At 40.9% G+C, this 60,948-nt stretch overlaps 5 protein-coding genes across 5 annotated transcripts; 2 read left to right on the top strand and 3 right to left on the bottom strand.

Annotated features, from left to right (window-relative positions):
* Positions 1-424: 424 nt before the first annotated feature.
* LOC109399330 (ejaculatory bulb-specific protein 3-like) lies at positions 425-1,045 on the bottom strand. The gene has a single exon (XM_019671768.3). The coding sequence runs from the start codon at positions 1,009-1,011 to the stop codon at positions 637-639; it is 375 nt and encodes a 124-aa protein (XP_019527313.3). The 5' UTR covers positions 1,012-1,045; the 3' UTR covers positions 425-636.
* A 497-nt stretch (positions 1,046-1,542) lies between these two features.
* On the top strand, positions 1,543-2,126 carry LOC109399329 (ejaculatory bulb-specific protein 3-like). Its single transcript, XM_019671767.3, has one exon. It carries the CDS (start codon positions 1,590-1,592, stop codon positions 1,962-1,964), a length of 375 nt encoding a protein of 124 aa, XP_019527312.2. The 5' UTR covers positions 1,543-1,589; the 3' UTR covers positions 1,965-2,126.
* Positions 2,127-5,804: 3,678 nt separating this feature from the next.
* On the bottom strand, positions 5,805-6,583 carry LOC109433382 (ejaculatory bulb-specific protein 3-like). Its single transcript, XM_019709813.3, has one exon. The coding sequence runs from the start codon at positions 6,237-6,239 to the stop codon at positions 5,865-5,867; it is 375 nt and encodes a 124-aa protein (XP_019565358.3). The 5' UTR covers positions 6,240-6,583; the 3' UTR covers positions 5,805-5,864.
* Positions 6,584-6,685: 102 nt separating this feature from the next.
* Positions 6,686-7,338, top strand: LOC109433346 (ejaculatory bulb-specific protein 3-like). The gene has a single exon (XM_019709815.3). The coding sequence runs from the start codon at positions 6,825-6,827 to the stop codon at positions 7,197-7,199; it is 375 nt and encodes a 124-aa protein (XP_019565360.1). The 5' UTR covers positions 6,686-6,824; the 3' UTR covers positions 7,200-7,338.
* On the bottom strand, positions 7,311-9,052 carry LOC115256266 (ornithine decarboxylase-like). Its single transcript, XM_029854534.2, has 3 exons — positions 8,381-9,052; positions 7,606-8,316; positions 7,311-7,538 (listed from the first exon to the last, which is right to left on the bottom strand). Exons 1-3 carry the CDS (start codon positions 8,815-8,817, stop codon positions 7,433-7,435), a joined length of 1,254 nt encoding a protein of 417 aa, XP_029710394.2. The 5' UTR covers positions 8,818-9,052; the 3' UTR covers positions 7,311-7,432.
* Between the last annotated feature and the right edge of the window lie 51,896 nt (positions 9,053-60,948).

Raw genomic sequence — 60,948 nt, 5'->3', positions numbered from 1 at the left:
TATACTCGAGTGGTCATGCAATATCCGGAACCATTCCGGGGGTATTCCGGATTGTGCTGGGGTCAGGGGGTTGCCAAAATGGGTAAAAAATAATTAATTCATGAGTTATTTTGTTTGAACCATCGATTTTCAGCAATTTTATTTACTGCGAATAGTGAAATACAACTGCGATAACCAGATTTGAATAAGTTGACCCATCCGGATCCCCGTGACAGGTTCCGCGGGGCCTCATTGGGAACACTTCTGATTTTCAAACTAGCAGCAATTTATGATCGATTCAGGGACTTCAAAAAAATCGGATGAAAATTGACGAAACGCCAGCATTTTGAAAATGAGTTGTCGGGGCGCGGGTACGTGAAGGTTAATATACCATTGGCCAGAGCCACGTCTTTTGTGATCGCGTGCAAAAGAAGATTAACGGTACGAAGTGATTTTCCTTGTGAAACTTTAAAAAATACTTTCCGATTTCGAATAAGCAAACAAGGATTCTCGGAAAATATTTCGAATTTCGCTAAGTTCTAAACCCAGATTTTCGAAAAACAAAACAAGGAGTCTCATTATGCAATCGTTTTATTCAAATTCATTGGGCAAAAAGTTTTAGTCGACAGTACACAAAGCTATTGCTTTCATACGTGTTTACAGTTTGATTCCGAACTTGGCCGCCTCATCCTTGTATTTTTCGGCGAAAGTGTTATCAGGATCATACTTTCCTCGCAGAGAATTCCACTCGTTCGGGCGCTGCTCGATCAAGAACTTAGCCACTTTAGCCGTCACCTCGCGTTGCTTCTCGTTACACTTGGAACATCCCGTTGCAATGGCATCCGGCAAATACTTCTTCAGCTCGTTTCCTTCCGGGGTGCACGGTCCGGCTTCCATCAGACAGTTAAAGTAGTTCTTGAAGAGACGGTCCGAGCTGAGAATTTCATCCACATCGATGTTGTCGTACTTGGTGGGATAGCTATCCTGGGCGATGGCTATCGCAAACAGGGCGAACAAGATGATGAGTTTCATGATTGTAGAGCTGGATTCAAGTCTCCTGGAAATCCTAAGCTGAACTGTGACGAATGTTCGGGATCACCCACTATTTATATTCGATTGTAGAATGATTTCCAGACGAGTGGGACTGTTCTGAGAACAGAACATACTCAATTATCTTCTTGATACAACTGAAGTGAGTTATGCGCTTAAGATAATTGGTTTGCATTGCATTTAGTGAATGAAGAGCAAAAAATGCAAAAATGCACCTCGATTGTATATCTGCTAACCTGCCAGACACAGTTATTATATAAGAGTTCAAAGTCCGTTCTGGCGATCACCGAATTCACTTCGATTTCATTTTCGCTGAACTTCATCAATTATCATATCGTCCGCGCCGCTACATTGCTGCATTTCAATTGCAGTTTGGATTATTACGTGCGATGCATTACTTGCATTGTTTTCATTTTGACGTCATTTTGCTTTAACAAATCGTTACTAATATCTGCAGTTTTTTTAAGATAAAATGTGTATAAATTCAAAGTGATATCAAACGATTGGCACAGTCCAATTCAGTGTCTTCAACAGATCAAGCAACTAGAAACACATCAACCATGAAGATCGTAATTCTATTCGCTCTGTTTGCCGTGGCTATCGCTCAGGACAGCTATCCCACCAAGTACGACAACATCGACGTGGATGAGATCCTTAACTCGGATCGTCTCTTCAAGAACTACTTCAACTGTCTGATGGATTCTGGACCATGCACTCCGGAAGGAAACGAGCTGAAGAAGTATCTGCCGGATGCCATTGCGACAGGATGTTCCAAATGTAACGAAAAGCAACGTGAGGTCACGGCCAAGGTGGCGAAGTTCCTGATCGAGCAGCGTCCGAATGAGTGGAATTCTCTGCGCGGAAAGTATGATCCCGATAACACTTTCGCCGAGAAATACAAGGATGAGGCTGCAAAGTTTGGAATCAAGCTGTAATCTTACGTGAATTTGGTTTTTCTTTTAACAATTTCAATATTCTTGCTTGGACATTGCTCAATTCGTTTTTGTTCTTAATTTTTACTATTACATTATTCAATTGATTCTTTGAAATACAACTACCCAGTTCACATTCAATAAAACCGTCGACTTTTTTATTGAACTTATGAAAGAAACTTAGATTCTAAGCTAACAAAATTGGAACAGCGATCATCTGTCAAATTCATACAAATTTTTGTTCCAAACGAGCAGGAGACCTGTCAAAATTGGAACATGAGGCCACTCTCCCTTCCAGTCACTCTAGATTTCCAGTGCAATATGGGGTTGTTATTGACTGTCTACATCTTTTTGCTATCATCTGATGAGCCATTGGCAAAAGTAAATTGGAATACCTGAAATTGTCTGCTGTTTTCTCTCTAAAATGACGAGATTTCGCGCTGATAACGAAGTAGATTTCTACCTTTATGGGCTATCCCTAAACTACGTAGACTCATTCCCCGCTAAGAGTCTACGTAGTTTATGGACAGGCCCTTTGTGACGTGAATCAAAATTTCAACTGGCTTAAGCTACATTCACATTTATATATAAATTTTCCGTCACATATTAAGTCCAAAGACTTACGCTTATGTCTTAATAGTTATTTATGCAACAAGTTACAAAATGATTATTTTTTCAGCACAAGTCGTACAAGCCTCGTTGCTTGCCGGGTTTTTTTCGGCACTTTTGTTTTGATGAAAAAAGTAGGCCGCTTTAGCGCTCTTTTTTCAGTGAAAAGTTAACGTTTTTACAACGTAATGCATTGAAATCTCCATGGAATGCATTGAAAACACTCTGTCTCATTGACTGAATTTGTGCATAAATGATGTTAGGGCTGGATGGATGGATGGGGAGAGATGGAGGAATCTGGTTCATGAGAACAGATCTAGCTTTTAGAAGATTAAAATGGGACTTCCAGATTAAAAGATTAAAGATTAGAATGGGACTTGGGGATTTCCAGGAAGGTCCCAGAGAGCTAAAAAAAGGGGCTTCAGAGGCGCTGCAGGGGTTGTTTCATGGGATTTCAGGAGCCATTTAAGAGCCGTTGGCGTTTGAACGGGATTACGGAGATTTCAGGAGTGCTTCAATAGTAAGGACTGTTCATTAAAGAAAGTGGACACCTGTTTTTCAATAGAAAATGTGTATTTTCGAACAAATTCATAATTTTATTTTTTATAAATGACAATCAACATACATGTGGCCAAATTCACGTGAGTTTGAACATTTACTTCGCTTTTCGGAAGAACGCTCGGACTTTCCTCTTGACACCTTACATTAGATTCTGCACAACTTTCTCCGTAACTTTTCGTAGTGCCGCAGGCCAAATTTTTCTGAACCAATCAACAGAGCTTGCTTCTCTTCCATCTTTCTTAAGATGCCGCTTTATTATTGTCCAGTATCTTTCCATAGGACGCTGTTCAGAGAAGTTTTGTGGATTTTGTCATTTTCCGACAAAATCGACTTTTTCCGTATTGAGCATCTCTAGTGTAGAAGAAGCGTAATAAGCGGATGCCAGATCCACCTAAAACAAAAGAGGGTCCGTATGTTTTCGGTAGATAAGTAGAAGTCGGTTTTTGATGCATTCCTTTCTGTTATTTTCACCGTTGATTGTTCCCGTTGTGAAATACGAAGATCTCTTTAAGCCACATGAACAATTGGCTTGCCACACTAAACACTTTTTCCCAAATTTTTCAGTTCTGATGTACCCTACATCATCCGGCACAACTGCCCCTGCTTAGCGTTAAAAAATTGCGGTCCCGGAAGTGTATTAGTAAGCCAATTCTCGAAACGACAACTTTTTGGAACACCATTTGTGCAGAATTAATCTGCTAGTCGCAAAGCTAATACGACCTATCGCTCGAAATTTCTTACTTTTTCCGTTTTCTTTGAGTGTGTTGCCGAAGTGAACAATGTTTTTACACACTGAGCAAAAATTCACAACTTTTTGTTTAGTTTTAACTCTAAACTTTTGGTAAACAGATGTCCACTTTCTTTAACGAACAGTCCTTATTAAGGAGGTCCAATGATACATTAAAGGGCGTAATAACTTGCTCATTTATTGAGTTCAACATCAAATTCATGATAACACTGAATCAACAATTTTTCTCGTGTTGACTTTTCGATGCTAGTCTTTTAACGGCTGGCTCGCAGGGCTTGACACCAACCCACTAACCCAGGGAGCTGGGCTTACCTTCCCGGAAGCTACGGGCTCTGCATTGGCATTTCCTCCAACTACAGTGCTAAATAGCTAGGCTCAAGCGCCAGTCTTCGCCGGGGTGCTGTTTATAATGGGCGCCCAGGAGATAATATTTTACCTGAGCTTCCACCCCCCACAACATGCTGCAGCGACTTTCCAAGGCATTTCAGAGGCATGCAAATAGATTTCAAATCTATCATGAAATAATTAAGAGTGTTTCAATGGAATTGCGAAGATTTCAGTCTCAGGAACAACATCCAAGGGGTTTCAGGGGAATTTCTCGATTACGAGAACATTTCACTGGGATTATGAAGGTTTCAGGAGCATTTCAATGGGTTCCAAACTTCCTGAAATGCCTCCGAAATCCCCTTAAGCCCCCTCAGACCCCATGTAATGCACCTCAGACTCTCCGAAAAAAAACCCTCTCCCCCGAAATCATCTGAAATTTTTTGAATTGCCTCCGAATTTCCCTTAACTTGTACCCTATGTAGCGCACCTGAGACTCTCTGAAACCACCGAAAACGCAGCTGTAACGCCTCTAAAATCCCTCAAAAATCCTCTGCAGCTTCCTGAAATTACTCCGAAAATCCCCTGAACCCCCCTCGAACGCCTTGTAACGCAGCTGTGACTCTCCAAAAACCCTGAAAACGTCTGAGTAATGCCTCTGAAATCCCAAAAAACCCTCTGAAGCTGAATAACATGCCTCCGAAAGCTCCCTAAAACCCCTCGAACCCCATGTAACGTATCTGAGACCCTCCGAAACCACCATAAACGTGTTTGTAAGGCCTGTGAAACTTGCTGAAAATTCTCTGAATCTTCCTGAAATGCCTCCGAAAGTCCCCTAAAAAACCCTCGGACCCATGTAACGCACCTGAGACCCTCCGAAAACGCACATGTAACGCCTCTCCTGGGAAATTTCCTGAAATGACTCCGATGTCTCAATAAATACCCTATTAGACCCAAGTAACGCACATGAGACCCTCCGAAAGCACCGGAACTGTCTCTTAAACCCGTCGAAAACCCTCTAAAACTTTTTGCAATGACTCTTTCGCAGTTTTCAGAACCACTGGAACTCCAAGCCTACATTGTAAAGCTGTCATTTCAAAGCTCCTTAGACCTAAGATTATCTAAAACGCCCTTGAGACACCCTGGAACCCCCTTAAAATGAGACCTCTAGTTACCCCTTGAAACCTCCTTGGATCCTCTAAAACGCCACCGAAACTCCCTAAAACGCTTTTGATGCCCCCTGAAGTGCCCTTGTGATCCCTTGAAGCCACCTGGAACCGCATAAGATCCACTGAGACCCGCAGGAACTCCCCTGAAACCCCTGGAAATACACCTAAGGTTCCCTGGAAATCCCTTAAAGCAACCCTGAGACCTCATGGAACCTCCTGAAGCCCTCTGAGAGGACCCTAAAGCCTCCATAAACGTCCCTGAAACCTTCTGGAACCTTCTGAAAACCCAGGGACTCCTTTGAGGTGTCCCTGAGATCTCTGAGTACCCCGATGAAACCCTTTGGGACCTGCCGAAACTCCCTGACAACTTTTTTTTTAATCTCACCAGACACTTGCCAATTTGTAATAAAAATAAACTGTGTTATAATGCAAAAAGTTTATTGAAAATCATTTGTCCCATTGGTAAGCTTTTGTCATTAAACTGAAACGTGCTTACAGCTTGATTCCAAACTTGGCAGCTTCATCCTTGTACTTTTCGGCAAAAGTGTTATCGGGATCGTACTTTCCTCGCAGAGAATTCCACTCATTTGGACGCTGCTCGATCAGGAACTTGGCCACCTTGGCCGTGACTTCCCGTTGCTTCTCGTTACACTTGGAACATCCTGTCGCAATGGCATCCGGCAGATACTTCTTCAGCTCGTTTCCTTCCGGAGTGCAAGGTCCCGCGTCCATCAGGCAGTTGAAGTAATTCTTGAAGAGACGATCCGAGCTGAGAATCTCATCTACATCGATGTTATCGTACTTGGTGGGATAACTATCCTGGGCAATGGCCATCGCAAACAGGGCGAACAGAATGACGAACTTCATGATTGTAGAGCTGGATTCAAGTTTTCTGGAAGAACCAAACTGAACTGTGGCGAATGTTCAGGATAACCGACTATTTATATTCGATTGTAGAATGACTCCCAGATTAGTGAGCCTGTTCTTAGAACATAACAGACTTGATCATCTTCTTGGTACAACTGAAGTGATTTGTGCGCTCAGTATAATTAGTTCACATTGCATTTTGCAATTTGTGAATGATGTGCAGAAATGCAAAAATGCATATCTAATGTATGTCTGCGAGTCTGCCAGACACAATTAGAGCATGAAATTTCAAAATTTGAACTGGCAATCATCGAATTCTCTTTAATTTAGTTTTCGTTGATCTTTTTCATTTCTCGCAACGCTGTTAAGCTACTGTTTTCAATAGTACTGTGGATTATTACATGCAATGCATTACTTGCATTGTTTTCATTTTGACGTAATTTTATTTTAATGCATCTGTACTTCTATCTGTAGGTAGAGGTTTTATCGATACAATAAGTTAGTATAAAATCCGAATGATTTCAAACGATTGGCACAGTTCAATTCAGTGCCTTCAACGGATCGGCTAATTGCAACACATCAACCATGAAGATCGTCATTCTATTCGCTCTGTTTGCCTTGGCAATCGCTCAGGACAGCTATCCCACCAAGTACGACAACATCGACGTGGATGAAATCCTCAGCTCGGATCGTCTCTTCAAGAACTACTTCAACTGCCTGATGGAAGCCGGTCCATGCACCCCGGAAGGAAACGAGCTGAAGAAGTATTTGCCAGATGCCATCGCCACTGGATGTTCCAAGTGTAACGAGAAGCAACGGGAAGTCACGGCCAAGGTGGCAAAGTTTTTGATCGAGCAGCGTCCCAATGAGTGGAATTCTCTGCGCGGAAAGTACGATCCGGATAACACCTTTGCGGAGAAGTACAAGGATGAGGCGGCCAAGTTTGGAATTAAATTGTAAAGTCTGTAAACATGTCATGAGAAAAAGCAGATTTCAAATCGAAGGTGTTTGAATACATGTCTCTAAATAATGATGAAATGGTTTTACTGACAAAAAAGCTAAAGTTTGGACTCACTTTCTGTAAAACGTGTAAATTATATACAGTGGTTTTATTTATTACTTTACATTTTTGATGTTTAAATGTTTAAAACTAGTATAAATGCTAATGGATTTTTAGATATGTTACATATCATTTAATTAAATTTCAACCGTTCGATCTTCGATTCCTTCGCAAGATATTGAGAATTCAGTATAAACCTTCTTGGACTGTCCGAGCTTGACAGTGATTCCAAAAAGTGCCTGAAATATTGAATTGAAACATATATAAACATTGAGGAATCCTTCTTCCAATAAATTCAAGTCTTACCACATGCTCCTGCGCACGAACGTCAATGTGATTGGAAGCACTGGTAACCTCATCAGGTCACTCGTGCTGGCACCTTGATTTTCAAACACCAGGAAATCCATCTCGTTCACCTCTGGAAGAGATAGGTTCTCTATCAGGCACTCATTGCTGGATGCATACAAACTGGACCGACAAACCATCCCACAATCCTTGGGGTTCTTCCAAATTATGGGTTGAAAGTTCGAGCTCCCGTCGCCGATGTCATGGTTCAAATAGTAGAACACCCTATCAATTTGCGACGGAAACTCCGGATGCCAGAAGATTCGTTTGCCATTGACAGTGCTGATTGCCGTCACAGCTGCAGCACAGTGGAAAGATCCCGATTCGGCCACTATCGTGAAGTTACGACGATCTGGGAAGAACTCTTGCAGCGATCGATTGACCTGGGTGGCATACTGCGACAAGTCTTGGTCTTGGCATTCCGGAATCCCGTTACCTAGATTGATGAAATTGAAATCGAACCCAACGATCATGGCGAAGTCAGTGATTTCTCGCCCTTTTCGAACGACATCATACATTATGTCTTGGTCCCTATGACTAGTCGTTGATTCGAAGCTCCAACCTATGACATCCATTCCGAGTTCCTTAGCAAGGTTCAGGAGTTCATGGGTTTCTATTTGAGAATCGTGCTCTAGACTTGGATCTAGTTCATAACCAAAGTTTATTAGTAACCTAAAAAGCAAAAGCATACAATTACTGGTAATATTTTCGTGTTTTTATGCACCATAAACCTCACTCTGCTTCCGGATAACTGCGATGAATACTCCTTAGTTCCTGTTCATCCCTAAACGTGACCAGCAAACGTTTCCGTCGAGCAAACTTCAAAAGATCTTCATTGTCCGCCACGCTCTTCAACAGAATCCACTCGGGGTCAACCCCCAGTTCCAGAACCTGCATCGCCTCCACCTTGGATGTGCAAACATAACCACAATCCAGCAGTACCGTGGCTCCCAAAATCCGAGTGTCGTTGTTGCTCCGGACGGTGTAAAACGGATGCACCACCGGCATCTGACGAACCCATTGGTAGTGACGTTTGACCACGTTGTCCAGCTCGGTCAAGTGAACTGGAGCGTCCAGCGGACCGCAGGAAACCAACTCGTCTATCAGCTGCCGGGTGGTAATCGAATCGTCAACAATCTCCAATCGGCACTTGAGAACGTTGAGCAGGTCCATTGGGCCCCAGTTCGCTGCTAGCACTGGCGTGTATGGGCACCTATCACGACGCGACGACGGCAGATACTTGGTGGTTATTATTGTTGTATACGGATATTTTTAAAGGGTTGATACGCTTCGATAAGATAAAGGTCTTCCCAGCGGCTTTGTTCCGTGATTAATTGCCTGCAACAATGATGGGTACTGGGGCAATGGAGAACGAAAAAGTGGTAGGTGTTTCTACTGATGGCAGGTTATCACGAGATGAACCAATGTTATCAATGAATTGTGGAACACAGCGGTGAGTTTACAAGATACGAGACGAAGAATTTCACTGAAAGATGATTGAATGATGAACGGGAACTATTGAGTTTTAATGGGATAGGTTCAATAATGGATTCATTGACTACATGTGTGTATTAAATGTCATGCCACAAATTTCTTACTCAAGTTGAAGAACTGTTTTAAAGTTTGTTTGTTCACATTATTTCACTTAATATAGATCTGTCTCAACAGCAAACTTATGTGACCTCGACAGATTTAAGGCTGTTGAATCTCAAACTAAACTTATGTTTACTCCAGAAATCACAATTTTGCTATGCTCCAATTTATATGACAAAATATGTGATTTTATTACCGTCGTTGGGGGTAACAGTTGGGGTCTCTAGTTGGCCTAGCGGTAAAGGCTATGGATCGCCAATCCGGAGATGGCGAGTTCGATTCCCGTTTCGGTCAGGAAATTTTCTCGATTCTCTGGACAAAGTGTATCATTGTACTTGCCACACAAAGTACAAATTCATCCAATGGCAGGAAAAGAAAGCCCTTCAATTAATAACTATGGAAGTGTCTTAGAACCAACACTAAGTTGAAGCGAGACAGGCCAGGTCCCAATGCGAACGTCGAGCCATAAAGACCAAAGTAACACACTTGTCACAGAAGAGTCACGGCGACGCAGGTTTTTGTTGCGCAGAAGTCACTATGACTAACTTCTAACAAATATTTACTTGCTAGAAGTACATAAGTGATATTGACTTCTGTTACTTGGGGAAGAAGAAGAAGATTAAAAATTGCTTTCGTTTTCCATACTGATCCGAAGTGCGTAGTTTCCTTCCAATTTGAACTCGTTAAGTAAACGATGAGTGCAACGCCATTTCATCGCAAAGCTCTCGTGGGAGCATAAAAGCACTTCATATTCGCACCACAAACCAATAACCCCGCCTTCCTATCGGGCAACCCTAACCGAGTTCACACGACGATGATGCCCCATGTAGGGCGTGGTAGGTACAATCATGTAATGTAGGGCGGGCGGGCTTGTGCGCCAACATCGGCTACATTCTTTGGCACGTATCCACGCCACCATCCATCGATACCGACGACGGCACAGCAAACATCCTGTTGCAATCGATTTGTTCCACAAACACACAATTTGTCACAATTACGAACCACCTACCTACACTTCCGCCCATAGGTCCTTTACCAGGCCGCCGGCGCCGCCGGGTAGGGAACACCATGTCAAACGAGATCAATAATCGACCAACATCCTGGTGCTGCACAGTGCGGCAGAAATTTGGCATAATTGGTCCAAATGATTTCAATTACATTGATCGATATTACCTTGTGTCAATAACGCAGTTTCTGTTGTGATGCCATCTGTCCCGAATTATAAATATCGGATTTCTATTGTTTAAGACCTGCAATACGATGGCCCACACTCATGTGAAAAACAAAAAATTTGAAAAATGACAAGTCTTACCTCATGAATCGATTGTTTTGGACTTCCAGAAGCTACGTTCAAAATTTGAGCAAAATCGATTAAGCCTAAGCGACTCCGAATCACAGAAACGACTGGTACGACGGCGAATGTGAACAGTTGAAAAACGAGAAGAATGCAGCATGGGCGAGAATGCTGCAACACCGTACGAGAGCGAATGAGGCACGTTACAGACAGGCGCGGAACAGGCAGAACTCAGTCTTCCGGATGAAGAAGCGCCAGCAGGAAGAACGACATCGCGAAGCGATGGAAGAGCTCTACCGCGCTAAGGACACACGAAAGATCTACGAGAAGCTGAACCGCTCGCGCAAAGGCTTTGTGTCACAAGCCGACATGTGCCGAGATAATCACGGGAGAATTCTCACGAGCGAGCGTGAGGTGGTCGAGAGGTGGCGGCAGCATTACGATGAGCACCTCAATGGCGACTTGCAAGTACCGAAGGTGGCGTGGTAACAGATCTAGGAGTATGTGCACAGGACGAAAGACTTCAGGCCCCTGACCACCAAGAGATTGAGGAGGAAGTTGGCCGGTTGAAAAACAACAAAGCCGCTGGATCAGATCAACTACCAAGCGAGCTTCTAAAATACGGTGGAGAAGCACTGGTGAGAGCACTACACTGGGTCATTACCAAGTATTACCGGAGGAATGGATGGAAGGTATCGTGTGTCCCATCTACAAAAAGGGCGACAAGTTGGATTGCGGGAACTACCGCGCGATCACACTACTGAGCGCTGCCTACATCTGCCCATATTCGCATGGATCACTGCACGAATTTATACTGGCCTGCTTACTCTCACACGGAATTTGACGTTTGAAAGGTGTTGGCACCGCTCAAACGTCAAATTTTCTGTGAGAGTAAGCAGGCCAGCATAAATTCGTGCAGTGGACCATAGTCGATGTAACCACCACTGGCAATGCCACCGTACAAAAGCTAATATCTAACGCATGTGCATCGTGGGACTAATTCAGGAGCCCTGGGTAAATAACGGTAGGGTAATGGGATGCTCTTTACCGAACTGTAAACTCGTGTATCATGAAAATCAATGTAAACCTAGAACCAAGCCTAGAACTGCAATCTTAGTAAATAGGAGAACGAAATTTGTCCTAATTACTGAGTTCATTTCAAGAGATATTGTGGCTATCAAGTTGGAGGTCCCGACAATCCGGGGAAAAACTGAGGTATGCATTGCTTCAGCATATTTCCCAGGAGACGTTGATGATGTGCCTCCATCTAGTGTTGTAAGTTTCATTAATTATTGTAAGAGAATAAACGCTCAATTTTTGATTGGATGCGATGCGAATGCCCATCATACCATTTGGGGCAGTACCGATATTAATAAGAGGGGTGAGGATCTTTTGAACTACATTTCGTCTAATAGGGTAAAAGCCCCCTTCTTCGGCCTAGTACCTATATTCATCTCATTTTGTCTCAAAGACTAGAGATGTGCGCCGTCGAGATTTATTACTTCACGCCGCCGGATGTTTTGATTTTCTAGCACGCCGCCAGCTTAAAACTCATCACGCCGCCGAACTTAGAATTTCCTCAATAATCTTCAGAAAATAATCGATTTAAGTTTAAAAGCTCCCAAAATGAATGCATGTCATTAATTGCGAATAAACAAAATATTTCGTTCAATGATCTTGTTGAGATTTTAGTTACTTTTTAGTCACTTACAGTATGCGGCAGGAAAAAATGCGAAAGTGTTTTTCAACTTCAAACCTCGTTTTCGTCCATTTGACGTTAACCAATCTATGTTTCAACGTTCCATGATCTCTAATAGGCTAGTTTTCTGAAAAGTTAATTAAAAATGTTCGCATTTTGGTCACTAACCTTTATAGGGCGGCGCCTGAAGCTGAAGACAGTCAGAATTTTCAAACCGCAGAAAAGTACACAGGTCGCTAAATTTCGTATCTGATAAAACAAAATTTTTAATTTTCTCTACAATATGATCAAATATATGTACTTATTTCATCTAGTATGTGAAACTACATGGCTCTGGATCAGTGTGGTCTGGTCGTTCATCGAATTTAGGCTAATTTTTATACTGTTATAGTCATTTTGTTTAATGACCATTGGGCGCGCAGTTTATTGATACCCGCTTATTAGGCTTACATTATCACATGTTAAACATCAAATATGTTCATTTTTTTTTTGTAGTGCAAGAATATAGACTTTGACTGATACACTGTCATGAAAAAATCCTGTCATAAATATCCCATATTCAGCGTGTAATAGTGCCTTGAACTTTTCGCATTTTTTCCTGCCGCACCCTGTATATATCATCATAAAAAAAATCCTAGCAAATATCATATTCTTCACACAAGGTGTATAAAGCATGCAATGGCAGCATGCATGCTTTTCCCCGCGTGACGTCATAACGACGTTCGTTTATAATTGAGGGGGTTAGAAGCAAAGGGGTGTAAGTTTTTTTTTATTTTTTATTTTTTATGTGTATTTTAACTTAGATGCTAATTCTACACTAGGGGTGGAAGTGACAAAAACCCACTTTCGAGTAAATGAGGTTTAAAATTTTTCGCCAATTTTTCATTACATACAAAATGTGAGGAATTTCAAAATCAACCCAATTTTCTCCGATTTATTATAAGTTTTTTTTAATCATCGTAAAAATAATCTTAAAAAAGTTCCTGAAAGCTTGAAATCTGAAGAATTCAGGTCCTAATAATTCAATTCATGCCATAACTTAAGAATTATGGATATTTTTTGTTTATTATGGAACGTTTAATTGTCTGCCGCACTATATACGAATGTACAATTACAAGTTACTACACTAAAACCTCAATTTTTGCACATGGCTGGGGGTGCATAAATTAAAAAAGGCATAAAATGAGGGAAATTTGTGCGTAAGAAAAACTCCTCCATAACGCTTCCGTAACGCCTCTGAATCCCGCCGAAAATGCTCTGAAACTTCCTGAAATGCCTCGAAAATCTCCCTAAAACCCCCTCGGACCCCATGTAACGCACCTGCGACGCTCCGGAACCGTTGAAAACTCCTCCGTAACGCTTCCGTAACGCTTCTGAATCCCGCCGAAAATGCTCTGAAACTTCCTGAAATGGCTCCAAACTCCCTCTTAAACCGCCTCGGACCCCTCGCACCTGCGACGCTCCAAAACCCCCGAAATCTCCTCCGTAACGCTTCCGTAACGCCTCTGAATCCCAAACCCCAAAATTTCTCTTAATAAGACGCTCCGAAACCCCCGAAAACGCCTCCGTAAGGCCTCTGAATCCCGCCATAAATGCTCTGAAACTTCCTGAAATGCCTCCAAAATCCCTCTAAAATCCCCTCGGACCCAATGTAACGCATCTGAACCCCCATAAACGCCTGCCTAACGCCTCCGAATCCATCTAAGACCCACTTGCACCCGTTTAACGCACGTGAGATCCTCGGAAACCCCCGAAAACGTACCTGTAACGCCTCCAAACCCCGCCGAAAATCCTCTGAAACTCTCTGCAATGCTTTCGAAAACCCCCTCAGACCCCCTCAGACCCCCGAAAACCCCACGGAGATCTCCTGGTACCTCGCGGAAACCCCTGGGAACCCCCTGAAACTCCCTTGTGACTTCCATTTGCTCATCCTTATAAACACCCTTTAGCCACCGTTGCAATAGTTACCGTCATTATTAAATATTCTTATGCACAATATTGGTTCTGAGTAGCTTTCCCTTAATTTATGCAAGTCATAAAAAAAGGTGCATAAATTAAAAAGTGCATAAAAATAACATGCATAAATTGAGGTTTTAGTGTATTTACATTCTCATATGCAAAGTGTAAGGACGTAAAAATGATCGTCTGTCAGAAAATCCAAATTTTCTATACGTTCCTTTCAAACTAAATAATTAAATTGATTCTGATTGAAGTTTAAAAAGAGAAGAGCATTGTGATGAGAATTGTAATGTTTTGCAAAACGTGTGTGTTATTTGACGGGAAGAATCTGTCCGCTCGTGAGTGAAAATTAAAAAAAAATGCAGGAAGACGACGCCGTCTTTCGTCATTATGAAGTTCTGGATACCATCTGCCAATGGCGTTCCGGATGGTGAGATCAAGACAGATGAGGAGATCCAGATGGAAAGATCAAGAAATATGAAGTCGTGTCTGCACAAAAGCCCACTTTGGTGAGATCTATCTAATTTTTACTTTTATTGTTTCTATATGATACATTGTAAACATTTTATTTATATTGCGGGGTTCACACACACGGGGAGGGGTAGCCTAAGGGAATTAAATGACCTGATGACCGGACTCAAGTACGTGGGGTAGCCAGTCTTTTGTCATGAGATAGCAACTTTTTGTTGACTACCGAAGGGATTCAGTGATTTTAATTCGCCCTGCTACAACAAACCATCAGGTAGATTATTCTCTTCCGGAATAATTCTGCAGCCATAGGTAATCCTTGCGCTGATGGTGGGTACACTTTAATCATCATCATCATCATCATCATCATCATCATCATCATCATCATTTACATTCTCATATGCAAAGTATAGTTTGTTAAAATGTTTCGCTATATGAGATGTAAAAGAGCGAAATATTGAAATCTCATTTTTAACGCCGCCGCCGCCGACGACCAAAAATGATGTTTTAACCGCGGCGCACATCTCTGCCGAAGCTACAAAGCAAGCATCACAGCGGTGCCAGACATCAAGAAACAAGTAGTAAATTGAATGAGATTTGGTCACTACAAATACGATGTTTTTTCAATCAGAATATGGTCGTTTCTTGTTTTAACATCTTCGTAATCGAACTGCTACGCAAATCGATCAATAATTTCATTTTCCAACGCCATTTCTTTCAAAATTTTTGGTTTGGTTTTCATCTAAACATGCTGCTACCGCTCAAGCTTTACGAACTATCATCCAGTTCGGCAGCACTGATTTGCCAATCAGCTGTGAATGTATGCGAGTGCAAAACGTGGGGAGCGAGCTTAGACGATTCGTCGCGCCGCACATTGTTGTGACTTCTCCTTTGCGAGAAAGAAAAACAATCACAATGAAACTGTCACCTGCTAGGGAAAGGGAGTGCGTTAGTGGGTGAGTGCAGAATGCTCTACGATGAGAAAATGTGAGAGTGGTTGTAGATTTGCTGTAAATACTGTTGAGATGAAAAAGGGGCCACCCGGTGGACCGCGATGAGATGAAAATTTTACGGTGTGCTGAAGATAGGTGCGAGTGGCTCGCGATTTGTGATCGCAATTAAATCAAATATTGAATATAAATCCCACTCTAGTGCATCGTAGGATCAACAGTGGAAGTGAGCACGTGTGTTAAAGGTTTGTATCATTAAATTTGAAGCGTATACATTGCGCTGTGAGTGATTTTTCATGTTGCACATCCTTAATGAGACTAAGATAGGTACAAATACCCTAGCATAGACATATGCAATAAGGGAGATTATCCCACTTTTATTAACACAATTCGACAGGAGGTTCTAGATCTTACGATCTGCAGTGACCTGCTGTCGGAAAAAAAATGTGAACTGGCATGTTTCTGATGAGGAATCATTATCAGATCACAAACATATCAGGTTTGATTATAAAGCCGGATCAAATGTAATTGAAAGTTTTAGAAACCCAAGAAAAACAAACTGGGACCTCTATCGCTTTTACTTAACGCATGAAAATGCATATAAATGGGAGCAGATAACATCTGTTTCACAATTGGAAAGTGCCTGTGATGAGGTTATTGATAAAATGATCTCATCATATCATGCTAGCTGCACAATCCAACAGAGGTCATCCAGCAGGGATGTCCCTTGGTGGAATGACAAGCTAGCAAAACTGAGGAAAGAATCTAGAAGATTGTTCAATAGAGCAAAGGCTACTTCTGATTGGGTTCAATACAAAAAAGCCCTAACAGAATATAACAGAGAACTGAGGCTAGCCAAACGAAAGGATTGGAGACGGGTGTGTGAAGACATCAATAACGCTCCTGCAGCTGCAAGGCTCCACAAAGTCCTTTCAAAAGACCATTCTAATGGTCTTGGAAGCCTCAAAAAAGAAGATGGCAGTTTTACTGACGATTCTTCTAAAGATTTGAAAAAGATGATAAAGACTCATTTTCCGGGGTCGATTCCTTACTCGGCTGAAGATCAGGACTTAGACAAGGTAAACCATGTATGGTCGACAAATGCCTATCAGAAAGCCTGTGAAATCTTCACGCCATTGCATCAATTTGTTAAACTACAAGCGGCAAAAAGTGCCCTGCAGTTCATTCGTTACAATAATTTACTAGATGGGGATCTTGTGGGACATTTGAGGATCATCAAAGACTTCAAATTAAACATGGACATAAAAACAGTAGAAGATTGGATGATAACGAAGACCAACTATGATGTTCCCTTCAAAGTGGTGAAACCATGTCGCTATGTTTGGGATGCTGGTGGACCAAGTTTACGTCCAGGTTCTATTGTATTTTATACTGATGGGTCCAAGATGGGTGAAAATACAGGAGCCGGTGTTTTCGGCCCTGGTATCAGTAAGGCTATACCAATGGGATGCAGTCCCACTGTATTTCAAGCAGAAGTTCAAGCCATTCTAGAGTGTGCCAACATTTGTCTGAAAAGAAATTATAGGTTTGCTAAGATCTGTATATTTTCGGATAGTCAGGGGCTCTAAATGCGCTAAAGGCTTTTACTTGTCAATCAAAGCTAGTGTGGGAATGCATTATTTCTCTGAAGCAATTGGCCAGTAGGAACGAGGTAACTTTATACTGGGTGCCCAGTCATTGTGGAATTCTGGGAAATGAAAACGCCGACAATTTAGCCAGACAGGGTCCGGCATCAAGCTTTGTAGGCCCTGAACCTTTCTGTGAAGTTTCTGAGTGTGCTCTTCGGATGAAACTAAAAATTTGGGAAATGTCCACGGTAGAATCTAATTGGATTGCCACGGATACATCCAAGCAAGCGAAAAGGTTTATAAAACCCAGTGCAGAAAAAGCCAGGTCCTTATTAAATCTAAACAAAAAAGATCTCAGGGTAATTACTGGTCTGATGACTGGTCACTAGGCCGTCCCTTATTTTGCAAAATTTAGAAATGTTATAAGTTTGTTAGTGAAAAATGACCGTTTTAGCTAAAAAATGATCGTGTCAAAATTTGAAGTCTGTATCTCAAGGCTAAGTGGTCCCTCAAGGGGCCTAAAGTTGTCAAAAATTGTATGGGACCAAAAAAACATGATTTTTTTTTTCGACAAAACAAATTCGCTATACCACTAAAACCAGTGATTTTAGGACCCAAAAGGGCCAAAAATGTGCTTAGATTTGCGATATCTCTACTCGTTTCCAAGATATTGACAAAAAATAACTGAAAAATCAGCATTTTTGACATTTTTTTTAGATTCCGAAGGAAACTTGCCCTTTTTTGTTCAATAACTCAAAAACGAGTGGAGATATCGCTAATCTAAGCACATTTTTGGCCCTTAAGGGTCCTAAAATCACCGGTTTTAGTAGAATAGCGTTTTTTTGTCGAAAAAAATCTCATGTTTTTTTAGTCCCATACAATTTTTGACAACTTTAGGCCCCTTGAGGGACCACTTAGCCTTGAGATACGGACTTCAAATTTTGACACGATCATTTTTTAGCTAAAACGATCATTTTCCACTAACGAACTTATGACATTTCCAATTTTTCCAAAATAAGGGACGGCCAACTGGTCACTGCCCGAGTAAATATCAGCTAAGTAAGATCGGAAAAATCCAATCCTCCGAGTGTCGTTTCTGTCAAACGAAAAACGAAACTTCTGAACATTTACTCTGCAACTGTGGAGTACTATCCAATCAGAGATTGCCGGTTTTAGGTAAAGGGTTTCTAGAGCCCTTGATTTGGCGAAGAAATCCCAACAGGGTAATAAACTTCATAAAACGAGTTGTGCCTAGTTGGGATCAGGTGTTACATCAACCATTGTCCATCACAGCTCAATTGCGAAAGGATATTTGACTAGCACCAAATTAAATATGGGTCATACCACAATATTCCTAAATAATGGACGCAGTGGTTAAAAGGCTCTACAGATCAGGAAAAAAAAACGCATGTGCATATTTGGGACCAGTTTTATTCAATAGATCACAAGATTTAACCCTTAGTTAGATGTCAACGTGGTAAAAATCTTGAAATTTATATTTATTCATTGTAAAAATTTCAAAAGCATGTTGAAAAGTACAGTGGCGCTTACGTCGACTATGCGAATATGGGCAGACAAGATACTCTCTCAAATTTTATGCCACCGTCTATCACCGATTGCAAGAGAGTTCGTGGTGCAATATCAGGCTGGAGTTATGGGTGAACGCGCTACAACGGACCAGATGTTCGCCATCCGCCAGGTGTTGCAGAAATGCCTCGAAAACAACGTGCCCACACATCACTTGTTCATCGATTTCAAATCGGCGTATGATACAATCGATCGAGAACAACTATAACAGATTATGCACGAATACGGATTCCCAGATAAACTGATACGGTTGATCAAGGCGACGATGGATCGCGTGATGTGCGTAGTTCGAGTATCAGGGACACTCTCGAATCCCTTCGAATCTCGCAGAGGGTTATGGCAAGGTGATGGTCTTTCGTGCTTGCTGTTCAACATTGCGTTAGAAGGTGTAATAAGGACAGCGGGGATAAACACTAGTGGAATGATTTTCACGAAGTCCGTTCAGCTGCTTGGTTTCGCTGATGATATTGATATTATTGCTCGTAAATTTGAGACGATGGCGGAAACGTACATCCCACTAAAAAGTGAAGCCAGGCGAATCGGATTAGTCATTAATGTGTCGAAGACAAAGTACATGATGGCAAAGGGCTCCAGGGAGGAATCACCGCGCCCGTCCCCCCCGAATTCATATCGACGGTGATGAAATCAAGGCGGTTGAAGAATTCGTGTACTTGGGCTCACTGGTGACCGACGACAACGACACCAGCAGAGAAATTCAGAGGCGCATTGTGGCAGGGAATCGTGCTTGCTTTGGACTCCGCAGAACTCTACGATCGAATAAAGTTCGCCGTAACATGAAGTTAACTATGTATCTACAAAACGCTGATTAGACCGGTGGTCCTCTATGGGCACGAAACATGGACCTTACGTGCAGAGGACCAACGCGCCCTTGGAGTTTTCGAACGGAAGGTGTTGCGTACCATCTACGGCGGAGTGCAGATGGAAGACGGGACTTGGAGAAGGCGAATGAGCCACGAGCTGCATCAGCTGCTGAGAGAGAGAGAGCTGAGAGAACCATACCGCGAAAATCGGGAGGCTACGGTGGGTGGGTCACGTCATCAGGATGTCGGATAGCAACCCGACTAAAATGGTTCTCGAGAGTCATCCGACCGGTACAAGAAGACGTGGTGCGCAACAAGCTAGGTGGGTCGACCAAGTGGAGGACGATCTGCGGACCCTACGCAGAGTGCGCAACTGAAGACAAACAGCCATGGACCGAGTGGAATGGAAACTGCTACTATGTACAGCAGAGGCCATCCCGGCCTTAGTTTGATCGGTAAGGTAAGTAACGATTAAGTCTAAGGGGGCGCTCAAAGTGCTTGAAGTTTGTATGGGAAAACATGGCCAAATGTAAGGAGAAATCTTAAGTTTTCGATTTTTGCCGCTGGGTGGTGCTATATGCATTTAATGATAAAACCTTTTGGTATTATCGTAAGTGACTATATGCCAAACAACTTTGTCGAAGACCGCACAGTGATGCGACGCTTGTTAAAAAAGTTATACCCTAGAAAAAGTGAGGCGAGACATGGTTGTTTTTCCAGTACATGTAAAGGAATAATTTGGTTAGGGTATAACTTTTCTCACAGGCGTCAGATCACTTTGCGGTCTTCTAGAAAGTTGTTTGGAATATAGTCACTTACAATAATGCCAAAGGGTTTTGTCATTAAACGCTTACAGCGCCACCTAACGGCAAAAATCGAAAGTTTATAATTTCTGCATACATTTGGCCATGTTTTCCCATACAAACTTCAAGCACTTTAAGCGCCCCCTGAGGCTTAATCGATCTTGCTCAAATTTCGAACGTAGTTTCTGGAAATACAAAACAATCGATTTAGGAGATAAGACTCGGCATTTTTTTTTCATTTTTTTTCCATAGAAGTGTGGGCCACCCTAACCTGCAACGTATGATATCTACTGATCAATGTGTAAAAAATCGAAAATCCAAAGTGAAGATTGACATTTTCATTTTTCCATTCGTGTTTGACCAAATTCATTGTCAACTGAATGCGTCTCTTTTTTCATTATATTCTCTGTCATGAATATTTTCTTGAACGTCGTAAAATGCCCAATTTCTGTCAACAGACGCACATTTCGGCTGCATGGACAAAAAGAGCAGATAATTAGTATTCTAATTAACTACTATACACTAGTTTTGTGGTGATTTGAAGTATAATCGGGAGTTAGGTCTATTTAAATTTCTCAGTGACAGAAAAATGAATGAATGAGTGAGAAAATTCATTCACCAAAATGAATTTTATTTCGATCCCTCTTTTGCGATTTTTCGAAATTGACGTTGATTGTACTCATTGAAAACGAAAATTTTGAACTCTGCTACTGATACAATTTAACTCGTCAACGCTCAAGGTGTCTTACAATCTAAATCAACAGATAAATGTGTTATTAATAGTGAAGTTCTTTCACAAAAAAAAAATGATTTCTATGGTAAAGTTTCAGACAAATTTCCAGTGTAAATCTTCAACTTCTGATAATTTTCAGCAAAACTTCTATACTATCGTTACATTCTGATCCGTATAGATACAAGACAATTTTAAACAAGTGAAAAAAATAATGGAAAAGGATTGTCTGATTAGACTATGGCTTACCGCAGAATTGTCTATCTAGTTCAAATATTTATCTCCCCCAACACATGGAATTATCCTCCTAGGAATATCGGGTAAATTATTTAGATGAAAATAGTCTTAAGAAAAATTCCGGTGGAAATCTTTGGAAGGAATCATGGAAGGCATTTCTCAAATTTTTTAGGATGAATTCATAAAAAAAGACCGAGAAGAAATCTCTGGAAGAATTGCCGGGAGGGCATCCTGGGGAAACTCATGAAGGAATCCAGAAGAAATTTCGGGAGAAACTCCTGTAGAAATTCGAGGAGCAATTCATGAAAGAATCCTTGAGACTTTCCTGTAAGACACTCATGAAGGTTCAATGAGAGATCCCCGGAGGAATCCCTGAAGAAATCCCAAAAAGATTCCTGGATAAACCTTTAAAAGAAATTTTGGAAGGATACCTTGAAAGCAATTGAAAATAAATCCCTGAAGGAAAACTGGGAAGAATCGACAAAGGAATTGCAGCAGTCATCTTTGAAGGAATCTCTGAAAGAATCTAGGAGAGATCCCCGAAAAGATATCCAAATGAATCTCGGGAGGGATATCTGAAAGCATATGAAAGAAATCCCGGCAAAAATCCCTAAAGAAATTCCAGGGGGAATTCCTAGAAGAATAACTTTAAAAAATAAGGGACGAATCTCCAAAGTAAATCCCGAGAAAAAATCGCGGAGGAGTTCTGAAAGAATCCACGAAAGAAACCCGGCAGAAATCCCTGCAAGAATTTCACAAAATCTCTTAGTAATCCCTGAAAGATTCTAAAAATTAGTCCCATATCATATACTCATGGAGCCCCTGAAAGAATTCCAAGAGCAAACTCTGATATCTCGAGAATGTCTTGAAAGAATCACTAAACGAATCCCAAAAGAAATCTCTGAAGAAACCATTGAAGGGATTCCTAGAGGAAACCTTAAAGGAATTAATTCAGAAAACACAGAATTTCTTTTCCTAAGGGAATCGTGGGATATACCCAGTAATATCCCTGGTATAATCTCGGAAATAATACGTGAAAGAATTCCGGGACAAACCCCCCTAGAAATACCCGATGGAATGCCATAAATATTCAAGAAAGAGTCCCGGGATAATTTAATTAAGAGACCGTGAGAGGAACCCCAGATGCAGTTCCAAACTAAATTTCAAGAAGAATTTCTGGAATATTCTCAAACAGAGTTCTGAATGCACCTTTGAAGGATTTCTGAAGGAATCGCTTAAGAAAACTCGGGAAATCTCAATCAAAGAATCTTGGAAAGAACCGTGAAAGGCATTCCGGGGGAAATCACTGAATGAATCCCGGGAAAAAATGCAGGAAGAAATCCTTAAAAGAATCTCGGGGAAACACATGAAGAAATCCTGGGAGGAATCTCTAAAGGAATACATATTGGAAACTCTGGTGGAATTTCTAGAGAAATCCCAGAACAAAATGCAGGAAGAAACCCTCACTGATTGAAATGATTGTCTGAAGAAATCCACATAAGAATCCTTGGAGAAATCAATGAAGAAATGGCGGACGAAATCCCGGGAGAAATCATTGAAGAGGGAGTGATAGAAATTCTGAGAGGGAGTCCCTACAGAATCCTGAAGATCCCTGAAATATTCCGAAAGAAAGGAATTCTAGCAGGAGTTAGTGAAGGAATCCTGGGAGGAATCGATGTTAGAAGGGAGGAATTCCAAGAAAAAAATCCTGGTCTAATCTTTGATAGAATTCGGAGAAATCATTCAAGAAATACCGGAAAGAATCCCAAATGGTCCCCGGAGAAACCGCTGATGAAGTCTCGAAAAAAGAAATGGCGGAAAATCCTAAAGCATTCCTAGGGGAAATCCTAGGGGAAATAATTCCATACAAGGACTCCCTAGTTAGGGAACGTCCATAAATTACGTCACGCAAAAATTGCCCATTTTCAACCCCCCTCCCCCCTATGTCACACTTTTTGTATGAAACCTCTGAAATTTTTGTATGGGTCGTCACACTTTGCTGAACCCCCCCTCCCCCCTAAAATCGTGACGTAATTTATGGACGCTCCCTTAGCAACTCCCTCCAGATACATCTAATTATGTGTAACATTTGTAATTTTCATGTATTATGGAATAAAATGTAATTAAACTACATCACCATTTTGTGAGTGAACGCGATAGAAACTGGCCATTTCCCCAATACAACCAGGTGGTCGAATAATGTTGCCAATGTAAATAAAAAAAAAAACAAGATTAATCCACCTAGTGGTGATAGTGCCTTTCTCGTCGAAACTGTACTCATGATCTTTCCATCGACGTTAGCCGAAATGTTCCTGAATCGTTTTATATAGAAAAGCACAATTTTAACTTTCAAAAAGCAACAATTCTATTCACTACGGCAGCGGGGTGAGCGTCAGCAAATGCATGAAGAAGGTTGACTTTATTCACAATCACAGATCACTTTGTGATCCTCGAAAAAGTTTTTTAAGCACACTTTAGGCTATATTTAAGTATAATTGGCAACACGATTCATGTAAAATTTGACCTCCTTACGGGAAAAAGCAGAAAATGGAAATTTTCCATTCAAATTTCAATCGCAATGAGAAGAGTGAGGGCTCAACCAGCCGCACCCAAATTGTGAGCAGTAATTTTAGAGACAAAAGGAGATTGAAGATTGAACAAAATTTATTCGGTGTTGATGCGATAAAATTATATTTTTTCCACGTTGTTCCATCCTACTATATATTTACACCGCAGGAATCTGAAATGGTGTGATTTAATGAGATCGCTTTGGTCACGATTTTGTTCTCTTGCATATATGAAGATTTTGAACATTTCTTCACTTATAATGTTACCCAACGTTTACATGCTATCAAAAAACCACGATTTGATTTATCGCTTTGGCATTTATTTTGTTCACTTTTATAATTCCGCTATTTGATGTGCAGCTTACATGGGTTTTGTTCAATTTTACGTTTGACCACTTACGGCGGGACACCTGGAACCGATTTCGGTTGTCTCACATATGGACTGAGACTATGTTCTTGTCAACTGTTTATCGGGTTACCTAAAAAGCCGAATATTAATGTGATCTGAGGCTATTTTCTTGCTAACCATTCGGCAAATTTAAGAAAAAGCTGCGATTTTATGTGTCGCATGCACGAATTTGGTTCACTTCTATTTAATCACTTCAGATGGAACACCCGCAACCGATTCCGAAATACTATTACTAGTTCTAGATGTGGCCTGAGACTATTTTCTTGTTGACCGTTCATCAAAAAATCAAAAACGCCGCTATGGTTTGGTTCCTCTCTATATTTTACCACTTCCGGTGGGTTACTCGTCTCATCACCACTTCTGGAACACTACCGGTTCTCTCAAATATGGTCTGAGATTATGTACTGGTTAACCGTTTATCATGTTACTGAATAAGTCATTGATATGTCGCATGTATTGGTTCTCTTTTACATTCGACCATTTCTGGCGGGACACCCGGAATCGGTTCCGTAACACACTGATATGGCTTGCGTCTATTTTCTTGCATCATGTTCATCATGTTACCTAAAAAGCCACGATATCTCAATGCATAAGTTTGGTTTCACTTCCGGCCCGGAATTGGTTGCGGAACACTACCGGTAGTCTCTTAAATAGTCTGAGCCTATTGGCTTGCTAACGTTTATTAGGTTATCAAAAAAGCCGCGCTTTGCTATGTTGCATGCATGGGTTTGGTTCAATTTTATATTTGGCCGCTTTTGGAGTGAAACCCGGAGCTAGTTTCGGCACTACATACTGGCAGTCCTTAATGTGGTCTTAGCCTACTTCCTTGATAAGCGATCATCAAGTTGTCGGAAAAGACTTGATTTGATGTGTCGCATACATAAGTTTTGTTCACTTTTAAATACGGCCATATCCGGCGGGAAGCCTGGAACCGGTTCCGAAACACTACTGGTTCAGATATGATCTGAGTCTTTTTTTTATGCCAACCTTTCATTATCAAAAAAAAAAGCCACACTTCGATATGTCGCATGCATGGGTTTGGTTCATCTTTATGTTTGGTCACTTCCGGCGGGATACCAGCAACCGGTTCCAGAACACTACCGGTTCAGATAGGGTCTGAGACTGTTTTCTTGCTAACTGTTCATCAGGATATCGAAATTGACGCGATTTAATGTGTCGCATGCATTGCTTTGGATCACTTTTATATTTGGCGACTTCCAGCGGGGCATCTGGAACCGGTTCCGGAACACTACTGGTTCAGATATGGTCTGAGACTATTTTCTTGCCAGCTTTCAATAGGTTATCAAACAGCCCCGCTTTGATATGTTGCATGCATAGATTTTGTTCACTTTTATATTTGGCCACTACCAGCGAAACATCCGGAAACGGTTCCGGAACACTACCGGTACAGATATGGTCTCAGACTATTTTCTTGTTAACTGTTTACATGTTATCGAAAAAGCCGTGATTTGATGTGTCGCATGCATAGTTTTGGATCACTTTTATATTTGGCCACTTCCAACGGGACATCCGGAACCGGTTCCGGAACACTACCGGTTCAGATATGGTCTGAGACTGTTTTTTTTTTGCTAACTGTTTATCAGGTAATCGAAAATGCCACAGTTCGATGTGTCGCATGTATATGTTTGTTACATTTTTATGTATGACCCCTTCCAAGGGCACTGGTCCGGAACACCTAAATGGCCATAACTCCGGAACGGCTGGACCGATCCGAACCATTTTCAATAGGAAACAATGGGAACAGATTCCACGTCGAATGAACCATCGGTCATTAAAATCGGTTGTCGGATTTGCCGACGATATTACGCTCGAAGTCTACGGTGAAACGATCGAGGAGGTGAAGTTGACTACCGACCACTCGATCAAGGTTGTGGAGGCGTGGATGCGGTCCAGAAAACTGGAGCTGGCTCACCACAAGACAGAGGTGACGGTTGTGAACAACATGCAGTCGGCGCAGCAGACGGAGATCAGTGTAGGAGAGTGCACTATCCTGTCGAAGCGCTCTGTCAAGCACTTGGGCGTGATGATCGACGATAAGCTTACCTTCGGTAGCCACGTCGATTATGCCTGTAAAAGAGCCTCCACAGCTATTGCGGCACTGTCCCGGATGATGTCCAATAGCTCAGCGGTGTACGCCAGTAAGCGCAAGCTTCTGGCTAGTGTTGCTACGTCCATACTTAGGTATGGCGGCCCGGCGTGGGGTACCGCGCTAAGTACTGAATGCTACCGACGGAAGCTGGAAAGTACTTACAGGCTTATGTGTCTGAGGGTTGCAAGCGCGTACCGTACCGTGTCACACGACGCTCTCTGTGTCATTACTGGTATGGTGCCCATCAGCATTCTTATCAGTGAGGATATGGAGTGCTTCGAAATGCGCGGCACAAGAGGCATACGCAAGACTGTCAGGATGGCCTCTATGGTCAAATGGCAGCGCGCGTGGGACAGTTCCACCAAAGGAAGGTGGACCCATAGGTTGATACCGAGGGTAGATAGTTGGATTAATAGGCGCCATGGGGAAGTTTCATTCCACCTGACACAGGTCCTTACAGGCCATGGTTGCTTCCGACAGTATCTACACCGTTTCGGGCATGCGGATTCTCCCGAATGCCCAGTGTGCAATGGTTTAGAGGAAACGGCGGAACACGTTTTGTTCGTGTGCCCGCGTTTTCGCACAATGCGTGACCGCATGCTTGCCACATGCGGGGAGGACACAACTCCGGACAACTTGGTCCAGAGAATGTGTAGGGATGAGATTAGCTGGAATGCCGTTTCAACGGCTATCACCCATATCGTCTGGGAGCTACAAAGGAGGTGGCGCGTGGACTCGGAGAATGGCTAGTCCAGATGCAGTACAAGAGGTGGTCCAGGGGTTCGAAGTCGGCTTCGTAGGTCATACCGGTGCCCTGCGGTCGAGATCGACCCTTACAGCGATTAAGTGGCCGCGGAGAGGAAGTCCCGGTAGCGGTGCTGTCGTGGCGTCGGTCTACTGGGTTGGATCTGAGCCCGCGGTTGGAAAGGGGTCCCCGGCAAGGGTCGGGGTAGGTGAGACCCTGCTGTCTGCAACCTACGGATGCAGCTGATAAGGCCTGAAGGGTAGTGATACCCTTGCCTTCAGCAGGTCAGATCGGGTTGCATGTGGGCATCAGTTCTTGATGTCCGCTCAGCAGTAGGGCGCGGGCGGGGTTGACCCTGCCCGCCTTCCGTGGACAAAGGGAGTGGCGAGGACCACTCGGGAAACTGGCTAAGCGCCAGCATGCTATCGTGATGGACTCTCCAGTGCGAGTCATCGATGTTCGTTGCTGCTAGGCTACGGCAGCTAACCTTGAGGGTGCGATATGCACTAGCCCCTCTCTGAAGCAATACCTTCTTGGTGGTTCCGGAGAGACGTAGGGTTTGGCGACCATAGGAATGTGTTTTAGTGGGTCGAGGAGAGAGTAGTCCTGGCTTCTACCGGCATTGTAGAAGACGGCCTCATCCCCACACTACCCTAACCTTCCTGTTAGGGTGTCTGATGAGCAGATTTATCCCCCTATGGTTTAGAAGGAAAAAAAAAAAAAAAAAAAAATACACACACACATACACACACACATACACACACACATACACACACACACAGACATCACCTCAATTCGTCGAGCTGAGTTGATTGGTATATTTGACTCGACCCTCCGGGCCTTCTGTCAAAAAGCCATTTTTGGAGTGAACATATAGCCTTTCCAGTACACTTAGTGTACGAGGAAGGCAAAACACCTTTACCTGTTTGTTAATTTAAGATGCTTGTCGAAAGATGTGCTTCGGTAGCATTCAGTATAAGTAGCATCACCCGTAAAAAACCTACCCCACCACGGAACAATTCCGGAATCATATTGCCAATAACATTTATTGCTTCAGATATGAAGACCAGAGCCATTACTGTCAACTTTTAAATATAAATTTGGGAAATTGTTTCAGAAACAACAGAGGTATGATTTATTTTGATTTTTAAGGAATAAGAACAGACGAGAGGAAAGGATAAGAGATAAAAACAGCCAAGAAGAGACTAGAAGAGATGAGAAGATGCGAGAAGAGATGAGACGAGATGAGACGAGATGAGAAAAGACGAGAAGAGACGAGAACAGCCGAGAAAAGACGATAAAAAACGAGAAGAGACGAGAAGAAATGAGAAGAAACGAGAAGATGCGAGAAGAGATGAGAAGAGACAAGAAGAGATGAGCAGTGAAGTGAAGAGAAGAGAAAAGATAAAATGAGAATAAAAGAGAATCAAAGAAAAAATAAAATAGAGAAGATAATAGAAGACAACAGTTGGTCGATGCAAATCAACACTTTTCCCACTGTGCGCTGCTGGCGTTGACACTTTCATCGTCATCATCGTTGACCGAGTGTGCAATCCTTTCCCGGTTCAGCACGTGCGGGTGGTGCTGGCACAGTGACAGCGAAAATCGCTAAGAGCGAGTTGAAAATTCTGTAATCCTGACACGTTTCCGTGCGTGGATGCGTATTAATTTGATTCATTGTGCTTCCTTTTGGGATGCTACTGCCGCCGTCACCGTTGATCGAAAATGAAACCACTTCTGTGAACTGTGAATGCCCGGAGGGTTGAATCAAAACGAATTCATTTAAAAAGGACTACAGCCAGTGCAGTAACCGGAAACGGCGACGGTAGAACAATTGACCATTTAAGCTTCATTTGCGCTTTCGAGAATTGGGAGCCAGATGACGGTCGACAAGTGGGATGGTGGTTTCGGAATAATGAGATCGGATTGATTTGCGGAAATTAATCTGAGGAAATGGAACCGCAAAGGGAGGTTCACGTTCCCCACTTCTGGTTGGTTGAGTGACTGTGAGGGTGGAAGTGATAGATTGAGTGTTATTCGAAGTTAATTCACAGAATGATGAAATTGCACTGAACGTGGAATGAGGTGGAGTGTTCTACGAATTCAATTAGTTGAACTATTATAAATGCAATCAATAAAATGAAACTTACAAGTAGCTAGCGCTGATTGGATCTATCGCTCCTAGACAAACTTGAGAACACGAGTTTCCAGATCATCAGCCACAACTGAACTGAAGATGTTCACACCCACCGACTTGGAGACTAACTTGCTGCTCGGGGTTCCTATTATGTTATAGACATCTAACGATCGAGATTCAGCAGGTTTCACCGCATATCAACAAGCTACTAGCATATACGGAGTGTTGTGTTACGTAAACTGTGCTAGCCGCATCTCAGCCTCAAGGTCGCTAGGTGGATGTTGCCATATGGAACGGTTTGGAGTGGTTGAGGTGCTACGACTGCCACCCTCACCCAAGCATGGGTATTGCAACCGTATCAATCAAAGTTCTCCAGCGCAATTTGATGATCCACCATAATTCAACCTGTTCAAGGTAGACCGGTTACTAGCTTTGTTGTTCGTTTTTAGACCTATCTATGTTGAGTACGCCTGTTTCAACTAAATTATTTACAAAGGGAATCAAGAATTCTAAAGTTTGTAAAGACATGTTTCGGTCCTTCTAAAAGACAAAATAGCAACGTGTTCTTCAAAGTACAGACAGAAACAGTCATTTTTCGAGGAATACACATTAAGCGAGATTAAACAATAGGCTTTCAACTATTTCCCAGCCAGCCCAGCTCTCCAGTGGGATCGTTATCATCATTCTTCCATCCCTTCGTGCTCGACCACGAACATGTCCAGTGTCCAGTCCACTCCGGCTAAGTATCGGCATCATGTCCACTGTCCAGCCTCGCGCTTGCACCTCTCCATACGAAGACATGTTCTCACAGTCAGCTCAGTCGTGCCTTCTTGTTGAACCAGTTGGTGACCAACAACGACGACGACGACGAAGATCAAAACTGCATCCACGCCGTGTGCGATTATTATTACCGGTGCGCGCGGCGCGGTGGTAAAGCAAGAAAAAGTGGTAGGTTGGTAGCAGTAAAGCTAAAAATTAGCATTAAAGTGGTGGTTGACCTTGAACGTGGAATCTACGCGCACACTTGCTTGGACATTGGCAAAGTCACCGTCTTCGAACTGGACTTGACTCGCACTTTTAAAGACCGTTCGTTCGACCGACCGGTGCGGTGGTAGCGAGGTGCAACTGTGATTGGTAATGGAGAATGCACAAAACGAGTCTTGGCTATCTCGGTGTTTCCACCAATAATGCAATGCAATGCGTTTACGGTTCAATAATGTGAGCGAGAAGGTGGTTGGATAATGAACTTTTCATTGCAAATGGTGGAATTAATAAGGTAAATATGATGAATCACTAACGAAGGTGGCAATGAATCAGCCGCGGGATGTTAATCTGCCTTATAAGTGTTATTGGTCTATATTCAGGATCATCCTAGGCCTAGATCATCCAAATTGTCCTGGAGATCAATATTTGACACTTGCAACGATACAGTTAATCGACGATTTTGCTCGAGAGACATTAATTGATGGAACTTTTAGGACATTTCTACTTTTTGCATTAGAACTTTCGATCTAAACTCGTGACAATATATTCTCTACGCTACACGGAGTAATATCAGAATCAATAATTTTTACCAAACATTTTCGAAGAGCTTTAGGCATTGTTATGCATTTGGGGTGTTCTGGGTCATCTAAACTCTCTTAGTTCTGAATTTCTTAAAATCTACTGCCACAAAAATAGTTGTTTTAGCTTCGAGTAGCAAGTTTATATTTCTAAAGAAGAATCGTTGAGGCTCAAGACCATCAAGAGCCATTTCATGACTGTTTTGGTATATCATTTTGGTAATCTACCACGGGATTCAGAACTTCAGGTCAATGATAACAATATGTAATAAGTCATTACTCCAACTGAATAATTGCATCAACTATGTCGACTGTCAAGTCTTCCTTGAAGGAACTGTGTTGCGCTTAATATGTCGAATTATTCACGCTATCCTGAGGAGTTTTTTTTTATAGTACACCGGATGATCCATTTAGGTAGAATCAACTTAAGGTACCACAAATAACTTGTTAACGCCCAAAGTATCTCACTTTTTTAATCTTCATAAACAATTGTTATCAACAACAGTAAACTTGCAATAAAATAAAGACGATTTCACAAAAAAATTGAAACCTATGATGTGATTCAAAAAAAAAAATATAAAAAAAATCTGATAATTTTTTCTAGCTCAACTTTTATACTCTCGTTATATTTTCATTCATGATAAAATGCATCTATTAGGAGTGAAATAAAGGATATCTAGGGTAATTGATCCGATCATGGAGGAGTTAAGCGCTGGGTTCATGTTTAAACCACAATTGTATCGCCCCAAGCAAACTTTTTACATGGATTGAATTGAAAATAATAAAATCCATCCTTAATCTACGGGAAAATAACGAAATATTGCCACTTTGATGTTGTTATGAGCATTTTATTCGTTTTTATCTGAAAGATCATTGTGTTCCTAATGTTGCGGTATGTGTTCCTAATGTTGCGGTATTTTGTTCCTATTGTTGCGGTATCCCATTGAAATCATATGGGATACCGCAACATTAGGAACACTACCGCAACAATAGGAACACAGCAGCAAACACATTTATGAAAATATTTTTTTAAAATAGGTTTTTGGGTAAATCTTAAGCAAACAAATGGTGTAATCTCATAATTTAAGCACCATACATCTATTAAAAGTACCTTTTGGTAACATTTCAGTCGAAAAAGTGTTCAATTGCCATTACCGCAACAATAGGTACTACCGCAACGATGGGAACAATTACCCTACTTAAGAAGAATAAAACAAATGGCTGTCAGGTAACATCTTGATGTCTGAGCTAATGAAAGAAGGAGCGTAATAGAAACATAGAGAACACTCCCACTTCCATCAGCTCTAACTCATGCTCTGTTTTTGTTTTATTACTCTTTCTTCCTCTGTCCAAAATTTTCGGAGATTCTTCATAAACTACGTTATGCTATTGAATGAGGGAATAGGTCTTTAACAGTGTTACGCTTCACAAAAAAATGAGAACCTTTTATTCAGTAGGTTTCTAAATCGATCTCAGCAAAAATCTCTGAAAGAAGATCCCGGGAAAAGCCTCCATTGGAATCCTTGCATAATCCCGCCAAGAATCTTTCAAGGAATTCTAGTAGGAATCCCGGCATTTAAATTTAAAAAATCCCATTGAATTCTCTGAACATATCTTAGCAGAAATCTATGAAGGAAAACTAGGAGGTATGTGCGAAGTAATCCCAGCAGGAATCGCTGAAGGAATGTTGGTTTCCTAGGATTTTCTAAAACAATCCTAGCAGAAAAATCTGAAATTATTCCCGAAGGAACCCCGTGAAGAATACCTGATGAAATTATGTAAGAATCGTTGCAGGAATCCCGATTGGACGCTGAGCAGGAATGACTGAAAGAATCAAAGCAGAAATCCCAGAAGGAATTAGTTAAGAAATCCCTAACACGAGTGCCTAAATCTCTGCATCCCTTGAGGAATCACAGCAAAACACAGAATCACACAGAAATCACAGCAAAGGAATTTATGAAGGAATTCCAGCACGAATCATTGAAGGAATGCCGAATAGAAGACCAAAAAGGATCCTTCTATGGTTTCCTAAGGCAGAAATCTCCAAAAAGATTTAATGAGAAATCTCTACAGGAATTTCGGAAGGAACATCTGGAGGAATCTTTGGGATATTCCCGAGAGGCATACCATAAGAAACCCGGTAAAAACTCCCGAAAGTATCTCGAGAAAATCTCATCTCATCTAATCTCCTCTCATTTCTTCACCCTATTCTCTGCCTTATTAGAAATCCGGCCCCTGAGGCACGTTATTCTCCATTTTTGACATTTGTGCCATTCTCTACTCTAACCCTCAACTTTCTGTTTTACCCTTTATCCCAATTCTCACTCTGTCCTAACCCTTAACCCTGCCGTCTGCCCTACCCTCTACTCTAGTTTGTACCTTATCCTCTACTTCGGCTACGCCACTTTATGAAGTTCATTAAGACCCCTGGACTCAACGAGAATTATCTAAAAACTCTCATAAGGCCCTTTGTAACCCTTTGTAGCCACTTACCACAGATTGAAACGCCTAAAATTACCCCTTAATCCTTAATTGGCTTACTTGTTGTCGACGTTTTGTTCTTTCGCCTTTTTGACATTCGGTTGGTGACAAAACGTCGAATGTCAAAATATTGAATGCCAAAACGTCGGAAAGTGCAATAATTTGGTTTCTTTAAAAGTTAGCTTAGGTTACTTGTTTTCGACGTGTTGTTCTTTCAGCGTTTTGTCCATTTCGGCATTCGACATTTTGGAATTTAACGTTTTGGTTAAGCCGTAGACCCAATATTGTGCAGGGTCCCATGGAGTTTCTGGTGATACCAGGAGCATTTCGATAGGGTCCCAGTAGGTTGCAGGAGACACTAAGAGGTCTCAGGAGTGTTTAAGGGGTCTCAGTGTCGTCTCAGGTGGTATCGTGGATGTTCCAGGAGCTCTATTGGGTGTCATGGGTGCTGAAGGGGTCTCAGATGCATTTCTGGGGTTTCAGGAACGTTTAAGTGGGGTTCCAAGTGATTTCTGGGGTGCTTCATAGTATTGCAGTGCTCCGGAAATCCCCGTTATCTCTTTCAAATACCCCTGAACACCCTTAAATATTTCAGACCCATCCAGCTTTGTCTGGAACCTTTGAAGTGCACTTCAAATGTCTTGAAATGCTGGTTAGACTTCCATAATCCTATTGAAACGCCCTTGAAATCCCCGTACCCGTACAGTTTTTTAAATACCCTTGTAACCCCTAGGAATGCTTTTAATATGCTCTAGAAACCCCCTGATACCCACCTAAAAACCCTTGAAACGCTCCTGAAATAATAGCATTTCAGAACAAGTTCTTAAGAAAAATTGGAACAAACAAGTTAGCAATAACTAGCAGAGAGGGCCAATAGCTAATACAGCCATATCATTTGAAATATATGTAAAAATGGTTACCAAAAGAGCAAATAAATATAAATGAACTGATTGCAAATAATATGCTATCGAACGCCCCCAAAACTCTCGGAACGCCCTTCTGAAACGTTTCTGAAAACCTTTTAACGCCCTTTGAAGGCTCATGAGACCCCCACCTTTGCATAATCTCAAAAGTCCTTTGAAGCGTTCTTGATACCATCGAAATAATTCCCTCGAAATGCTCGGGCTCGGCTCTGTTAATCCCCTGAAACGCCCCTGAAGCCCCTTGGAACCTCTTCTTGTCGGACACTCTGGGAAACCCCCCTGGCCCTATTTCAAATGCCCAGGAGCAAACCGGTTTTTGCGAAATAAGTTGTCTCATTAAAGCAATTTTTTTGCCTCCACACATACCATCATTTACGGTATTGGAAAACTTCTGCTCCTAAATGTAAGAAAATTTCCTACATGAGTTTTAAGAATTTTCATTCCCACATTCGAGAAAAATATGTGTGAATATGACATCTCCCCGGGAGTTCATTCAGAAATGTCTCTAAAGGAAATAAAAGTTACAGGGATTCGTTCGGAAATGTATCCAATAATTTCTTAAGGAAATTCCGTCAAGCTTTCCTCCAGAAAGTCATTCAAGGATTCCATCAGAGATTCCTGTACATATTTTTTAAAAAAAATCTTTATGTATTTTCAGAAAACCTTCCCAATTTCCTTAGGGATTGTTTTTGGAAATTTATGCAAGAATTCCAAAAACTTCTTAATGAATCGAAAAAGATCTTTCAAGGATTCATTTGGAAATTATATTCAGGAATTTGGTATCCTTCAAGAATTTCTCTGGAATTTCACAAATTCCTTCATTAATACTAAACTCAGGGGATTCTTAAAAAAAATCTTTAAAAAATCCAAAAAATCCTCAAGAGATTCTTCCAAAAATATTTCCAGGAATTCCTTTCACAAATTCTTTCGAAAAATCTTCCAATGATTAATTCTGAAATTTTCTTCATGGATTCCTTTAGAAATTCCTCAAAGAACTACCCAAGAAATATCATAACGAAATCATTAAGAAAATCTGATATGATTAGCCTCAGAAACTCCCCCATTCTACCACGGATTCTTTCCGAAAACCGTCTAAGAACTCCTGCAAAAATTTCATCAAATATATTAGTCAGCAAATTCTTCAGGGAATCTTTTACTTTTTCTTCGAAGATTACTTTGGAAATTTTCCCACAGATGTTCAGGGAAATCTTCCTAAAATTTATCAGAAATCCCTCCAGGGAATCCTTTGAAAATTTCTTCAGAGACTCTTCATAAATTCCTCCAAGGGATCGTTTAAATATTTCACTAGCAATCCCTCCAGAAGTGTTCAGAGATTGACATCTTAGCCGAAAGAGATATAGAATTACTAAAAAAAAGTGTTTATGGTGTGGGAACAGAATTAGCTTGGCTTCCTATTCCACAGAATCTTTACTTGTTTGTGACCAGGGATGGGAAATGTCATAAATGTACTTGAAAATTAATCAATATGCTGTGTGTTCTAATTTTCAAGTTTTCTTCCAAGTACGTTCCAACGTTCCAGCACATCTTGTATATGCCAGTAAAGGGAAACATAGTCACGTACTCCATACACGTGTACACATAGTCCAGAAATCTCTCCAAAATTCATTTTTTTTTTTGATAATCTGGAATGAATTGCTTTGAAAATTCCTTCATGATTTTATTTTTAATCTTGAAGAGATTTCTCCTAAAGTTTCTCGGATGATTCCTTTAGAAAACCTACCATATACTTCTCAGAGTTTTCTTCATACATCCTGAAGATTCGTCCAGAAAATTTTCTATGTATTCCATAAGAAGCTTTTCCGCTTCAGACATTTTTTCAGGGATTTTTTTTTTCAAAACAATAACCTTTCAGGGATTCACTCGGAAATTTTATCCAGGGATTCCTTCAGAAACTTTCTTAGAAATTACTTCCCGATGCATTATTTTAGAAAATCTTCTAGAAAACATCTGCTGCACAAATATCATCAATAATTTCTTTAGAAATTCCCCAGAATTCCTATCAGAAATATATCTGAAATTTGTATTAACGAGACTTTCAGTCCAAAGCTATCTCATCTCGGGACAAAAGGTCCTACTTTCCTGCCGAAGGAAGAATTCACATTTCATAGTTTGTCGGAAGTGAGATTCGACCCAGTTCCCCTAGAATTGTTTTAGGTACCCGAGCAAAGACGGATAACGAAATGATAACAAGTTCTGTTACCTGGTTATCATTCGTCTGATAATTCAATTTGTTATCATTTAGGTTGAATAAAGAGCCAACATAACAAAAATGATAACCCAAATTTACTCCACGAATACCAAAATGATAAGAAGTTAAGTTATCATTGAGTTCAAGTTGATAACTAATTGTGTTATGCAGTATTTTAATCAATCTTACATTTAGTTATCAACATGAAAAAGTACAGCTGATTGATAACAGGTTTTGTTATCACTTGGATATCATTCAGAGCTATTTTACCGACCAAAATAATAAAAATCTACTTTACTGACATAGTTAACAGTTGAAAAAAGTTTCTTAAAAAACTAGGTGTGGGTAATGTCTGAGACATAACCGCAATGTTGACGTAGGACAAAGGCTGGAACGAGATTCCGACTTTTATATTTCCATAATACAATGTTTGTTGTTATGATAATACAAATGGTGGACTGATGTGTTGAGTAAAGTTGTTGTGTGATCGCTTTCGCTGAACGCATTCATAACCCAACAAACATTTTTGCTGTATAAGAGTAAAACAAATCACTATTAAGCTAACTTTAGCTCAAGAAGCTGTTATTCAGCTGGTTCGGTTACTTGGAAAGATGTTGACTAGTTCAAGAGTTATTTCGTTTTTAAGAGAAATGGTCAAATTACTGTTCTACGAGAGAATTTTCATCGAGCGGATAAAATTATTAGATAATTGAACGGCGTTAGATAGATCTCTTCAACTAAAGTTTAACATGAAACTCTTTCTCGACAATAATGTTGTTTTCATCCAGGAAGAACATATCGTCGGTTTTCTGCAATAGGGGCACAACTCAAAAAATGTGAATTTTCAAAATGAGCGTTTGAAAATTGGCAATCTTGAAGCACCTCCTACAAGTTCACTAATTTCTCTCATTATTCGACAAAAGTAAACGAATTTCGATTGTTGTATCATGCAAAGGGACTGAAGGACTATCTGTTTCATGAATTTTGGATTACTATTTTTCAACGACTATTGAAATAGTTGACTGATTTTGAGTTGTGCCTTTATTGCGGAAAATTGGTGAAAATGCCAAAATCTCGCGTGTCTCAACGAATTTCGGAGCTGGTCTTTGTGAGATGATAGTTTATATAGTTTTTCATCATTTGCCATCAAAATCTCAAAAATGATAAAGTTTGAGTTGTGCCCCTATTGCAGGAAACCGATGATATTAGTGGCCGACTTCACTATTGCTGAACTACCAAACTTTCAGTCTGTCGCTTTTGATTATCCGAATCATAACTCTTGAGGAATCATTTTCGCTGATCCTGGAAAAGACCATTTATAAAACGGAAGATTTTGACAAGATAATTGCATGAATTCATCACGCAATGCGAGTTGATTTTGCCCATACTGAATGCGGCCGTTTGCTGTCGTGGATGAGATTCCTGGTGCTGCCACCACGATAGCCGAGAGTCATCGCTGAGTTTGTGTGCTGCTGCCTAGCTGGGAGGTGACATCTCCCTTCTCCTTGACTGATCCAAGGAAAATGACGAAAGATAACAGAGGAAACAGCTGCTATGCCCCTAGATTAGCAGATGAAGCTCCTCCCATTCGGCGGGCTTTCCAGTTTATTCCGTTTGCATGACCCGCCCACATTGTGTCAGACGCTTCAAACGACTAATCAACCGTTCTTTGAGACAATTTCTAATCGAACGGATAAACTAATTGAAGTATTGAATAGTTAAGATCATTTTAATTCGATAAACAATGTTCCAGGCAGAATTATCCGAATAAGTAGATAATGCGTTGCTAAATTTCGTGTAGAAAGATTAGTGATCGATTTTGCTGTTGCTGAGCCACCATGTATTCAACCATTCACTTTTCGAATGCACTACACTTTTAACGATCGATGGAATAGATCCGAAAATTATCCGATTTATAACTCTTAAGGAACCATTTTCTCTGGTCCTGAAAAGGTCCGTTCAAATAACGGTTGATTTTAGAAAGACAATTGAAAATTATCCGCACTGAATGCGGGAAGTCATCGAAAACTGCCGCCGCCTGCTGCCGTGAATGAGATTCCTGGTTCTATCAGATAGATAGTCGAGAGTCGTCGCTGGGTTGGTGCGCAGTTACCCAGCTGCGGAGGTAACTTCCATTGCCGGGCCCACCGCAGCCGTGATCAGTGGATGAAATTTCTGGTGCTATCACTCGTCGCAGTTGACGTGATATCCACCTCCACCCTCCCTGACTGATCCAATGAAAATGACGAAAGAAATCAGAGGGAACAGCTTTTATGCCCCTAGATTAGCAGATGTAGCTCCTCCCATTCAGCTGGCTTTCCAGTTTATTTCGATTGCATGACCCGCCCCGCATGCTTCAGACGCTTCAAACGATTTTCAACCAAGAAATGAGAGAAATTTTCATTTAACAAATAAAGTAACCAAAATATAAAAAGATTTAGATCATTTTACCTCTGAAATTGTTGTATGGGTCGTCACACTTTGCTGACCCCCCCTTTAAATGTGACGTAATTTCTGGACGTTCCCCAATGTTTCACGAAAAATTCTTCTGATAGGACAATGCGTTGCTAAATTCTGGGTTGAACGATTAGTGGCCAGAATTCAATCTTTCATTTTTCGATTGAACCACACTTTTCTCGATTGATGGAATGAAATTATCTGATTTACAACTCTTGAGGAATTATTTTCGGTGGTCCTGAAAAGGACCGTTTGATTATTCGACGATTTTAGGAATGAAATGGCATGAAAATATCATGTCACGCAATGCGTGTTGGTTTTCTCTTTGCTAAATACAGGATGCCACCGAAAACTGGTACCGTCAAATGGGGTAACTTGCAACACTTTTCGACTTTGAAGCAATATCATTGAAAATCTAAACAATTGAAACATCCTGTGAAGCATCGTGTTCGCTAATTACCCCGAGTAGAATACTATGCAGCACTTGGTTTACCAAAATACGTTGCCACCTAATCAGGAGGTACGAAATACATGCTTGTTGTAAGTTTCCCCATCTGTGGGGTAACTTGCATCATAAGACATGAAGCCAAGTTAGCTATCATTAAACAGCACTAACATTCTAGTATATAGTCGTATTGTAAATTTTTGATGTTTTGCATGAAACATACCATGAAAAGATGTACACTAACCAATTGACATATAATTTTTCATAAAAGGATTGATAGTTATTGCAAGCGAGAGTATATCGTTTAGCAACAGGTCTCACGTCCCTCAAACACAAAATATATATATGTCAACAATGATTATTGTCATTTCTTGAAAAGGTAGAGTGAGTCATCTTGATTGAGCTTTTAACATGATAAAACATGAATGAAACTTCAAAATGTGGTATTTCCTAGCAATGGTTGAAGGTCACGTGCAAAAAAAGTTAAAAAATGAATTGTCATTTGAAAATAACCGCGTTACGTAATCAATAAATGATCCATTTCGGTTATTTCTGTCAAATATATCGTGAAATGAAGATAAATAATAGAAGGTTTCGTCAAATTCAACTGTTGCAAGTTACCCCACAGTGGTTGTCGAATATAATAATATTTTTTTGCATTACTTAGTCGATAAGTTTATCAAACTTTAAACGTTTAGCTAAGCTTACTATTAGGACCCTAACTGCAAGCAAGGTCATCAGACTTATCACACTTACCATAAGGGAGAGGTCAAGCACGATTTTCATACTTGTTTTTATGGCATAAAATGAGCAATCCGTTTTAACAGTGTAGCTAAACCATAAACAAAGAAATAAAGCTAATTTTTATACTAAACCGATCTTTGATACACATAATCTCTATAACCGAAATAGTAGGGCATACTAGTTTTCATTATTATTAGAAAATGCTTCACATTTAGTGTATGTCATCGTGTTGCAAGTTACACCGCTGTTGCAAGTAACCCCGTTTGACGGTACGCCGCTTTCTACCATGGATGAGATTCCTGGTGCTATCCGCACGATAGCTGAGAGTTGCGGCTGGGTTGAAGTGCCACTGCTCACATGTGGAGGTGATATCCACCCTGCGTGACTAATCTAACGAAAATGACGAAACAAATCAGAGGGAACAGCTTTTATGTCCCTAGATTGGCAGATGAAGCTCCTCCCATTCGACTGGCTTTCCAGTTTATTTCGTTTGTATGTCCCGCCCCGCGTGCACCAGACGCTTGAAACGGTTAATCAACCGAGAAATGAGAAAATTTTCATTTAACGAATAGAGTAACCAAAATATTGGAAGATTTAGATTATTTTAATTCGAAAAATGGTTAAATTAAACAATGTTTCACGAAAAATGGTCTGGACAGGATAAAGCGTTGCTAAATTCCTGGTGGAATCATTAGTGGCCAGCATCATTATTGTTGCGAGGCCACCAAGCATACAATTTTTCACTTTTCGGTTGCACCACACTTTTACCGAGCGATGGAATGAAATAATTATCTGATTCACAACTCGTGAGGAATAATTTTCTATGGTCCTGAAAATAACCGTTTGAATATTGGCTTGCTGCCGTGGGTGCGATTCCGAATTTTGCTGCTACCTCTGCCACCACCGTCGATCAATCCGATGTTCAAACACGTCCTTGGTCAGCCGCGTTAGACGGTTAGAAGGTGAATGTGCAACAGCACCCTTGCCGAAAACCACCGCCACCGAGCCAACACGGCCGTCAAAGAAGAATGAGCGAAAACGCAAACGAAGAAAGTGGGCAGCTCTCGTTCGATGCATTCACCTCGAGACGACAAAGACAAATGAGGGAAGATGCGAAGAAGCAGTAGCTTTTATATTCGACGGGAGCATCCAAAATGTGCTCGATCGTGATTGGCTGGAATAAACATGGGTTCACTTTTCCCAATTTTTCAATAGTTTGATATTGAAAATCTGCAAATGTTATTATTGGACATAATTGGTGTAAAGATTTGCAATCGATTGGAGCCAAAATTTTGAAAATTCAACAAGAAATGGCTGAGTTATTAACGCTCAAAATCTCCACTTCAAACGTAACGCGGCCGATTTCTGAAAATTTAGAATGACACCCGGTTTAGAAAAGAGACACGTAGTCCTACGTCAAAATAATTCATGTTTTCAACTATTGCGCCCAGTGGGTCTCAAACCCTGATCGAGTGATTACCGATCACAGCCGATACCCCTGTACCAAAGGGACTCAGTGAGAGGGAGAGTGGTTGAAGGCTACACTTTCGTACTACAGTCGCATAGAAGATGGAAAGTGAAATCTATTTTTAGATTTGAAGTCCACCAGACTCTCAGTTTTGGGAAAGCTTAGAAATGTGCGTTTGGAAACTGATAACATATTTTGTTATCATTTAGTATATTTATGTTATCGCGATAGACCAAAATTATTGATAACTAAATTTGTTATCATCTGATTATCATCAATTGGAAAAGGTGATAACAAAAATAATAATATGATAACACCTATAACATAGTTTATTTTTTTTAAAAGTGATATCACTTAGTTATCCGTCTTTGCTCGGGTATAGTTTCAGGGATTATTTTAAGATTTTTTCCAGAGATTTATACAAGAAAATTCTATGAACTCTTTTCGAAATTCCTTCAGAAATCAATTTAAAAATCGCTTCAGGCATTCCGTCTGCATCAATGATTCTTCAGAAACATCTCGAAAGGTTTATGTTTACTATTTCAAGGATTTTTCCAGGAATTCCAACAGTGCTTTTTTTAGTTTCCGTGGATTTTTTTCCCACAATTCCCACAAAAAAAATCCCCAAGAACTGCCATCAGAAATTCTTTCAGTAATTTCTTCACAAATTCTTCCTTTTTTTTTCTTCACGAAAAAAAATAAGCTCTATACCGACCATGGTCTGTGCCCAGCTTCCTGACAGACCACGTGGTTTATGGACGGCTCCTAAGAGAAGCTTAGAGGATTTAATGGAACAACAGTAATTCAGGGAGAAAATTAAAAATCTTCCAAAACATTCGGTAGTAAATCCTTCAAAGATTTCTTCAAAATTTCTGGCTGTGGTTCCTTTACAAATTTCTAGAATGATAGAAGTGTAAAATCTTCTTTGAATTTTCCAATAACTCTGGTGGAACCCACCGGAATGTCTTGTTTGTTTTCCTCCAGCAATTCCTGATTGGAGTTTTCTAGGATTCATGGAGAATCCCCAAGAGCAATTATCATAGAAATCCAAACTGGAATTGCAAGTGAAAATTCAGCAAAAAGACATTTTAGTAGGAATTCCTGACCTACCGGAATAATTCCGGCCACATGGACCATTCTGATTCACTTTTCCAGTTCGACGTAGTGAGACAAGATTTTTAGTTCGCTTGCACTGACTCAGGCCTACATGAGTTAAAAACTCCTCCTGAGCCCTTTTAAGCGCCCTTCCTTTGATCCCCTTGTGAACTGTGGCTGGCTACAGGTTACCAAGTTTTCATACTATTTCTGAGGGTAAGCAGTTATCAATCACTTCACTAATGGAAACAACTGATAACTTGTCAATGCAATTAGTTACCGACAATCTAGAAACCGCAATCACCAGTTCGACAAATTGGATCGTGTTGCACTTCGCGGTTTTTCCCCAACCGGATACAAAGAACCCCAATCAAGATGCGAAGCCGAGGCATGACAGACTCCAGCTGATGATGATCCACCAGTTGAACTAGTTCTTGTGGTCACCGACAACGACCACAATGCTATGCGGCTACACGCCACACAGCAGCGCGCCGGAGATCTCTTTGTCAACTACCTAGGGGTAAAATGAACCACTTTAATCTTGGATCATCGTCTCCCGGTGGCGCTGGCTGTTGTTGTTCATCGTCCATCGGAATGGTCATGTTTTCTACGAACGGTTAGTTCTGGTTAGAGATTGCATCGTACATTTTTTTTCTCGCCTGCTATTGCTTGTTGCTTCCCATCTTTCATATTTTAAATTAATGACTCGGACCTGCTTTTGCCTGCTGGCTGAGCAAGACTGCAGCAGCAGTAGAGGGAGCTACCCACCTACATAACTAGTTGCTAGTTGTAATCGCAGCTGATGTTGGATAATAAATTGTCTCGCCGCTTTTCGGAATTAAAAGCACGTAGATGGTATTAATCTCTTGAGGAACGGATTTAATGGGAATTACAAAAGTGCGATGAAAACGGCGTGACGCCTCTTGCTTCGTACGGAAAACCCCAACCGGGGGATAAAACCACTACTGATAAAAGCCGGATTAAAGATTTTCAGGGACGTCTGGGAATTCTGTTGGGTTGTTGCGTGTGAGCTCCAACTGAGTTACTTGAAATGGTCTCTTTTGTGGTTTTTCGTGAAAATATGAAAATTTCATTTGATGGTAGGTGGTTTGCTATTCGGAAAATATCCAGGCAAACACCCATCTTTTTTTACGTCAATCATTATACATATACCGTGGGTACTACGGATCACTTAGTGGTATTTGAACTCTTTTTTAGGACTAACCCAGAATTATCTTCATGATTTCCTTCAACATTTGCTCCATAATGGAAACCCGTCTGAAGATTTTTGAAAGTGGCTTATTGGCAATCTTGGAATGTCTTGGACCTCTATTCCTCTAAGAATAAACCTTCAGTTGTATTGTCCTTGCCGGAATTTTCCTAAAAGCAGTTTTATATACTAAAATTGCATAAACTCATCTCACTGCGAAATCCTATGGAAATGTTAATCCCGTACGTAATTCCGGAAAGAGCTTTGGAAGAATTCATGAAGGTATTCTCGGAAAAGCTTTGACGCTTGTAACACACTTGCCACAGAAAAGTTACGATGGCTCACATTTTGGCTGGTTACTTCTAGCAACTAAGTATTTATTTGTTACACGGTCACGGTGACTTTTGCGTAACTAAAACCTGCACTGTCGTGACTTTGCTGCGTGTGTTAGTTGGAGAAACTATCATTAATGGCAACCTTTGAGATATTTCTGTAAGAATTTTTGAAGGGATTTCCTGAAGAAACTTTTGAATAATTACCGTAGAACTCTAAAATAATGGGATTCCGGGAATTTACTGCACGAATAGATAGAATGTATTCTAAAATAAATACCTGGAAAAAATTTCTAGAGTAATTCCTGGTACATTTCCTAGATAAATTTCGTAGGGAATCCCTGAGAGTATCCCAAAAGAGTCATCCCCGGGTTAATTCCTTAAAGTTTTCCTGAACAAACGTCTAAAAGCGCTCCTAGCATATAAGAACTTATATGTTTGAAGAAAGTCACACTGATTTCTACGCAACCAATACCTGCACTGCTGTGAATCTTCTGTGACATATGTGCTGCTTGGAAGAATCCCTGGAGAACTTATTGTAAGTATTATTGATGGAGTCCCTGAAAATACTCCTGAAGAAACTGCTGCAAGGACTCGTAAAGAAATATATAAGAAACATCTTGGAAATATTTCTGGAGAAATCCCTTCCTAAAATTCGGAAGGACCGCAATTCCTGGAGAATTTCACCAAGGAATCCTAGGAAACAATCGTTGGAGGGAACCCTTGAGGCATTCCCGGGGGAATTTCTGAAGGAGTCCCTTACCTTTTTTTAAATAAATCCTGAAGGACTTTTTAAATGAAGGTGTTCTCAATCCTGGAAAACTCCTTGAGCAATATCTGGAGGAGTTTATGAAAAAAAAAAAATGATAATTTGTTGAAGAGTTCAAGAAAAAAAAGGAATATAAGGATAAACTCCTGAAAGAATCGCAGGACGAATTTTTGACGAAATTTCTTTGCAGAAGCTGCAGCGGGTATTCTTGAAGTACGTCATGGATGGATTCCTGAAAAAAAAATCCATGGATGAACTTCAAAAAGAATTCTAGGAGATAGTTGTGAAAAAACTCCTGGATGACATCTTGGAGAATTTCCTAGCTCCTGTATGCATCCCTCAAAAAGTATTTTAAAAAATACAATACAAACTACTAAAGGAATACGTCTTCAAATCCTTGGAAAAGTTAAAAAAATCTGCAGGTAATCCCTGGAAAAGATGAAGAAGGATTTATAAGATTTCTGATGGAAATTCCTGAATATATTTTTAAAATGATCCCGAGAGGAATTGCTAGAGGTATCGCTAAAGAAATTCCCAAAGCAATCCTTAGAGTTATTTCTGGAGGAATTCCGGCAGGAGTGCATAGAGGAAATCCTAGAGAAATATCTGGCGAAATTCCTGAAGGAATATCTGGAGAAATTCCTGGATGATTTCCTGAAAAAATCCTGGAGAAATCGTTGGGTGAGTTCCTGGAAGAATTCCTTGAGGAATCTCTAGAGAAATTCTGGGAACAATCCCTGGTTGAATTCCTGGAGATATTTCTAGAGTAATTGCTGGAAGAGAATTTTGAGAGGATTCCATGTAGAATTTTCAGAATAAATTTCTTGAGAAATTCCAGGAGCAATTCCCACAGAAATTTCTGAAGAAATCCTTGGAGGAATTTTGGGAGGAAATCTAGGACTGATACCTGAAGGAATTAAAGGAGAAATCACCGGAGGAATTCCTGGCACAATCTTAGGAGGAAATACACCCTGAAGAAATTCCTGGTTGAGACTCTGGGGGAAATCTTAGAAAAAATCCTGGAGGAATTTCTTGAGGAATCTCTGAGGCAATGTCTGGAGGCATCTCTGGAGAAAAATCCTGGAAGAATGCTTGTAGAACTCCCGAACGAACTCCTGGCGGAATCCCTGCAGAAGTTCTTGGAGAAGACCTTGGAGGAATCCTTGGATGAATTCCTGGATGAATCCTTAGAGGAATTCTCGAAGCAATCCCTGGAGGATTTTCTGAAAAAAATATCTGGAAGAATCCCTGGAGAAATGTCTGGATGAATTGCTGGAACAATCACTAGAAGAATTCCTGGAGAAATATCCAGAGGAATTCTGGGAAGAATCCCTAAATAATTTTTTGTAGAAATCTCTTTAGAAATTCTTGAAGGACTTCCTAGAAGATTTTTGGAGTTATTCCTAGAGGACTCCTTAGAAGAAATTCTGGGGGAATCCCTAGATAAACTTTAGAGAAATCTCTGAAGGAATTTCTGAAAGAATCCTTGAAGCAATTCTTGGAGGAATACCTTGAAGAATTCCTGAAAAAAATCATGGAGGAATTCCTGGATTCCTGGAGGAATGCCTGGAAGTATTCTTGGAGGAATTTCTGGAGGATTTCTTGGAAAAAATCCCGGGGTAATTTCTGGAGGAATTGTTAAAGGAATTCCTTGAGAAATGCCTGGAAAAATTCCTGAAGAAATCTATGTAAGAATCTCTATGGAAATTTCTGAAGGAATGCCTGGAGGAAGCTCTGGTGGAATGCCTGGAAGAAAAATCGCTGAAAACATGCCAAAGAAAGTTACTGGAGGAATCTCTGGAGCAGGGATGGCAAAAATACTTTTTTCTCTTTTCCGTTTATCGATACTGGCAGTAAAATAAAAACAAAACAACGGCAGCAAAAACAAAACAACGGCAGTCAAGCAGACGCTTGATGGTTTTCGCTTCCCCACGAAAATATTTATGAGCAGTCATGCTGAGGCGGGTGATTGCGAAAAATGTCACATATTTTCAACTTCTAATTACTCACTTGTTTTAATAAATAATTTAAATCGATTTGCACAAATAGGTGGAGCACACTCCTAGCTTTGTGATGCATGTAAAGAAGTTTGTCTAGAAGCGGTTTGAAACGCAGAAAAATGCGAAAACGGGAGAGACAGAAATTTTTGTCGTCGTTGTGCTCGAGTACTGGCGCTCTCGCGCTTGGAAACCGTTTCGAGGAAGAAGCCTGCAGGAAAAAAATGTTATGACATTTATTTTTCGAACAGTTTGAGTTTGGCTGGGCATATGATGTTCGTGTGGAAAAATGTCAAATGTACAGCCGGTAACCGTTTTTTCTAGTACATTTCTCATCCCTGCTCTGGAGAAAATCCTGGAGGAATCCCTGAATACATTCCCGGAGGAATCCCTGAAGCAATTCGTGGAAGAATTCCTGGAGGAATTTTTGAAGCAATCCTGGGAAGAGTTTCTGGAGAAATCCTTGGAGAAATCTGTACAAAAATCCCTGGTGGAATTCCGTGATAAATCACTGCAGCACTTCCACGAGGAATCCTTGGAGAAATTCCTGGAGGATTCCCTGGGAGAATTCCATAAGAAATATCTGGAGGAATTCCTAGAGGAATCCCTGGAAGAATTTTTAGAGGAATCCCTGCGGGAATTTCCAGAGAAATCCCTGGAACAATTCATGGAGGAACCTCTGTATGGTTTAGTCAATTAGCATCATTTCGTGTCATCTTATTACAAGTTTTTCTAGTATGTTTCAGATTAAATCCAGTATGTTCCAGGTTAAATGCCAGTAAATTGAACAACATGTGTCATTGTATCTGTGTATAAATCCCAGGAAAAATTTCTGGAGGAATTCCTGGAAGGAATACCTGTAAAAATTGCTAAGCGAATCTATGGAGGAATTTCAGAAGGAATTGAAGTGGGAAGTATTGAAGAAATCGCAGAAGGAATTCCTATGAAAAGTTTGTGGAGGAACTCCTGCAGGAATCCCTTTTGCGGTTCCTGAAGGTAGTGTTGTATTAATTCCTGGAGGAGCTCCTGATAAAAATTCCAGGAGGACTTTCTGGAGGAATCCCAAAGAGTTCCTGGAGGAATCCTTGATGGATTTTTTTTTAATAATCCCTGGAGTTGCTCCTGAAAAAATCACAGAAGGAATTCTCGAGTGAATCCCCGGAGGAATATTTGGAGTTATACTTCGAAGAATTCCTTAGGAAACCACACGGGAAATTCCTCCGGAAATGCCAGGAATGATATCTTAACGAAATCCTAGAAAGAAAAAATCTGAAGGAATCTATGTGCGCAGTAATTTCTAGACGAATTATTGAAAGAATCCTTGGATGGACTCCTAAAGGGGTTTTTGCATAAAATTTGGAACTTCTGGATTCATTGTTGAATAATCTCTGGTAAACTTTTCTTAAAGAATATTTGTAATGGATTCCGACAGAAATATTACAAATAACTACACATGGAATCCCAAGTAACATTTTGATGACCAATTAGCTTTGTAGAGGGTTTGAGTTTTATGACGGTTCCATGGACCTCTTTTAGTCTATTTGCCTAGAAAATGTTACTTGGGATACTTGAAGCAATTTGTTGTGGACTTTGGTGAAACCCCTGAAGAAATCTCTGAAGGAATACCTCCAGAAATACTTAAAGGAGCTCTGGTGTGAGCATACTAAGCCACATCATTCGGAAACTTTTTCCGGTTATTTAAGCTTCTTAAGGGCTTAATTCAGATGTTTTACTAGCTGCTCCTCCGAAAATTCTCAATAGGTTATTTTTGAAAATATTGCATGGATTGCTTCAAAAAATCTTTCATGAGTTTCTACACATTTCCCTGTGAAATTCATTGTGAGATTCCTCCAAAAAATATCAAAAGATTCATTGAGAAAACAATCCATGAGTATTTTCAAAAAATCCTTCAAAGGTTCCAGTAAAAATCTTCCAGGTATTTCTTCACAAACTTCTCCAGCGATTCCTTTAGAAAAACCTCTGATCAATTTTTAAGAATTTCAGACAGGAATGCATTCTACGATTTCTCTGAGATTTCTTTCAGCAATTCTCCTAAGGATTCCTTTAGAAAATACATAGTTTCCTTTAGAAATTTATCCAAAGTTCCAGAATATATTGGCATATATATGCATGGTATGAATACTTGTAGAAATCTTGGATTAAGTTGTAAAGTTGATTATGAATATTAATTGACACTACTGATGTCGCTACTCACTACACACACAGTCCTTGCAAGCATTTTTATTTCAATTATTCAATCATCAACTTTGAATGAGCCCAGCCCCGAAGCAGCTTCTACTAGGCGAAGAAATGTTAAATAAAACTGTATCCATTTAATTTAAGAATCCCTTCAAAAACCTTCCTAAAATCCTTTTCGAAATGGCTCCAAGGGTTCTTTTATACAATCCTCCAGGAATTTCTTCAGAAAATCTTCCATGATTTTCATTTGCAAGTTGTTTAAGAACATCGAAGAAAAAAAAATAAAAACATTTTCCAAAGAGTGCTTCAGAAAGTCTTCTAATGTTTCCCCCAGAATTTCCTCTTGATAATACTTTATAAATTTCTCCAAGAATTCCACTAGAAAAGCTTAAAAGAGTTTCTTCAGAAATTATTCCACATATTTTGATTCCAGAAAATCGTACAAGAATTCTTCCAGGAAATTATCCACGAATTCCTTCAGAAATTCTTCAGTGTTTCCTTCTGAAAATCAAAAGATCAGAATTCCTCCAGAAATTTCACCACGCATTCCCTGGAAATTTTTAAAGGGATTCAGAAAAGCATTCAGAAACGTCTCCAGGGATTCATTCAGATTTCTTTTCGAAAATTCTTTGAAAGATTAGTTTATGAATTCTTCCAGAGATTCCTTCAGACTTCCGGAGAGTTTTTCCATATACTTCTCCAGAAAGTTCTTCAAAAGTTCTTCCAAGCATATACCTGGAATTTCTTCAGATATTTATCCCGAGACTCATTCAAATGTACTTCCTGAGATTTCTACAGGGGTTCTTCAGAAGTTTCTTCAGAGATTCATTCAGAAATTCCTGGTCAGATTGCTTCGAGAGTTCCTTCATAGACTTCTTCTGAGTTTTAGAGATTTCTTCAGGAATATCAGCAAGAAATTTCTGCAAAGTTCTGCCATATAGTTTTTAGGAAATTCCTCCAGATTTTTCTTATAAAATCCTTGAGTGATTTCTCTTGTAAATTCTCCCAAGTGTTCCACCAAGAATGCCTTAAGAAATTCATTCAGAAATCCCTGTAGAAATTCCTATAATAATGGATTTTGAAATTGCTCTGCATGTCTGAAGGAATTCCTTTAAAAAACTTCTGGTGATAGCTTTACATGATTCCTAGAATAACTTCTTGAAAATGATCTGGCAAAAATGCTTAAGCAATTTCTGAAGTTATCTCTGAAGGTTTCCGAGGGTTGCCTGAGGGTTCTGAATGGATGTGTGGGAAATCTCCTTAGGGGAGTTCTCAGAAAAAAAATCATTCAATTTTTGATTGGATTGTTTTTCATATATTCTAGAAGGAAGAAATTTCAGAAGAAAATTCAGCAAAAACAGAAAAAAAACAAAAGAAATTCTTTAGAAAACCACTAAAGAAAATTCTGAAAAATTTGAAACTGAGATGAACCAGCCTCGGGTTGAAAATCTCATAAATAAAGACTTAAAAAAATAAAAATTATGAAAAAAAACAAAATTTGTCTAATGAATTAAAAAAAAAAAAAAAACCTGGTTAAACAAGAGAACCTTTTGAAAGTAATGATAGATGAATTAATTAAAAAAAATCTTTCAAAAGTCCCAAGCAATAGATTCTGTAGTATTTTCTACAGGCGTTGCTGAAAGATTCTTAAAAGAAATTTCTGAAATAATCCCATAAAAATGGGCTGAATAAATTCTCTGCAATACTTGGGACCCCTGGATTCCACACAAGATTCCTTCGAGAGTTTTAGAAGGGAATTTCTAAACTTGTACCTGTAAGAATCCCTAAATATATGGAGTAATACATGAAGGAATCAACCAGGAGAAATTGCAACAATAATTTTTGAACCCCGAAAAAAAAACGAAACATCCTTAAGAAATTACATAAAGAATCTCCAAATCTCTGAAAAAAATTGCGCAGTTTTAAGAAAACTGTATGAATTTCTGGAAAAAAAAATCTTAAAGAGTTTCTTCAGAAGTTTTAAGAAGAATTTCTGAAGAAATCCCAAAGAAAAACTTCCGGAGAAAATAATATTCCTGGATCAATTCCTTCGGAAAATTTTAAGGAAGTACATTCAGAAGAATTATTGCCATCCAGTTCATTCAAATCTCGCCGAGGACTGCGACAAGGTACAGGACTTTCATGCCACTCTTCAACATCGCTCTGGCTGGAAGATGTAAAGCGACGAGCCGGACTCGACAGCCGGGGTACGATTTTCATCATAAAGTTTCATTCGTGATGGATAAGAAGATTAAAAGAAAGAACACCCCCATGGCTTATAAAGGCGATAGCCTACCTGAACGTAATTTCGTTAATACAAGTGTAGGAGTATATCATTCCAGTTATTTCAGTATTTCTCACAAAGTGTTTGTCTCGTGGAAATGTACATACATATGTGACTGCAATGAACCTTGAACGATGAACTGTAAGTAATATTTTCCTTCACTCAAGACAGGATTTGTAGTCCGCTGACGTCAGTAATGTAAATGGATATTGCGCATCAGCCCGATCATTAAATGTACATACTGTATCTTCTAAAAATCCTGGCCAACCCACATCATACCATCATTTTCTTTCTTCACTTGCTTCTCGCGGCAACGGTAAGTGCACAACATTCGGATTTATGAATGAAACCATTCTCGATGTGCCCACGACGGTTTTACTACATTCACGGAAAGACGTCACTACATATAGCATCGGAAAACGATGGCAGGGAGTACGATTTTGTTGTTCGAAAAATACCACGATTGATGTGTAAATGCGCCACTTAGCAGGAAGCCACCAAAAGAACAACTGTTTTAAGTGCGTAAAAATAGACGCAGTTCGTCCGAATGAATGGCGGGGATAATTGATTCGAGCGAGCGTTGCGTCAAGCGTGTGTGGCATCGCGTGTAAATCTTTCAAGAACGAAATCTCCATTCGAACCATCATCAACGCACAGAGTTGTCAAAATCCACCCCCAACGCGCACGATGAGAAATATCACCTGCTGAAAAGGATGAAGGATGAGTCAAATACTAGGAAGAACCCCCAGCAAGAACCATCAAGCGCACACTTTTCTCGCTTGGTTTGCTCCACCAAGGTGTTAAGAGGATTACCTACATTTTCATTTAGCTTCTTCGAGGAACCGCGGTAAACATCCAGCGCTGCATCACCGCACCCGCCGTAAGTCCTCCGGCATCCATCTATCTCCATCCTCGTTCGTGTCAATTCCACTCGCAGCAGAGATGAAAGCAGATTTCGTACGCTTTGCTAATAAATTTCGTGCTATAGCCATCATCGCGTTGCATTTGCGGTTGGTCGTGAGTCTGGAGATAGAGAACGAGCGTCGGGTTCTACTAGTCGCCTCCGAGCATTCCGTAGTTTCACGCCACTTCTGATGACTACTATCCCGAATCTGGGGATATTACAGAATTTAATTTTCTTTTAATCGCTCTTATAAATAAATAATACATCTTTAAATACGAATTCTTGGGTATACCAATCCGTGTGACCAATAAATGATTTTAAAATCAACTCGTCGTGCCGTAAACCGGGGTCAAATTGATTAGCGAGTGGAATTGATCATTCGGGTACTACATTGTAATTCCATACTAGGAACTCTTAAGCGTCGTAATGATCTTAAACTTTTTAGGTCATCTTGTTCATAGATGTCTAGAGATGAATGTAGCTTTTTAACTTTTTAGATAAATGTTAGTTCTGCCTATTTTTTTTAGGAATTTGCTCTTAGAAATCTCACTTAGCTGGAATCATAGCTACTAAACAATTGATTACCAATAGGACTTCGCGTTAATTTTCAGTTTTAGCATTTTTGTAGAGCCTTGATTGAGAAGTTATGTAACTATTCTGAACATGAATTAGTTTAAACAAAGTTCATTTAATGACTAAATAGTTATTTATTGTGATATATATCACTTATTTCAAACGATATTGCTTACCTTTAGGCGTTTAGGGGGGAAATTTCTAAATTTAGTTTTGCATGTTTAGTATCAAATTCACTAGTTGTAAGAGTTTATACGCGTTAATCGGTTTTAGAAGAGCAAAATGAAGCAGAGTAGGAAATTTTCCTTTCTAACCAATGCTTAACTGTATGCTGATTAATTTCGCCCCAAAGTAGCATTTTTTTTTACTTTTGTAGTTATTTAACTTGAAGTTTAAATTTGTTGAACAAAATTCTTTCACGTAGTTCCATGGAGATACACACTGGGTACTGATTTTACAGAAAATATTTTGGAAATTTTTGAATTGCCACTAATGTTATCCGCAAAAGTTGTTTTAAAGTGATCAATTTGACCCCGGATTACGGTACATACACTCCCGATCGAAAGTTTTATGTCACCCCCTCAGAAACATGTTATTTTTTAAAGGCCCATTTCTACAAAAACTTGCATCTCTAGGTCTTATTCAAAAGATTATTATCTTATTAAGGAAACACCTTCATAAACCTCAAGGTCTGTCTCTATTACGATGTCCTGCTGAGTTTTAGTCTAATGCTTGTTTACAGCTTTCATATCTAGTAGTATGAGACCACCAATCTTGTTTTCTGAACTTTGGAACCCCCTCCTCTATACTTGGAATCTACCAGGGTGAACCCTGTTTTGAGCGTTGATCGGCATTCACGAAAATCCGCTTGAAATTCGCCGATGAAAAACTCCTCAATTGACCGCAGCCTGGTGAACATAATTCTGGGCACAATTTTGTAATGCATTGCCCACTTTGAATCCGTACGCTTGGTATATTTAATAATGACGCTCTCAATGATCGCAATTATCATTGGTTGACAGCAGGGGATTTATTTTTTTCATTACCGTACTGGTTTGAGCCGAAGGGTCTCAGTTTTTCATGAAACTGTTTCCACAGGCAGGGCTTAAAGACCCCGTAACGTTTGTAGATCACCTTATAATGGTGCGTTACGGCGTAAGATCTACCATAACAAATTTTGATCTTGTAATTTTTTATTTCTGTTTTTAAATGCAGAAAAATTCAAAGATCACATTTTGGTCTACTCTTTTTTATGTATTATGTTTTTTATTGTTAATAAACCATTTGTTTCAGGAGGATTCAGGTAATTTTTGTCTATGTCTAGAGAGATTTATGTTCGAAAACTATGTAACTGTTGTGAGCCTATCATCATTTAATGCTATTTTATATTTCAGATGTACAAGCGGGCAACCCTGCATTGGGGACGACGAAACATCCTTCTTATTTTTTGAAGGATCAAGATCTCCATATCATTCGGTGGCGGGTAAATCACGTTGTTCACGTCGTTTTTCTTCGAGCCGAGTGTCGTTATGTCGCGGGTGTTGATTTATTATTATTAATATTTTTTTAAATGTTTTTTTTTTCGGATTGCTAACTTATTTACTCGTTTTATTTATTTTTTGATAAATTGTTGTTGTTTTACACGATTTTTTGTTCATTTTTTTTCCTTTCTTTTACCTATTTTGTTGTTTCTCGAGTCGCCATTTTTTTACCTCGCGATTTAAACATTTATTGCAAAGTTCCGATGACCCTGGAGGGATCGGTTCTGCTTGTGCCTCGCACTGAGCCGAAACATACTTATTTACACATTAAATAGAAAATAATATCTTTTGATTTTATTTTCGTTCAACTCGTTTTATGTGATTTTTTTAGTAAATCGAGAAAAAATCTCTTTTGATTGCCGGCTTTCAAAAGATTAAATTTTAACCAAGTAAACAACCAATGCACAGTGGGAAAACATAGGTATAAAACACGAATAAATTCAATATCTCCGCTCGGAGTGGATGGATTCGAATGAATTTTTGACACAAACTGTAAACATCTCTACAGTTTCAGATAAGGAGGGTTTCATTCACCGCACGATGCTGGAAATCAGTGTATTTAGCTCGTTTTACCCCACGCTCTCTATCATACACCTTTTTGAGAAAATCTTCATCTATTCTCGACTGGCGCGCAAAATAAATGACTTATTTAACTCGTATTTGTGTAAAAACTTCCATAGTATTGGCAATTTAACATAGGGTTAGTCCTGCTCTTATCGATTGCGTTCCACTCCGGGCGGAGATACATGTGAAATTTCGAAGAAATAGGGGATATCGGGGTTATTTGAAGATATTTCAATTTTTAAAGCCGTGCGGTGAGCCAGCGTGCGAAGCTCCATTCGATACTACGGAAGTTTTTACACAAACACGACTTAAATAAACCATGTATTTTGCACTTCAGGAATTTTTGAAAAAGGCGAAAAAGAGAGAAAGTGGGGTAAAACCAGCTAAATACATTGACTTCCAGCGTCGTGCGGCGAATGACACGCTTCTTATCTGAAACTATAGAGAAATTCACAGTTTGTGTCAAAAATTCATTCAAATCCATTTACTCCGAGCAGAGATATTGAATTGATTCGCGTTTTATACCTATTTTTTCCCTTTGTGCAATGCCGTGGATCCATTGCCAGCTTTTCAGGCGAATCCTTGACCTACATAATACATCTCCCAGCCACTCATTCTGTAGTACTTATGGGAGTGTCATTGAGTCGGAGGCCTCTTAAATAAGTGCTACATCAACACTTTCTCCTATCCCAAGTTACGATAAAGATGGGCGTGGCCGGGAATAATGACATTTGTGCTTTTAATATTCTTGCATAAGATTGGAGCAAAGTTAACTCCCCGGCCTTGTTCCGAAAAGCAATCCTAGCAAGATTATCAAAAGGTACATGAATGTTGTTTGTATCCAATCTACGAAGTATACCGTAACTACGCTAACGCTAACGCTAACGCTAGCGCTAAACTGTTTCCACAGGCAGGGCTTATGGATATATGAACAAAAAAAAAAAAAAAGAGAAAAAATTAGGGACGCCTATTTTTCCGGAAAACTGGTGGATTTTTAAATAAAAGAAAATCGGGTTAAGTACGGTTCCTTTGAATTCCACTAAGAATTTGCATCCTTTGACAGATACGTATTTCGACCTCAACTGTAGGGTCGTCAGTTACAGTCGTCAGTCGAGTCAAGTACAAGACACTGAAGACGACCTTACAGTTGAGGTCGAAATACGTATCTGTCAAAGGATGCAAATTCTTAGTGGAATTCAAAGGAACCGTACTTAACCCGATTTTCTTTTATTTACAGATATTCCCCTAACAAGCCCAGGTTAATCATCATCATGGTGGATTTTTGTTTTTGTTTTCCCCTGACACTACTTACTTTAAAAAATCATACCGTAATCCGGGGTCAAATTGATCACTTTAAAACAACTTATGCGGATAACTTCAGTGCCTGTTCAAATATTGCCAAAAGAATTTCGGTAAAACCAGTACCTAGTGGATCTCCATGGAACCATGTGACAGAATTTTGTTCAACAAATTTAAACTTTAAGTTAAATAACTTCAAATATCTAAATTTTGGAAATGCCACTTTGGGGCGAAATTGATCAGTACACAATTAAGCATCGGTTGGAAAGGGAAATTTCCTTCACCACTTAATGTTGCTCTTCTGAAACCGAATAACGCGTCTAAAATCTTACAACTAGTGAATTTAATACTTTAAATGCAAAATGAAATTTTGAAATTTCCAATTAAACGCCTAAAGGTAGGCAATTTCATTTGAAAAAAGTGATTTCTATCACAATAAATGACTATTTCTTCATAAAATGAACTTTTTATAACAATTTCATGTTCTGATTAGCTGCATAACATCCCAACCAAGGCTCCACAAAAATGTTAAAACAGAGAATTCACGAGAAGTTCTACTAGCAATTGATTGTTTAGTAGCAATTGATTGATTGATTTGTCTTTATTAGAGAGACTTTCAGCCCTTGGCTGGTTCGTCTCTTTTAGTAGCAATGATTTCAGCTAAATGAGAAATTCTTTGAAAAAATAGGGCAAAACTAACTTTTTCTAAAAAATTAAAAGTCTACACTCATCTCTAGACATCTATGAATCAGATGACGTAAAAAGTTTAAGATCATTACGACGCTTAAGAGTTCCTAGTATGGAAATACAATGTAGTACCCGAGTGATCAATGTCACCCCGCTGATCAATTTGACCCCGGTTTACGGTAACTCCAGAATGAAGAAACAACGTTTTGTTTTAGAAAATGAAAGCAAATTTTCTCAGAAATCCAAAAAAAATATGAACTGACAAAGTTTTCCATAAAATTTTCCACAGATGAGAAAATTCGTAAAGAAAAGCCACAAAAACTATGCCCGAACTCGTGGAAAATTTTCAAAAAAAAAATTTTGAAACGGTTATTTTATAAGCTTCAATCGGTGATTTTTTTAACGCACTTTTTGCCTTTCTCGTACACTAAGTGTACTGGAAAGGCTATATGTTCACTCCAAAAATGACTTTTTGATAGAAGGCCCGGAGGGTCGAGTCACATATACCAATCAACTCAGCTCGACGAATTGAGGTGATGTCTGTGTGTGTGTATTTTTTTTTTTTTCTAAACCATAGGGGGATAATCTGCTCAACAGACACCCTAACAGAAGGTTAGGGTAGTGTAGGTCTGACAGGCCGTCTTCTACAACAAAAGTAAAATCCAGGACTACTCTCTCCTCGTACCCACTAAACCATTCCTATGGTCGCCAAACCCTACGTCTCTCCGGAACCACCAAGAAGGTATTGCTTCAGAGAGGGGCTAGTGCACATCGCACCCACAAGGTTAGCTGCGTAGCCTGCAGCAACGAACATCGATGACTCGCTTTGGAGAGTCCATCACGGTAGCATGCTGGCGCTTAGCCAGTTTCCCGAGTGGTCCTCGCCACTCCCTTTGTCCTCGGAAGGCGGGCAGGGTCAACCCCGCCCGCGCCCTACTGCTGAGCGGACATCAAGAACTGATGCCCACGTGCAACCCGATCTGACCTGCCCGTAAGGAAGGGTATCACTACCCTTCAGGCCCTAACAGATGCACCCGTAGGTTGCAGACAGCAGGATCTCACCTACCCCGACCCTTGCCGGGGACCCCTTTCCAACCGCGGGCTCGGATCCAACCCAGTAGACCGACGCCACGACAGCACCACTACCGGGACTTCCTCTCCGCGGCCACTTAATCGTTGTAAGGGTCGATCTCGACCGCAGGGCACCGGTATGACCTACGAAGCCGACTCCGAACCCCTGGACCACCTCTTGTACTGCATCTGGACTAGCCATTCTCCGAGTCCACGCGCCACCTCCTCTGTAGCTCCCAGACGATGTGGGTAATAGCCGTTGAAACGGCGTTCCAGCCAAACTCATCCCTACACATCCTCTGGACCAAGTTGTCCGGGGTTGTGTCCTCCCCGCATGTGGCAAGCATGCGGTCACGCATTGTGCGAAAACGCGGGCACACGAACAAAACGTGTTCCGCCGTTTCCTCTAAACCATTGCACACTGGGCATTCGGGAGAATCCGCATGCCCGAAACGGTGTAGATACTGTCGGAAGCAACCATGACCTGTAAGGACCTGTGTCAGGTGGAATGTGACTTCCCCATGGCGCCTATTAATCCAACTATCTACCCTCGGTATCAACCTATAGGTCCACCTTCCTTTGGTGGAACTGTCCCACGCGCGCTGCCATTTGACCATAGAGGCCATCCTCACAGTCCTGCGTATGCCTCTTGTGCCGCGCATTTCGAAGCACTCCATGTCCTCACTGATAAGAATGCTGATAGGCACCATACCAGTAATGACGCAGAGAGCGTCGTGTGACACGGTACGGTACGCGCTCGCAACCCTCAGGCACATAAGCCTGTAAGTACTTTCCAGCTTCCGTCGGTAGCATTTAGTACTTAGCGCGGTGCCCCACGCCGGGCCGCCATACCTAAGTATGGATGTAGCAACACTAGCCAGAAGCTTGCGCTTACTGGCGTACACCGCAGAGCTATTGGACATCATCCGGGACAGTGCCGCAATAGCTGTGGAGGCTCTTTTACAGGCATAATCGACGTGGCTACCGAAGGTAAGCTTATCGTCGATCATCACGCCCAAGTGTTTGACGGAGCGCTTTGACAGGATAGTACAGTCTCCTACACTGATCTCCGTCTGCTGCTCCGACTTCAGGTTGTTAACAACCGTCACCTCTGTCTTGTGGTGAGCCAGCTCCAGTTTCCTGGACCGCATCCACGCCTCCACAACTTTGATCGAGTGGTTGGTAGTCAACTTTACCTCCTCGATCGTTTCACCGTAGACTTCGAGCGTAATGTCGTCGGCTGGATACTCTAACCTCAACACCTCGTCGTACATGACATTCCATAACACCGGACCCAGGATGGAACCTTGCGGGACTCCTGAGGTTATGTGAAAGCACTTCCGACCCACCTCCGTGTCGTAGACTAGTACACGATTCTGAAAGTAACTTCCGAGAATCTTGTACAGGTACTCCGGTATCCCCAGACGCAAGAGCGCATCGGCAATAGCAGACCAGCTGGCGCTATTAAACGCATTCCTTACATCCAGAGTCACTACCGCGCAAAAGCGAATTCCCCTCCTCTTAGGCTCGAGTGCTTTCTCGGCGGTTTTTGTAACCGACAAGATAGCGTCTACGGTGGACCTCCCCTTCCGGAAGCCGTACTGGTTACTCGAAAGACCATTTTCGCCCTCGGTGAACCGCAACATTCTATTGAGGATGATCTTTTCGAGCACCTTCCCCGCCGTGTCAATCAAGCATATTGGTCTATATGCCGACGGGTCTCCGGGTGGTTTCCCCGCCTTTGGCAATAGTACCAGGCTCTGCCTCTTCCAAGCTTCTGGGAAAACTCCCTCGTCCAGGCATTTCTGCATAGCAGACCTGAACATCTCGGGAGCCTCTGCAATAGCTACTTTTAAGGCCAGGTTCGGAACTCCGTCCGGACCTGGGGCCTTACCTACGCTAAGGGACTTAGCTATCCCCGCAAGTTCCACATCGGTGACCCTTTCCTCATCGCCAGCCCCAGTCCCCGGCTGTCCTACGAAAGGAGGCCAAGGACTAGGATCATGACGCGGAAAAAGTCCTCCAATGATCCCCTCCAACATCTCTGGAGATTGCTCTGTAGGAGCCATCACACCTCTCGTCTTGGCCATAACGATCCTGTAGGCGTCACCCCACGGGTTCGTATTGGCACTCTGACAGAGACCCTCAAAGCAGGCCTTTTTGCTTGCTCTTATCTCGGTCTTAAGCGCGGCTTTTGCAGCGGCGAACACCACCCGCCGTTCGTTTCGCTCTTCCTCTGATCGTGCTCGCTGCATCCGCCGCCTAGCCCGTAGGCAGGCGCGGCGCAGGTCCGCAATCGCGTCGGTCCACCAGTAAGCCGGTGGCCTCCCATTTCTAGGGTGGACTCGCCTAGGCATGGTCGCATCACACGCACGTGAGAGCACCGCTACCAGCTCGTCGCCGTCTAAACCGATTAAGTTTCGCTCACGGCGGAGCGCCTCCCTAAATACCCCTTCGTCGAAGTATGATGTCTTCCACCTGCGAGGGCTTGGCCTTGGCCTAGCCGCCTCTTCTTCTATCCGCTGTCTGCTGTTATTGTAGTCGATACTGTAGCGAACCGCCAGGTGGTCGCTGTGAGTGTAGCCATCATCTACTCTCCAGTTCGAACTACTTGTTAGGCCAGGACTACAAAAGGTCACGTCAATAATTGACTCCGCTCCGTTTCGACTAAAGGTACTCTTGGTACCGACATTAGCCAAGTCGACATCTAAGATGGCCAGTGTTTCTAGCAGGATCTGACCCCGCTGGTTCGTGAAACGGCTTCCCCATTCCACGGCCCAGGCATTAAAGTC

This window comes from Aedes albopictus, chromosome 3 (assembly GCF_035046485.1).
Source record: "Aedes albopictus strain Foshan chromosome 3, AalbF5, whole genome shotgun sequence".
Classification (NCBI taxonomy): Eukaryota; Metazoa; Arthropoda; class Insecta; order Diptera; family Culicidae; genus Aedes; species Aedes albopictus.
Note: the sequence above shows the minus strand (reverse complement) of the source record. Positions and strands in the feature narration are given on the sequence as shown.

Bases quoted from the DNA above. Each gene is read 5' to 3' on its own strand.
- LOC109399330 (XM_019671768.3), bottom strand. From the start codon at position 1,011: ATGAAACTCATCATCTTGTTCGCCCTGTTTGCGATAGCCATCGCCCAG.
- LOC109399329 (XM_019671767.3), top strand. From the start codon at position 1,590: ATGAAGATCGTAATTCTATTCGCTCTGTTTGCCGTGGCTATCGCTCAG.
- LOC109433382 (XM_019709813.3), bottom strand. From the start codon at position 6,239: ATGAAGTTCGTCATTCTGTTCGCCCTGTTTGCGATGGCCATTGCCCAG.
- LOC109433346 (XM_019709815.3), top strand. From the start codon at position 6,825: ATGAAGATCGTCATTCTATTCGCTCTGTTTGCCTTGGCAATCGCTCAG.
- LOC115256266 (XM_029854534.2), bottom strand. From the start codon at position 8,817: ATGGACCTGCTCAACGTTCTCAAGTGCCGATTGGAGATTGTTGACGAT. The intron at 8,317-8,380 runs GTGAGGTTTATG...TTTGCTTTTTAG, and splicing joins CGCAGTTATCCGGAAGCAGA to GTTACTAATAAACTTTGGTT. The intron at 7,539-7,605 runs GTAAGACTTGAA...TCAATATTTCAG, and splicing joins TTCGTGCGCAGGAGCATGTG to GCACTTTTTGGAATCACTGT.